Here is a 72,089-nt window from a genome sequence, read left to right on the forward strand (position 1 = left end):
TGCAATATTTTTGCAATTGGAGATGGCCACCCAAAAACTCTTTTAAAATGATTGGTGTTTCCCTGGTTTCTAATTCAGAGCTTATATCTAGGATTTTAATTATCCCATCCAGAATTTTTTTTAATGTTGTCCTCGTTTTATTATGAACAATAGCTTCGCATAGGAAAAATACGATTTTCATATATATAAAATACAAATTCCCCAGACTAGAAAGAGAAGGCTGGCTCAGGCTGGACTGGTAACTTGGCTGCTAACTCAGTGTGGTCAGGCAAACCCGCCCTCTTCTATAGATGGGCTTTGCGCATTTGCCAGGTGGTTCTAACAGAGATCACAGTTATTGCACTTACTGTTGATTCAGAACTTTGTTTTTCCATAAACTGTGGTTCCAAGTTGCTAAGGAAGTTCGGAAGGACTGAATGTGGAATGGTGCAAGAATAATGAAAGGCCTATGAATTCAGGCAACTGGAAGGTTGAGACATGTCATAGTCAGATTCCACTCATATCCTCTGAGGTCAGTCATTACTAGCCTCTGTGTTTTTTGTTTTCCCTTGAAAAACACCAGAAGTTTAATGTCCCAGATCGTATTCCCAGAACTCAAAGAAACATCATGAGCCATGAATTGTGAATTTTATTCAAGCGATGTAGTCTATCTATGTAGAGCATATGCATGTGGGGCACTTGTATGAAATTATTCAGCTTTGTTGAAGCCAATTGTGAAGAGCATAATTAAAGGCTTAAGGCTTGAAATTCTGGCTACACTGGGGATAGACTGTTCGAATTAGGCCACAAAACTTTACGCTTGACATATTAAACAAACGGCTTAAGAAACAATTAGCCCACATAGGCCTACACCTACATTAACAGTAGAATATTCTTTGTGAATTAATCATCAGCCAACTTACTGAGTTTTTCATTCTGAAGTAATAATCCTGTTTCACCTAGTCAGACAGCTATGAGCTATAAGCAAAACGAAAGGCTCATTATCTTTGGAAGGAAAAGATATTATTAAAATCCCAAACAAAAATCTCACCCAAATCTTCATTTAGACCTGACAGTGAAATTGTATTAATGAGGTTGACTTTAATATATAATTTTTATATGAAATGAAAATTTGATGGTTGCAGTATTTATTTTTTTCCCATAACATCAAGAAGTAAGAATGCAGAGTTTACACTTAGTCATTCCTTGACAGGCTTAAGAACTTAATGAAAAGGATAATAACAGTAATAGCTGGGAGAAAGAAACAAAATGCCTTAATAACTACATTTAATTCACCTATCTTCAATTCCAAGTCACTTCCTTTGCCTGGTCCTCAGATTTCTAATTCTCTTTATCTCTGTCTCTCTCTGTCTCTCTATCTGTCTCACACACACACACACACACACACACACACACAAATTTGGCATCTGATCATCTCTGTTTTTTCCCTACTAACTTGGCCTTTGTAAGCAGGCAAGTGGCCCTCATACTCTGTCCAAAAAGATATTGGGAGAAATACACCATTAAAAAGAACAGGCATCAAAAAGAAAAAGAATCTTCTGTTCCTTAACCCTTGACCATCTATGTCCATTTGTGATGCCAACCAATGTTGTAACATCACCAGCCCTTTCCCTATTGCCTAAGGGTTAGTTAATTAGCTGACTTTCCTGCCCCTTCCTTTGGCTAGGAAGAAGAAAATACTTGTGTCACGTGCCTGAACAGATGCATGAATAAGTGGATGGAAGCCATTTTGAGTGGCAGAATTCCAATTTGCCAAAACCATAAAAGTAACCCTTAAAACACCACTTTGAAGCAACCTAGGGCAGGGGCTATAGCTCCATGTTACCTAGGATCAGAGCACCTACCTCCAAGTCCTCTTTCTCGACTATAATCTGAAAGTCAGATGCTGAGGCCCTTGATGGATACGTAGCAATGATGAAAAGAGAGTGCTTTACCACAAGCTGGGAGCTATCTCTGATTCAAAGTTTTAAGGGTGAACACTTCATCCCTACTCCTGATGTTCCACGTGGAAGGATCTCCTTTAGAGTCTCACCCTTGTCATCACTCAACCCCCTTACTCACTTATTTCTAGAGGAAAAGGAGTAAGTCTGGGAATAGGATCTGGGCATACATAACTCTTCTTTTCTTCGGTTCTGCAGAAAGCATATGCTTTCTGCAAATGTCAGCCACTTGGTAAGTTTAGTAATAAATGCTCTGCATTTGCAGGGGGAGGCTGTCACTGGGTAAGTGACATAATGCTATGGTGCAATATTAGGAAGCTTGTTGTAGCCATGCACCTAAACCGCTCAGCTGCACTATCAGAAAACAGCAGCCATTGGCTCTACATTTGCCTGACCACCTTATCTCAACAAGTTCAGGACTTGGTTCAGAGGAGCATAATTTTTTTCTTAAGCTCCCTCATTCCCTGGCAGAAGTAATGTAGAAATAATATGATAACATATATCCTTTTAGCTGTAAGATAAATAAGATGCAGTCACTGCTCTTGAAGTTCGCACACGCAATGGGAAGAAACAGAAATGTTATTTAGTGTGAAGACATTCTAATAGAGGTGGAGCACAAGATTACTTGCGGCATCAAGGAAGGAGAAGTTGATTCAGCCCAGGGACCACAGGTTTACAAAGATGGTGCTACATGGGCTGATTTTTTTTTGTGTGTGAGGAAGATTGCCCATGAGCTAACATCTGTGCCAATCTTCCTCTACTTTATGTGGAATGCCGCCACAGTGTGGCTTGATGAGAGGTGGTAGGTCCATGCCTGGGATCCGAACCTGTGAACCCTGGGCTGCCAAAGTGGAGCACGTGAACCTAACCACTATGCCACCAGGTGGGCCCCAATGGGCTGATTCTTAAAGAATGAATAGTTGTTTGCCAAGCAATGACGCACAGAAATGGAGGAAGTACTCTAGGTAGATACAGGAATACTGGGTCCAAAGTCCAGTGTAGAACTGGGGAGGAGAGGGCAGTGCATATGGAGAAAAGTTTGGTAAACACTGGAAGCAACTGGAATGCTTGTTAAAAATACAGATGACCAGCCTCTACCACAAATTTACTGATCCAGAGGGAGGAGTAACCTAGGAATCTGTACTTTTAATCAGCACCCCAGGTAATTTTTTGATCAGGAAAGTTTGGGAAACACTGCCTAAACGTGGGGAGCCACTGAAGAGCTTCAAGAAGTGGAGGAATCTGATCAGAACATAATTTTTAACTCTGTTGGCAGAGTGGAGCTTGAAGGCAGGGAGATCACTGTAATAGTTTAGGCAAGACACTATGAGGGTCCCAAATACACTGCCGATAATGGGTAGGAAGTTCAAGGACTACATTTAAGAGATATTTAAGGTGTAGGATGAGCAGGATTTAACTGATTGCATGTTGACAGTGAGGGAGGAGATGAACTGGATGGCTCCCAGGTTTCTGATGTAGGTCACTGGGTGGATGGGCTATTACCAGGAAAGAGAATACAGTCAAGGCAGGTTTTGAGACACCTCCTTAGCTAATGAGCAAATGTCCCTTCTGTAAGCACTGCCCCCTCTCTAAAGGAAGAGTCCCCAAGTAGTCTTTGCACAGTGTAGGTCAATATCTGGTCATATCATATTGATCTAGAAGGGACACTTAAAAACACCGTGCCAGATATTCTCTTCTGGTAATTTGTGATTGGAACTATGGAAAGCCAGAGTTTTTAACTGTGGCTGGAATTTTAACTGTCTGCACTGTGGGCAGCCATATCCCATCAATGGTTGGGGAAACAGAGCGAACACAGCAATAGTAATACCAGTAGTAGCAGGAAGAGGAGGAGAGATGCTAAAAAACAGGCACACCTCAAAAGTAGCAGAGACTAAGAAAAGGATCAGAGAGAGTACTGGCAGCTTCCCAACTTTGGGTTCCTATCCCTGTGTAAGGCCTGGCTGCATTGCTACTCTTATATTCCACAAACTCAACTGTGTCCTGATGATAAATTACTGTTACTATTTTTGGTCTATTCAGTTCAGCTAGCACTACTTTCTGTTATTTGCAATACAGGGATAAAGCAGAAAATTGGGTTTTGGACATACCGAGATTTGCGGTATCCACAGGATATCCAAGTGGAGCATCTAGTAGGATGTTTGATATATTAGTCTGGCGCTCAAATAAAGAGAATAGCTGGGATGAAATAAATATTTGCCTGTGTTTGGCATATACGTTGAAGTTGAATGAGAATGGCTCTGGTCACTTAGATAGATCATGAGGAAAGGAGATCAAGAAATATAAGCTACCTAGACACTAAAGTGATTTGGAAGAAAGTTAAAGACTTGTTATTTCTTTTTTTCCCCTTATTTTGCTGGGGAAGATTCGCCCCTGGGCTAACATCTGTTGCCAATTTTCCTCTTTATTTGCTTGAGGAAGATTAGCCGTGAGCTAACATCTGTGCCAATCTTCCTCCACTTTGAATGTGGGTCACCACCACCGCATGGTTGACGAGTGGTGTAGGTCTGTGCCCGGGATCAGAACCTGTGAACCTGACCCACCAAAGGAGAGAGCATTGAACTTTACCATGATGCCACGTGGCCAGCCCCAAGACTTGTTATTTCTGAGGGAGTAGAAATGATCCTTTAGTTGTTGTGGCTAAAAACAGAATTTTCCCTAACTTTTAGAATTATTAAGTATGATTAAGGTCTATAAACATAATAATTAATCTAATAATACTATAAGTAATGAATAACAACAGACATTAGAAAGAAACTTCCACATGCCAATTTAACATCATAACATTTATTCCAGATGAGCAAGAATATTCATCCTGTGTCTTCCATTTCCTTTCAGGAAAAACCAACTACTAGTGGGTAACTTTCATGACTGTATCACCTACTTCATAGAACGCAGAACGTCAGGATGTAACACAACTGATTTTACTGAGGAAACTGGGAATGATTTCTTAGTTTAGCTACAAATGAGGACCAGAACGCCTCATTGAGGCAAAAACTTTACCACCCCTCATAAATCAGCAGTGGCCCTGGGATTTTTGTCTGGGATGATTTCCAAACATGTGTTATGCGTTATTTGTCATGGAACTTTGTGTAATAAAAGTTTATTTTTTTATTGAATGATCACTAGGACATTTGTCAATTATGATGGTTCTTTGGATCCTACTTGCTCCTTCCTTTTCCTCTTAAAGTCACACATTCCAGTAAAATACTTTTTCAAGTTTAGGCCCTAAACATGCCATTTTCAGCATGCTATTCCTTTGCCCCAAAATCCATACTTAGTGACATAGAAAAGAGATAGGAAGGAAACATACTCTGTTTTTTTCCAAATTTTCTGAGTATGGAATTTACAAGAAAAAACGTAATTAGAAACAGAATTTTTTTAAAAAACTATCGTGGGTCTGAACATTGTTAGCAATTAATACATATTAAATTTTCAAGGCATACTCTTAAAGACAGTTGGTTAATTTTTTGCATGATATCTACTATTTTGTCAAGCATATTTAGATAGTAATTATACTTCTGCTTTCCCCTGCGATCATAACTGAGAGATGCAAAGGATAATATAAACAGTCCAGTCAATATTGTTTCCCCTAAGAAAACACATTTTTAAAGAAGTATCAGCATTTATTAAATTACAAGAAAGGGGACTGATGTAAATATACAATCTAAGCTAGTTTTTCCCAAACTGTGTTCTGCAGAACACTAACTTCTCACAAATTCTTAATAGATATTTTAAATATAAGAGTCTTGATTGGGTCCTGGGTAGGGGGAGAAAAAGGTTACAAAAGACATTGAGACAATTGAGAAAAATTGGATATGGACTGTAATTGGATATTTCTGTATCAATGCTAAACCCCAAGGGTGTGATAAAGGTATCACGGTTATAGAGGACAGGGTCTTTATTCTTAGGAGAGTCATGTTGAAGTACTTGGGGGTCAAGTGTCAGGATATCTGCAACTTTCAAATGGTTCAGAAAAAAATAGTTACATTTATTTATGTGTATCAGGAGGGAAGAGCAAGAGATAAAACATATGCAGCAAAATGTCAACAATAGGTGAAGGGTGTATCAGCATCAACTCGTACTATCCTCTTCCTCTAAAAAGGCTTGTGTTGAAGACTTCTCTGAGAAAGTTGGGGGAAAGTATGCAGTTTGTCCAACTTATTTAACCCTGGGATATTTTCACCCTACCTGCTCCAAAAGCTTCTCTTAATATCATACAGCGTGCTACTGTTCCAAGGACACGGTCTTGGAAATGCTGAACTGAACACGAATAAACACTTTCTCATTTCAACTTGTTCAGTCCCTGTGAACTGAACTTTGGCTTCCACTCTTAAAGATGAGCCCTTACAAGCTTGATCTTTTTTCTCAGGACATTTTATTTCAACATGTTCTAAAATGCAGTTAAACATACGGTTTGCCTTTTTAACAAAAAAAGGATAATGGCATATTAGTCTCCCAAGAGGCTTTCTACTGCCAACTGTGAAAAACTGAGACAAGGGGCCAGCCCGGTGGCGCAGCGGTTAAGTTCGCACGTTCTGCTTCGGTGGCCTGGGGTTCGCCAGTTTGGATCCCGGGTGTGGACATGGCACTGCTTGGCAAGCCATGCTGTGGTAGGCATCCCACATATAAAGGAGAGGAAGATGGGCATGGATGTTAGCTCAGGGCCAGCCTTCCTCAGCAAAAAGAGGAGGATTGGTGGCAGATGTTAGCTCAGGGCTGATCTTCCTCAAAAAAAAAAAAAAAAAACCTGAGACAATGCAGGCCATACCGCTCAGGTGACCAATGTGTTTGCTACCTTTGTGAACTGCTCATTTTCACCGACAATGCAGTTCTCTTCTTTGTGAGCTTCATCTTCAAAAGGTTGTTGCAAAATCTCAACTTTATTTTCCTTAAGCTATTACTGATCTCTCTTTAAAAGACTGTGCTCTTAAAAACGTAGATGTTCCAATTATATAGCAGTAATCTTTTGCTTCTGGTCTTATGAATATTTTCCAACAGAAGCATCAACAATATGCTTCACAAATTAAATCTCAACTGAACAGGTTTGTTCAGAGGTCCTTATCATAATCTCTTGCCAGATCTTCACAACTCTAGGAGACATTTAATTTAGCTGGTATTTAAATATGCAGCTTCAATCACCAACTTTCCTTTGAATGGATCTGAGCATTATTTAAATTTCATATGTAAACGGAGATATTGCAGCATACATTTACACACTATATATAATTTATAAAATACGTACTCAGATATATAACTTATTAATAAGCATAATATGTACACCACATGGGAAGCAGGCTTTTGGAAATGGTTTAGTACTCACTTGTCACAAACTCCCTCACAATCCAACCTATTTTATGTCAAGAATTCTTATTAAAAATTGCAGAATAGTGGAGGGAGCTACAAAGAACAATAAAATATCTTATGTTTTTAAATTGGAAATTTGCTTAGCAAGTTCAATACACTCATGCTAAGAAGGGACTCAAGGATTTTGGTTGTCCACATACACAATTTTGTGCAGTAGAAGGAAATGAAAAACCCCAATTCCTTAAGATCACATATACTTTTTCACAAAAATAATTTGCTGTATCTTTGAAGGCCAAAGAAAGTCTCCCTTCCCAAATTCCTTTGTTGCCAGTGTTATTACTTATGTGTCAATAGGTTACATTTTTTAACTGTTTCCTTTTGCTTTATAATTAAAGTAGAAACTACTAAATTGTCAGTCTTTGAAATATTGGAGTTGTCAACCTTAAAAATAAAAGGAACAAAGAACTGCAATTTGGGATGTGCATGCTTTGGCTGACCACCGGCAGATCCAACAAATGAGACTTTATTTTATACAGGAAAAGGAGGAAGTAGGGAGGGGTTATTTTGAATGAAAGTCCACTGGAGAAAAGCAGAGCTCAGGGTAGTGATTGCTTCTCATTGGCTGAGTTGCTGGGGTAGTTCATACCTGTTTGGGATGCAATGTACACTTCTTCCTGTAATTGACAATTCTTTCCTGTTGAAGACTTCTGTTGGGGTCTGTAAGGGATCATCTTCCTGTTGAGGACTTCTTTCTGTTGGGGTCTGTAAGTGACTATCTTTCTTGTAATTTACCTCCTGTGGTACTGCACTGGAGTCCCCCTTCTAGCCTCCTGACTCTATTTTAAATAAGGTTTCCCTTTAGTAATTTCCACCTGTATTCCACAACCAATTGGCTGCCAGACTCTATAAATTCATTTTCAACGCAACAAATATTTTATTGAGCAATTACTGTAGTCCAGGCATTGTGCTAGGTGCTAAGGACAAAACTGAATATGGTGATCCACTGTCCTTAAGAAGTGCACTTGGAGCAAAACAAAATGGTAGATCTGACCACATAGTAAATGCATGTATATGAAGTACAGTGTTGGCACAGAAGTACTAATGATATTTTTGGGGAGGTGGAAGGTTGGGGGCAGAGTTTGGGAAGATAACTAGAGAAGCTGTTATAAAAGATAAATTCAGCTGCTCTAAATGATAAACAGGATTCCTCACACAGATAAGGTTTGGGGAGAGAGAACTGAATGATATTTTGATAAGAGACTCAGATACAGGAAAAAGCATGAAATTTGTAGAAATATGGGTAATTTGGTACAAATGGAGCATAAAGTATAAACAGGGAAAGAGAAGTACAACTCATAGGTGGAGCCAGACTGTGAAGTCTTATACGCCAATCTAAGGGGATTAGATATTATTTTGAAAGAAAATGGGCAGAAAAGACAGAAATAAAGTGAAGAATTCTAAAGCAGGGGAGTAGCATGATCAGGCTTATTTTTAAGAGTGAGAACTGTCAGCACTATGAAGGAGAGTCTGGAGGACAGGAGACTAGAGATGGGGTCCCGTCAGAAGCCAGAAGGAGAAGAGGTGAGGGACTAAATGAAGCAGCATCAGAGGAACAGAAAAGGGAATGTGGATCTGAGAGGAATCACTGGGTTGACTGGAAGGCAATCTAGCACAGTGGTGTTAAGACCAACCCTGGAAAGTAAGATAATCTATGTGTCCGCCTCCCCCATCATAAAATGGAGTGAATACTAGTACCTTCCTCTCAGGCTTGTGAGAATCAAGTGTGGGGGGAAGAAACCGATAATGCACAGACAGCATTTAGCACAGTGCCTGGCACAAAAGAAGTGCTCAACTATTTATTATTATTGCAACTATCAGGGAGGAGGGCTTGAGAATGACTCACAGGTAGCTCTCGAATCCCGCCTACCTCTGCTTTTTAATCCCTCAACCAGTGCCCTTTGTTTAGACCAGTGCTCCTCAGAGTGTGTGGTCTTTAGACCAGCAGCAGCAGCATCACCTGAGGACTTGTTAAAAATGCAAATTCCCAGACTCCACAAGAACTCTAAACTCTAAACTCATAAACTCGAAGGGTGGGGTCCAGCAATCTGTATTTTAACAAGCCCTCCCAGGTGATTCTGTTATATTCTGAAGTGTGAGAATTGCTGATTTAAACATTTATTTTTTTAGTCTGAGCTCTTGAAACAGTCTCTGAGGGTGTCCCTTCCAACATGATCTTTACCTTGAATTCATCATCCAGATCAGTCACAGGCTTCCTACAAAACATCCACTCCCAGACAGACCAGTATATGACTACCACCTCTAAAGTCTTATGAAACGTTGGGCAAGTTTATGTAACCTACTTGGGGCTCAGTTTCCATAAGCAAAAGGGAACATTAAACGTGTCATAAACTATCTAAAATAGTACCATCATCTAGGAGATGCTCCATAATTGATGGTCGTTTATCATTACTATTGAACCTACAATCTCATTTGGCTCTTACAACATAAAAATACTACTGTTGTCCAAAATTAAGTCACTTGACTAAAGTTATCCAACTTGATAAAAGAGCCAAGATTACAACATAAATCTCCCAACCATGAATTCTGGTTCTTTTCATTAGACAAGGCTGTTTCTACAGTATCAAGAACACGTATTCAAAAAAAAAAGTTACATTTCAGTACTGTCGGTTTGATATACTTCCAAAAATGAAAAATCATATTCTTTAGAAATGGATGGTTCAAACTATACAGAAATTTTTCAATAGTAGCTTTTAGTAAAAACTAAATCATAAAATAAGTATACTTACCTGTTATCTAGCCTTGAATACTCATACATTTTAAATACAGAAACAGTTAAAATTAAAAAGCAATGCCTTTATTTTTAAGCTTTATTTAACCACTCTTATCAAACACACATCAGAAAGCATATCAACAGTGCATCTTATGGAAAGTCAGTTTACAACAAAACTGAACAAGGCAGTTGTGTTTACAGAAAAAGTTTTCAGCAAAAAACTATACGCAATACAGTCAATTGCAACGCAGTGTCCATACTTTTTAGGTATATAGGAAAATGGAAAATAAAAGTTCTCTGCTATTCAGCAAGAAAAAACAACTTTAAAAGACTTGAATAGAAATCAGAAATTTAGGGATTTGAGGAAAGAACTTCTTGGTACTGATACACATCTACATTTATAGTCCCACTTAGTTATTCAAAGAAAAAACAGAAAACCTCACAAACAATAAGACCACCAAGAACAGAGAACCATAGTGCCAAGAAATGCCAAGACCAAGAAGCTATTGAAACAACTGGTAGAAATGTTATAGACATCTATTCACTACGTCCTGTAATTCTCTTGTAGTTCTGAGGTGAAGGTAAACCAACAGGAGAGAATACTCCTTATAACTGGCTTTGGTTTAAGTGATCTTTCACATTTTTTCTAACTATACCTTCTTATCAAAAACATAGCAATTACATGTTACTGAGGGAAAATATTAGTAGGTTTTAATATTCACAACCAACCACTCCAGTGCTGATACAGGAAGCCATAAACTGTTAAAATCTATTGATCATTACCGATTTCTAAGAGCGACCAAAAGATAACAAAGACGGAGCCCTTTTTGGGAAAAAATCCCTTGTACCCAGATTTGACACTGTTAAGAGGATATAAAGGAATGTTAAATTATTTAAGATTTTTTTCAAAAAAAGAATTAAGCTTGAAGGAGTAAATCCTACTGGAAAAGATATGAGAGCTTTATACTCTGCAAAGTAAATATTCCACAGAGGTCCAGCTTAACTTTTTTTTCTTATTATAATAAATAAACACTACTTACTTCCATAAGGTGCTATGACTTTGCAGCTAGTGCATACTAACGCCACCCACTATACCCAATGTGCAAAGGGAAATACGGAGATGGCTAATCCCCAGTTTCTTTCCGATCCTTGATTTGCATGAGTGTTGACGTACACCAAATACACAAAATAGGGAGTTCAAATGTTTATTTTTAAAACTAGACTAAACTGAATATGGATATTTAATCTGGTTTCATACACTCTTAAAATAATTTTCTGAGGAGACAATAATGAGGAATGTGTAGGAAAGGCAATGTTTCTATGCTATAGATACCAAACCTGGATTTTGAAAAATAAATTCCATTTTTAGATCATAAAATATATGGCAGATTACTACTACCAGTAAGGAAGCCATTTTCTTCCTCTCGTCTATTTTTATTACTTATCTTTCCCTTCTTTACTCTTAAGTTTGGCAAACTTCTGACAACCCATGCTAATGAAATAATACAGCTACGGGTAATTCAAATAACTGAAGAGATTTTCAGTCCGTAGATGTATGATTTTAGATGCATGATTTAGAACATCTCACTACATTTGCTTTTACACACTCATTGTCCTGACATCATGAATACTGTTAAGGAGAGACAACCTAGAAGGAGCAGGCAATTCCAACCTGGGATAAAAAAGCGACTACAATAATTCTCTTGCTGACAATCAAGAGTTTATGATAAATAGCTCTGATGTTTACATAAGGGTTTCCCAAAAATAAACAAACAAATTAAGAATTCCAGTTTGGGTTTTGTTTTCTTTTTCAGAATGTGACCTATTTCATCATACAAAGTAGTATAACAAAATGAATCTTTTCTGCACAAGGATTAATGGTCATATAAGGCAAATAAAACAGAATACTTCTCTTTGCCTTTAAATTAAAATACTATGAACCTAGGTCATAAAACATACATGGCCTTCAAAAAGCCATCAGTTTTCTTTAAGATACTGTGACAGCTACTCTATGTAATGGGAAATAACACTCAGACAATCATTTCATAAATTTTCCATGAATTCCAGCATTTATGGTGCCACAAACATAACTGCCATGATTATGACATCTCTCTGAAAAGCAAAAGTAAAGCAAATTTAAAACATTAATCCTCATAAGCAGTATAAAGAACAATAAAAGTGCTGAGCTGCAGGAAAATGAATAAAAACTTCCTGTCGGGAGAACAAAGGCTGTGGAAACTATCTATCCTTATATCCTGAAAATCACCTTAATGACCACCTATAAATATAAAATTTCCTAAATGCTCTCTGGTTTATAGATACTTCTCTTACAGCCCATTTTTCCTATAAAATTGCAGCAAAAATAGTTAAAATTGTTTACCTTCTTCTTAAATATCCATAGTACTTGTCAATTGCATGCCACTGTGTGAATATACTGGTCATAATACAATTTTAAAAATAGCAAAAAATATTTGGGCGGGGGGGTGGCTAAGATTACAAATATGACATAGCCTGGGGTATCAGGCAGAGCAGAAGCTAACCTAAAAGAAACAAAACAAAATCTTTAAAATTCTGGGCACTTTAAAAACTAAAATATCCATGTTCTTCTATAACTAAGAAAGTGTAACTTATCCAAATATACCGAAGAGGCTCAGATGAGTTCTGTATTACAGAGATTGAACATTTTTATATTCATTGAGAAAGCAAGAAAGTAATACTAACTTGAAAAGACCACCATCTCAAAGTAAAGGTGATTTACTGAGCACCTTAAGAAGAAATGGAAACTCTTTTGAGCTAATTATGACCAAAGGCTGGTCTGAATGTAACCATACTTGATAAGAAATAAATTACATGAGAGAGAGAGTAATAAGATTTGAAGGAATCTAATATTAAAAATGGAACCAGATACAATGAAGAATATAGATTTATTGGAAGAAATCAAATATGAATAGATTTGCACAAACAAAAAAAGGTAAACCCAAGAAATTTTGGACTTTTATACTATGTGACTCAATCCAAAAGTTATTCCAAGGAAAAGGCAGAGGTGCAAAAAAGTATTATCATCTGGGAAGCTCTCACCCAAATGAGTTTTAGTATTTTCCAGGAAACACAAGGCACTTGCTTAAATCTTTGACTATCTACACATCCACCAGACTAAATGTCATGATGCGATTCCATCAGTACCCTACTTTGAATAAAGCCACCTGGTATGGACCCTTGCATAAAAGTCTAGGTAAAACACATGGTTACTGAGTGTCTCCCCACTCCCTCACCCAGTAACTATGTTATTATAAATACCATCAGAAACTATGATGCTGATTTTTATTAAATTACAAAAAATAAAAAGTCATGCTGCCAAGTATAACTGATAGAATTATGTAAAATTATGTAAGATAGGCCTAATTTAATAAAGTCAGAACATAAGACCTAAGAAGAAAATGATGCCAAAATGTCAGTTACTTCCATTTGATGAATAAATTCAAATGAGCCATGAAACAGCATCTGAGTGCTGTAACTCTGACTTTAATTTATTACAGAAAGGTCACTGATGCCCTTACCAGGGTGAAAGTCCAGTGTAATAAGATAGAAACAAACTTTACGCCCATAGTTTCTCTTCAACTTCCTCTACATGACAGCACTGTTTCTGGCAGCATTCCTTATAATAAACTTGCTCAAAGGTTAAAATCTAAGTACAAGTAACATGAATCTAGAAGGCATAGGTATTTTTTTTAAAGGTTAATTTAACATACCTCAGCACTCTTTAGCAGCTGGAGTCCTAAAAAGAAGGCAATACTTGTCTCAATGAAAACACAGAGAAGGAAGAGCAAAATTATATTTATGATTTTGTTCTAAAAACAGCCATAGTTTTGGCTAAAGGCATAGCAGAGAGGGAATTTCCCTTAAGAGTTGCTGTATTGATGGCCACAAGACAAGGAAGACAACCAGTGGTAATAAATGCAATCACTTACTCCAAGAGAAAAATTTAAAATTATTCCTTTAAAGTGCAGCCAACAGTTTTTGAGCCAATGCTATCTTTCACTGAGGTGTCCAACTCCACTTGTTATTCTCCTTTGAACAAAGCGTTCAAGTTTTGGAAGTGGCTCTCTCGCCACCTCCTCCAAATATGTTTCCAAAGAACCAAAGATTTCCTATCGGATAATCAATTTATATGCCTTTTCTGGGACAAAAATGTACCAAGACAATACCATGTAACAATAAAGGAGAAATTAGGAAGGCAACAGATAAAGGAAGCACAGATATTAGTTTAGGCAAAGAAAAACTACCTGAGATAAAATTTTCCCAAAAGGGTAAGGGTTAAGTGACATGAATTCTCACCTCTTTACCCTACCTCTCAAGAAGAAAATTCTAGGTTTTTAATAATTTCAAGGAATCAAAATCTCTGCGTATAAATTTCATTCTAAAAGAATCTTGAAAATTGCATCTTTTGATAATATTTGGTTCAGGTTTAAGAAAGATACTAAGATTAAACTTCTTACAATATCAGAGGAGGGAGGGAGAATCTGCAAATGTCATCTTTGGTAGTAATGGGTTAAGAGCTATAGAATAACAATTTAAATAACTGGAGGCATCTTTTTTCAATTCTGTGGCTTTAATATAAAATATTTAACTCAATGCCTGGTTACTTAGGCTCATCAATTATTCCCTCAGCTCCTTAAAATCTAGTTAGCATCTTCTGTAATAAAATTCTACAGTGTCAAACACTACATATATGAATGCATACATCAGCAATAAGAAGATGATCAAAAAATGCTGCAAAATTCAGCATCAAGATGTTAGCAGCATACTGCATCGCTAAGCTTAGAAGCCTACCTGCAGTTTATCTTTAAGGATTTTTCTTTTTGGTGCTGGGGGGAGGGGAATGAGAAAGGTACACATGCTAACCTAAAATACTTGCCCTTAAAAAGAATTCATTTGTATTCTGTGTTCACCAGTAAGTGTGGAAGGACCTGGTGTTTTTAATCACCATGGAAGCTGCTACCCATAAAAATATTCGTGTTTTAGGAAAGCTTAGATCTCCACAATACTGGTTATACTCCTTTGAATTTTTATTTGGAAACAAATCAGCTAACCAACCTTTGAAAGGACCAAAATGAAAAATAACACAGGGCACATATTAGAAGCTTACTGTATAATTTTCCCTTGGGAACCTGCCACAAGGCCTTTTGGCAATTCATAAATCAGCCCCCTTATATCAAATGTGGCTTCATAATAAATATTGAGATAGTCTTGAATAATTTGATAACTGTAAATAACTAAAATGTCAAATAGTAATTTTTTTAATAGGGTAAAATAACTCATCCTCTAAAATAGAAATTCTTAGCTGGGCTCTCAATAACCTGCATGGCACACACAAGGAAAGACTATATGAGGAGACCTCCAGCAGGAAAAGATATAAAAGGCTTTTTCCTTAGGAAAAAAATAAATAAATAAAAATTTCATTTAGGTAAGGAAACAAGAAAAATTCATAACCTGTATATAACTTTTTGTGTGTGTGTAAAATCAGTGCTTTATAAAGGTTTCCTAAGATTTTAACCTTTAAGGACAATCTACCATACAGGGGAGGAATTCATAATCATAATTCCTAAAACCATATAATCAATCTGTCAGTGAACTCATACATACTAGTATCCTCTACTCAGGGACACATTAGATTGCTATGAATCCTTTTAAGACTTCTTTGCGTTTTTCTTCCTTTCTACTTCCACCTTATTACAGCTACACCTTTCTTAACTTCCTTGCAGTCAAAAGCCAGACCACCTGGGATATTGTTCCTCTAGCGTCTCTTTAGCTAAGGGTAGAGGCAGAGAATACGGGAAGGGGAGAAGGGGAGGGAGGGGGATGAGAGAGAGAGAAAAGAAGGGAAAAAAAATCTTTGATTACCGAGCCTTTTTGCCTATTGTTTTTTCTTTTCCCTTCACTGAACATCTAATTCTTTCTTTTTGACTCACTTCAATTTTCCATCATAGTAGGTAGAACTATATCTTGAGAAATCTTACAATGATCACATGAGATTCAGTACAAAAAAGATGAGCTAATAAAGAGTCTAAAGTAGACTGAAGGATGGGGCAATTTACATGTAGCAATCTTCTTTGATCCAATCCCTTTAAGAGAGTTTCAATGTAACTTAGTCTAGACTTGTCTGTTCTGAGCCTCTCAGGAATGAACTATTTTCTCATTGGCATTCTATCAGACAGACCAACTCTCAAAAAACTTATATGCTAAATCTTAGATATGAAACAGGTAGGGAAGAGATGGGTATAGACTGTATTAGCTCACAAGATTCACACTATAAAGTACGCTGACTCAAATTTTCTCTCATCTTTCACACCTGCACACTCACTCGAACATACATACTAGACATAAAAATTGTGCAAGATCAAGCATCAGCTTTCTATTTTAAAAGCCTTAATTAAAAAAAACGTCGAGAGGCTCACTGCAGTTTCTTTAAAGGGATGTTCAGTACTACAGTACTCCTTTAAAAGAATTCATAACTCAGTGTTAAGATCACAGTAGGTAACTGCTGCTTGACAATTATGTAACATTACTGAGAGCATCCAGTGCCAGCTATGGATATCAACAATAAGGAAGAACCACCTGACGACGTAAAGGAATAACCTGTAGGTGATGTCACCAACTCTAACAAATTTGTTAATAATATTCACTACGATATGATATTATTCATCCTTGCTTCATGATCACATGAAATAGTTAGTATCTTTTAGATTACATACTGAAGAGCAGCACTTGCCCTACTGCACAAAAAAGGTTGCCCACATGGATGCTCTAAAACCCCTCAATGTATAGCTGAGAGGTCTTGTCCTACTCAGTGCCAAATGTTTGCAATGCAGTCACTGCTTGAGCAATGGCTGCACATTAGTAGGATTAAATAAATGTACAAAGTATTCCCTTAAAATGGTAAGGGGGTACTTCTGCATTCAGATGTAGAATACAATAACCCAGGAAATGGAAGAGGAGAAACAGGAAATAGTCCTCAGGTTACTGATTAAAGCAAAGTTTGATACAGATATCCCCTCTTGTAGGCACTCAGCGGGTAGAATGTAGCCACAACAAACTTCCCATCAAACATCCTTCCAGTTAGTAATTTCTGAGCAGCTTTGGAATCACCAGCATTTGCATATTCAACAAAGACCTGTAAAAGGATAGAGAAAACAAAGTAACTTCATTTCCATCAAGATTGTGTTAGAACAGCACCTCTTCAACTTTAATGTATAAATACCACTTGGGGACCTTGTTACATTGCAGATTCCGCTTAAGTAGGTCTAAGGTGGAGCCTGAGTATCTGCATTTCTAAACAAACTCCCAGATGATGCCAAAGCTGCTGGTCCATGAACCACATTTTTGAGCAGCAAGGTTTGGAATACTTCTTTAGAACTAAGTTCAATTCTGAAAAATCTATTGAAGACAAGCTGGGGAAAAATGTACAACCTGACAGGAGTGTTGAATAGCACTAGACATTTGCTAAAGACATGGCCGAACAGCCCAGAAAGCAATTGCATTTCAACAGTGCGTGCCTCAGAGATAATCTACACTTTCAGAAGTGAAAGGAGGAAAAAAGCTACTGGAAATTATACTTATTAGAATATTTGTGGAAGCCATAACTATAGTAAGGAAGAAGTTTAAAACTAGGTAATTTCCTTTTCCAGAGCATCTGAATTCCTACCTGAGATAGGCAGAGGAAATAGCATAATAATTTATTAGTTCTTTTTGATGATCTAAAGCAAAAGTTACAGGGAGGTGAAATGACATCCTCAGTTACCTGTAAATTTGTGAACCAGGAAAAGAACTGCACCCCCCCCCCCGCCCCCCCAAGTTGTACGCCTCACTCGTTACGTCAATAGTCTTCAGCCTGGGCTCCAGCATCACAGGACACTCAGAGACTTTCAAAAGGAGAAGCAAGAATAGATAGTTTTAAGGAAATCAATTTTCAGATACTCAACTTGTATCTGTACCTTTCCCTAAAACTGGATCTCCCTGGAAGTTCAGGCAGGTTATCCTTTTTCATTTACCCTTTCATATGAGCCATTCTCCCACTGGACAAAGCAAAGGTATTTCCACAGGGTATAAAAACCTCCAGAGCATGAGAGGAAGAGGCAATTTCAAATACAGTACTTTTTTTAAGTGGAATCTTCCTTCACTGGTAAACAAACCACCAAGCCCTGCCTATGACTGGTCATTTCTTATCTTAAGCAAATATTTCTATTAAGGATGACATATGACGTCAGACCCAGGGTATTTTGGTCTGTGATGGGATTTTCTGAATTCACATATACTATAAAACAGAAAAGTGGAACGGATTTTGCCTCTCTCATTCTATGACTATTTTTAAGCCACGCATTACTCTTGAACTTACCTTTTTTACATATATAAAGGTAAGTGGTGCTTTTCAGCTATTCTTAAAACCCATCCCTAAACTGTGTCATTAACTGGAAATAAAAGCACTTCTAAATGGCCGCAGCAGGGTAGTCAGGCTGTTTATTTTAAATCTAACTGCATGGGAAAAACACTATTGATAAGATTTTATGTGATTTCTTTCAGAGAAGGTGTACTTCATATAACAAGGTAGTTAAGACCTATATTACCAAATTATATTGCCAAATATAGAATCTAATCAGTTAATGCTCATTTTATTTATCTTAGAAATACTTAATATTTCCGGGTTTTTTAACAAAATAAAAGAATGTTAGCTCTAAGACCAGCTAGTTTCTAGCAATATATGCTTTTTCATTAAATACAAAAGGAAAGTTAGAAGATGATGTTCAATGAAAATAATGAAGCTCTTCCTGATTTTTTTAACCTGATTCTTAATTACCCCCAAATCCATACACCAAAGTTCAATAAATGAATATACACGCACTTAGAGAAGGAATACCAAGCTTTCTATCATACTCTTTGCTTCACAGATAACCTATAATTTTATACATTGTATTACTCCAAACTAAATAAAGAGAAAAAGCATCTTAATTTGATAACTTATTATGAAATTAAATTATATTAAAGCTATATTATTTTAATCTTGACTACTTTTGTAAGATGTATTCCATAATTTATTTTCCAGTGTTTTTTACAATATTCCTTAAAAAGTCATAATATGTTAATTTGAACTGAAAAATTCAAACAAAGACTGGCTTTGCCCACTAGGTAATGGACTTTTTCAATACGCTGAAGTTAAATCTGTGATTCCAAGAGTTTATCGAAAGTTGCTTTCCCTCTCCTTTAAACGTCAGTGGAGGCTTAAGAGAGCAAACTTCTCACGGATGGAGACTGATTTTCTTCGTATTATTTTAAAGCTGGATACTTCTCCCTCGAAAATATTCCTCCTATTTTCCTATTCTGTGTCTCCCACTTCATTTTGACCACTGGGTTTAATATTGAGTCAGATCACATTAGTCCTTAATTCAAAATCTTCCAATACGTTCCCTTCTCATTCAGAGTAAAAGCCAATGTTGTTTCAATGGCCCACGAGGCTCACCCTACCTGACCTGCCCCTATACTCCCTTACCTCTTTGATACTACTATTCCCCAACTCTACTCTGCTATAGCCACAATGACCTCCTCAAACCTGCCAGGCATACTCAAGGCCTTGGGACTTGCTGTGCTCTTGCCTGGAATTCTCTTCCTTAACCTCCTTCAAATTTCAACTCAAATGTAACCTCAATACTTACTTCCCTACTTTCTGATTTAAAACTGCAATTCACCCCACCACAATAGTCTTCTTCAATCTGTTTCTCCATAGTGCTTATCCCTATATATTCCTTTGTCTGTTATGATGACTGTTATATCCCAGTGCCTAGAACATGAACACTCAATAAATAGGGGTTGAATAAATAAACAGCAATGATGCATTTAGTATGTACCTGACAGTAAATGAGGTAAAGGCCACTACTACTAGATTGGCAATAACTTTTTACTAAGACAACAAAGAAGTTTCTTTTTTTCTCAGTTGCCAAGAATTTTCATAATATTGAACCATAAGATAAAATAATAATCCACCACCAGAGGTGATTTCCCCTCCAGGGGATATGTGGCAGTGTCTAGGGACATTTTTGGTTGTCACAACTGAGGAGGGTGGAGGGAAGGCATCTAGTGAGTAGAAGGCAGGGATGCTGCTGAACATCTTATAATGTACACGACAGCTCCACCAACAAAGAATTACCCAGCTCAAATATCAATTATGTTGAGGTTGAAAAATCCTGAGACAGTAAAACAACATTGTTTCCTAAAAAACAAAAATACTACAGATAAAAGATTTCTTTTATATTCTTTGCCATATAATTTAATTTAGAATTGCAGAATTTCTAAAGAAACCTCCATGATCACAGTTTTACCCCTTTTGTTTTACTGATGAAAAAATTAAGGTTGATCACAAAGCTAGTCATGTTGAGACTGGAGCTCAGATTTCAGGATTCTCAGTTCTATTACAATCAGAACTTAACCTAAATGGTTTTCTAATTCTACTTAATTAGAACAAAATTGGGCCAAAACATTTCTGTAGCTGACCCTGACCTAAATTAGCTATAATTCAGTTGGTGTCACTGTTCAGAATGGCTTAAAAGTAGATTATAATACTTTTCTAAAAATAAATTTTAACTGATAAAGAAATGCATGCATATTATAGAACTTTTGGAAAAAGTGAAAAATATAAGAAAATAAAACATCCATAATGCAAAATTTATAATCCCTAGCAACATTTTGTGTACATCTTTCTACAGAACTAAAACATTCTGTACAGGATTTTAACAACCTCTGAATCATTCTGGAATTACAAAAACATTCACTTACTTGTCCTCTGCCAGGATTTTCCTTGGGAACAAGCAGAGACACCACTGGTCCATATTTTTGACACTCCTCTTTTACATCTTCTACAACATCTGGTTATTAAAACATACAACAGTAACCACTTTGATGTGATCAAAGCATTATTTTAAAATTTTAAATCATCAAAGAATTCAGATCTAAGTAATGAGGTCATTTTCCATACCACCTAAAATTAGGCTTAACTTAAGAATAATATAAATTCAATTCATTTAGTAATTTTCTTCTTATACCTTCAATTTAACATTTTGAACAGTTAATATATTAAAATGATTCAAAATCCAAAAAACAGAGTCTTCTTCCCAATTTCCCAACTGCCATTCCATTCCCCTCCCTGAAGGCAACAAACATTATCAGTTTCTTCTTTATCCTTCCATAAATATTATAAGCATACACCAGCAATATGATGATTGCATATGCTTTTTTTTAAGTAAAAAATCCCAATCTTGGGGCTGGCCTTGTGGCCAAGTGGTTAAGTTCGTGCCCTTCACTTCAGAGGCCCAGGGTTTTGCCAGTGCGGATCCTGGGCACGGACCTAGCACTGTTCATCAGGCCATGCTGAGGTGGCGTCCCACACAGCACAACTAGAAGGATCTGCAACTAGTATATACAGCTATGTACTGTGGGGCTTTGGGGAGAAGAAGAAGAAGAAGAAGTAAAAAAAAGACTGGTAACAGATGTTAGCTCAGGTGTCAATCTCCAAAAAAAAAATAAATAAAAACAAATACAAAATTCCAATCTTGCTTTGCTTTATTAACATTATAGCTTTAAGATCTTTCAATATGACTACATGAAATTTTCTCATTTGTTTTTATGGCTATCCAGTATTTCACTCCACGAATGATCAATACATTCTCTCATATGTCCCCTACTGCTGAATAATTAAACTATTTCCAAACTTTCTGCCATTACAGATAACTTATAATAGATAAACTTGTACATATCTCACTCTACTTGCATATTTCTAAACTGACTCTCTAGACATGGAATTACTAGGTCAAAATTGATTTGAATTTGCAATTGCTGGAATTACCAATTTGCCTTTCATAAAGGTTTACTATTTAAACTCTCTCCAGGGATATATAAGAACATGTCTTCCTGTACCCTTCCCACAAGAAGGTTATTAAATATCTTCTCCACTGTCAATATGAAGGGTAACAAAGACATCATAGCATGATTTTAATTAGCATTTCAATAAATGAGAATGAAACATATCTGTGAGATACACTTGTACATACTTTCCTATAAACTATCTATTTATATCCTTTACCCAGTAGCTACTGGGTTGATTTATAGAGGCTCTGTCTGTGATAAGAGCTGTAAATATTTTTTCCTAGACTGCTATTTGTCTTTTAATCTTTCTTATGGTGATTTTTGTCAAGGCAAAATTTGTTGAATTATTATTTTACCGCTGAGTTTTGTGCATACTTGTAAAAGGCCTTTCCCACTCCAGGAATATATTTTTTTTAATCTCCCATGACTTTTTAAGGTAAAAAGTTTTTCTTCCTTTCTTCTCTCCTTTCCACCTACCCTTCTTTCTTCTTTCTTCCTAGCCTCATCTTTAATGGTTTAATTTTCCACAAGGAAAATATTTAATATTAAGCAACTGACATTTTTAAGTTTGGTTCTGCTTTAGTCCATTCAACACTGTTTGCAGAATGCTCTTACTAAAACAGAAATCTAACTATATCATTCTCCTATTTTAAATTTTTAATGGCCCCTTATCGCATTTAACAAAGAATAAATACTTACTGAGTACTTAAATACTGACTGCTCCCCAAGAAATGTCCTAAGATACAACCATACCAAACAATTTGCTGTTCTCTGAACATGCAACGCTTTCTCTCATCTCTATGTCTTTCTGCTACTTCCCACCCAACCCCTCAGCTTTTAGCCAAGCCACTCTGATTACTAAGGAGCTCAGATGCCCTCATGGATCACTCAGACTGGGTTAAGTACCCCTCCTCTCTGCCTGCCTGCATATTACTCTACTTTTAGATTTATCAAAACTGTAATTGTTTGTTATATAACTGTCTCCCCCACTACACTAAAGACAGGAAGTAATCCCACAGTGGTAAGTACATAGCCAGAACTCAGTAAATATGTCTTGAGTGAATGAGCTGTTAAAAGCAAAAAAGAGAGCCAAAAGCAAGTGGAAGCACAGGGCAGGACTGGAGTAGAGAGACAGAAAGAAGTTGCTGGGAAAATTCATCTTTTTTATTAATTTGGTAAAGGCTTATGAGATGTAAAAGACTTGAAAGGTCTTAGCCTTCCTGAACTGTTATAACAAAATGACATAGATGGAGTGGACTGAACAACAGACATTTATTTCTCACAGTTCTGAAGCCAGAACTTCAACATCAAGGTGCAGGCAGACTTGGTGTCTGCTGTAGACAGTTGCCTTCTTGCTGTATCCTCACATGGTGAAAGAAGAGAGCTCTGTCTCTTCTTCTTCTTATAAGGGCATTAACATCATTACGAGGGCCCCACCCTCGTGACCTAATCTAAACCTCCTAACTCTCCAACTCCAAATACTGTCACACTGGGGATTAGGGCTTTGCCATATGAATACTGAGGGGACACATTCAATCTACAGCAAGAATCAAAAAGTTAAGAGTATTTTAGAGATCATATAGTTCAATAACTTCATTATATAAATTAGGAAAATATGACAGTCTTATGAATCGATATGTCAATTCCAGATGTAGTTAAGAAAGATACATTAAAACATAATTTACGGGGGCTGGCCCCATGGCCTAGTGGTTAAGTTCAGCATGCTCTGCTTCAGCAGCCTGGGTTCAGTTCCCGGCCATGGACCTACACCACTTGGAGGTGGCCATTCTTTGGTGGCGACCCACATACAAAACAGAGGAAGACTGGCCCAGATGTTAGCTCAGGGTGAATCTCCCTCAAGCAAAAACAAAAACAAAAACATTAATTTAGGAAGCACTGACCTTCATATTCCTCTTCATTCTCAAGATAATCATCATCCAGCACGTTCAGCAGTCTTAGCACTGGAGTTGGAAGCATCACCAGATCTTCAATATGAGGGGCTGTTAAAGTTCATTACAACATGGTTAAATGTAAACTTCCCTAAATAAACTGAGGAACATCAGGCAAAGGAGCTTGGGAATACAAATTAGTTCTGCTGTCTTATTTGATTACCAAGAAAAATGACCAAGAAAAAAACAGAGATATATACAACTTACCAAAAGGAATGCTAAAGAATGGGCTGCACAATGCCATTTCAGCAGGAATTCTTCTGCTTGGATCATCATGAAGCATGCTAAAACACAAAAATGGGTATCTTTACAATTATTATCAAACCTTTTGAAAATGCAACCATTAGAGAAAATAAAAATGTCTAAATCTTCATCACAGCATTAATTATATTAGCATGACTTACTGAATCATTTACTTACAAAAAATATAAAAGCTATTTATGAGTAAATGGTTCAATAAATCACGATACATACTATGACGTAATATATTTTAATTTAAAATGTTTCTGATCAATAAATACAACATGGGAAAGTGATCCATACTCTATAACATTAAGTGAAAAAAAAGCTAGACAGAGATTTAGGGTAATCCAATTAAAAAAAAAAAAAGATGGTGAGATGATTTTTGAGTCTTGTCAAATCCCCCTAATAATAGAGCAACTTGATAGCAAAATCAAAAACTCACAGACAACATTTACAACAAAAGTAGGTAACCCCAATAAATGCCAAATACAAGAGTCTAAGGACAAACCATCAACAGTAGGAAGCCTTGCACCATATCAGCATCTATGTGGAAGGAAGCAGAGAAAAGCAACAGTTGATCTGATGAACCAGAGAAAAGAATAACCCAAAATAGCCAACAGGTACTCACTAGGAAGCATAGTAAGCCAATATGAGAGAAGCAGCTGAAACTGCAAGGGGTTATACATTCTAATTCCTAGTGAATGCAAGGGATCCTCTGTAAAATCTGAAGGGATTGGAGTAATCTAGACACCATGACTTCTCAAAACTAACCAGCTGAAATTCCCTTCCAGGGCAAAGTCCTGCAGAAAAAAGAAATCTTGGGACTAGAATCCAAATTAGTACGATGGAGGATGGGGGAAATAAAAATTGAGAGAGACAGGAAGACAGAGACAGAGACACCAAGAAAAAAGTGAGGAGGAGAAGAACCAGCAGATCTCAGGGGAAAAAACATCTTTTTTTGTTTAGACGTTACACAAAAACAACAGAAGAAAGAGCCCTGTATAATGAGAAAAGTTATCCCAACTACACCTTCTATAAGTTTAGGAAAATGAATTCCATATAAAAATGAGCTTTATATTTTAATAAAGTTATACAAAAAAAAGAGAAATGCAAAATAATGTCCCTCAGACAATGAATGCATGCCAGAAAGACATGACCACAACACAGATGAACATTATAACCTACCATTTCAAAATAAGCTAAAGACACTTTTAAGAAATATAAGATATAAAGAGCAACATAAATCAAAATTAGAAAATCTCAAAAATTAGGTAATAGAACTCAGGAAAGAATTGGAAATAAAAGAAAAGAATCATTTCATAAAATAAGATTAAGCTAGAAGAGATACAAGAATGAATAAACACGAGACAATGTCTTAAAGATAAACAGAAGGCAGAAAGGAGGAAATTTTTTAAAAATCAAAAAGAAATAATGAAAGAGATAAAAAAGATTCAAGAGGAAATGATAAAACTAAATAAAGTCAAAGAAAATCCAATATGTGTAGAATAGGAGTGAACCAAAGCAGGAAACAGAATGAATACTAAAAACTGTAATTTAAAAACACTTTTTAAAACAAACAAGAAGATCTGAAACTACATATTTTCCTGAGAATATCAACCCAGAACAATCAACATCAAAACATATTCTGGTAAAATCACTAGATTTTTAAGAAAAAGATGAAACCACGTGGGCATCTAGACAACAAGGGCAAGTGACTTTTAATATAAAGACAATCGAGTATCATCAGACTTTTCAACAGCAACACCATATGCTAGAAGAAAACAGAGAAATAGGTTTAAGACATGTGAGAAAAGAATGCATACCAAGGAATTTTATATCCAGATAAAGAGATTTTCAAGTATAATAAGCACAGTTTAACCATTATTAACAGGAAAGAACTCAAGAGAATATTAATCCTATGCTCTCCTAGAGAACAAGCTTCAGCAAACAAATGATTAGAGAGACATCAACACAAGGACCAGTGGTAAAATTAAACATATAGTTACATGGAGAACTAAGATTAAATAATAGTGTTAAAACAGAGAGTATATAGTATGTAATGGTTATATAATCTGATGATGCAGATACAGCTATTTTTCAAATGGGGAAGAATGGAAAAAGCATATGCAAAAGTAACTGTTTTCAGTAATCTTACTAGATTACTATTATTCTGACACTGTAGTGTAATGTGGAATAAAGCAAATGAGTAATTATGAAATATTCTCATTCTGGCATTCCTTTTGTCCTTTAGAACCAGAATTCTTGACACAGAAGAAAGGAGATACAGATGTAAAACAGAAGAAGAAAAGTAAAAATTCTGTGGTTTTACATTTTAATTGGAAATGTTAGTATGAACTCTGTCCACTTATAAGGCCTCAGAAACAATCACCACCTCAGTAGCAATGAATATTCCTAATACCCAGATTGTGGTTTTAAAATACCATTTCCTACTAAGAGAAACCTGGCTTCTTGGAGAAATGGCTACTTCCTGGTGTGGGGCAGGCAATGTATAAGATGAACTGGGAAGATCTTGTCACACCAGATACCAAGCAAGCTACCAAAGATAATAAGGACACCAAAACCAACTTGCAGAAGTTCACATTCATCAAAGATGAGACAAATTCAGCTTCAATTAGGAAAAAAACTGCTCGACATATTTCAATCCATTAGTTAATAATGATACTTTAAACTTTCAAAAATGGGATCATTCCCTTTGGAGGATGACAGGAACCAACTCATGACAAAAACTAGTAAATAAAGGGAAAATTAAGCATTTACTTTGTCTTTGATTAACCAAATGAAGAACCAATGACAGAATAAGAACATCATCATTCTACAACCCCTAACAAAGGAATGGATCTAGGCATTGAGTATTAACAGTTGCTAACACACAAAATAGAGATGGCTACACTATGTGCCTCCCTATAAAAGAATACAGTATAATCTACAGTCTACAGAAAAACAAACAAATGAACAAAACCTCTATATACAACTAACAAATTTACAAGAAATAAACAAAAGTATGTTAAACTACACCACGATAACACAATCAGCAAAACTCAGACTGTGGACAACTATACTGAGCCAAGAACCCAGGTTGTTCAACAAATAAACAAGGGAAAAGCAGGGTAGGAGATGGAAAGGGACCTTTTAGAGTAAAGAGACTTAAAAAGATTTTGTTTTAAGAAGAGTAACACTAAACCATAGTGTTTGAGGATGCACACTTAGGTACTAAAACTATAATGAAAACAAGGAAGTAATCACCATAAAAGTCAGGGTAGCGGTTACTTATAGGGAAGGAAAGAAGGGGTTGGGACTCGGATGGAGCACACGGAGGACTTCAAGGGTAGCTGGGGAAGTTCTATTTCTTGACCTGAATAGTGAATACAACGGTACTCCTAAGGATTCACTAAGCTATGCATTTGTTCTCAGTATCTGTTTTATTCTACAATTAAAAAAAAGGTTCAAACAGTTTTACATGCATTCACAACAAAATAAGCAGAAAGATACTGAAAAGAAATAGCACCAAGTAACACTAGGAAAGTGAGTTTATATTTTTATTTTCCTCATCACAATTTTCTGTAGCTTCTAAATTTAGTATTAGTTGTATAATCAAGAAGAAAAAAAGCCCAAATAACAAAGTCAATACTAGAACTTAGATGATTTGACTTCCAAGAGAGAATCCATTATTTTGAAAACATACACACACGAATCAGTGCAAGTAAAATTAGTGAGATCTCAGTAAGTTCTGTGGATTGTAACGTCAATTTCCTGGTTTTGGTATTGTACCACAGTTACATAAGATGTTATCAGGGGAAACTGGGTGAAGGGTACACAGATCTCTCTGTAACATTTTTGCAACTTCCTGCAAATCTATAATTACTTCAAAATAAAAAGTTAAAAAAAAAACTAATTGGAAGGTTTACAGAGTCAATAGAAATAATACTCTGACTTGATCAAGAGATCTACCCTTTTGCAGCATACTAATTATTTTATTCATTTCTGGCCTGTAATGCTAGAAATGTGAAAAGTCAACTATTTGATAATATACATTATTTCTTATTTTAAAATATTTATTGTTTTTGGATCTACCAAAAAATCAGAAACACTATATCTGTCCCCAGAACTTTCAACAGTAATTATTTAAACTATAATACATAACTACCTAATTTGAACCATTTTCTTTCGTGGTCCAAAAGCAAACTCAGTCCTTGGTTAATACTCTTTTTAAAAACCTATTTCCCATCAAGTCTATAGAAATGTCAGAGCTACAAGAAGCCAAAGATACAGCGGCCCATCATTTATCTTCCAGTAAATAAAATAGCTGTCAAGAAGAGCCTAATACCTGGTACTCACCATGAACAAATGAACATTTCTTTGAAAATAAATTTAGTAAAATGACTTGATCATTTATGTTTCTTATAGGAAGCTAGCCTGTATAGAATATCTAAAGTAAGATTTTTTATTTCTAAGGGAGCAAAACCTGTACATGATCAAGCAAACCAGAAATAATAATAGAAATCCATTTAAAAAAATTGCTTTAGCAATCCTGAGAAAAAGAACAAAGTTGGAGGCATCACAATCTCTGATTTCAAAATATGCTACAAAGCCATAGCAATCAAAATAGCATGGTACTGGTACAAAAACACACACTAATCAACGGGACAGAACTGAAAGCCCAGAAATAAAACTACACATCTATGGACAGCTAATATTAGACAAAGGAGCCAAGAACATACAATGGAGAAAGGAAAGTCTCTTCAATAAATGGTGTTGGGAAAACTGGACAGCCACATGCAAAAGAATAAAAGTAGACCATTATCTCACACCATACACAAAAATTAACTGAAAATGGATTACAGACTTGAAGGTAAGATGTGATACCATAAAACTCCTAGAAGAAAATATAGGTAGTATACTCTGACATCAGTCTGAGAAGCATTTTTTGGAATACCATGTCTACTCAGGCAAGAGAAATAAAAGAGAAAATAACAAATGGGACTTCATCAGACTAAAGAGCTTCTGCAAGGCAAAGGAAACCAGGAGCAAAACAAAAAGAAAACTCACCAACTGGGAGAAAATATTTGGAAATCACATATACAACAAAGGGTTCATCTCCAAAATATATAAAGAACTCATACAACTCAACAACAAAAACCCAACAACCCAATCAAAAAATGGGCAGAGGATATGAACACACATTTTTCCAAACAAGATATGCAGATGGCCAACAGGCAAATGAAAAGATGTTCAACATCACTAATTACCATGGAAATGCAAATCAAAACTATAATCAGATATCACCTTACACCTGTTAGGGTGACTATAATTACCAAGACAAAAAATAACAAATGTTGGAGAGGATGTGGAGAAAAAGGAACCCTCATACATTGCTGATGGGAATGCAAACTGGTGCAGCCACTAAGGAAAACATTATGAAGATTTTTCAAAAAGTTAAAAATAGAAATACCATATGACCTAGCTATCCCACTACTGGGGATTTATCCAAAGAACTTGAAATCAACCATTCAAAGAGACTTATGCACCTCTATATTCACTGCAGCATTATTCACAATAGCCAAGACATGGAAGCAACCCAAGTGCCCATCAACTGATGAATGGATAAAGAAGATGTGGTGTATATATATATATATATATATATATATACACACACATACATATACACAGTGGCATACTACTCAGTCATAAAAAAGACAAAATCACCCCATTTGCAATAACATGGATCGACCTTGAGGGTATTATGTTAGCAAAATAAGCCAGAGAAAGATAAACACTGCATGATTTCACTCATATGTGGAAGATAAACATGTGGACAAAGAGAACAGATTAGTGGGTACCAGAGGGGAAGGGGGTTGGGGGTGGGCATAAGGGGTAAAGAGGCAGATATACACGTTGACTGACAAATAATTATGTACAACTGAAATTTCACAATGTTATAAACTATTATGACCTTAATAAAATAAAAAAATTGCTTTATATAGTGAATGTACACAGAGCAAGTTTAAAGTACATTAATGTACCTTTTGATAAGGTCTCTTAGGTGATAGGCTGGAATTGCGGCATTCACCACTGCTTTACTGGCAAATATGTGATCAATAATAGCAGAACTGTTTGCCTAAAAAAAGGGAGAAAAGTCTTCCTTTGGTTATTCAATTCAGTAAGCATTTACTGAGTACTAGGCACACAGCACTGTACTGTTTGCTAAGTAAAATGCAACAGAAAACACTCTCTTCTTAGAGCTTATACTCTTAATGGAGGAGATTATGTGCCTAATTATAAGCTCCTAGAGAGGAGGAACAGTTTTTCTCTATTCTCAGCAGCTAGCACAGTACCTGGGACCCAATGAACAATTACAAGATGAATGAATGAAGAAACAAATACCAAAGCAACCACATAAAAATGCAGTTTATCGCAAAGCGAGAAAACGGTGTGATAGTTGAATCAGAGTGTCTTAGCGATGAGTCTTCAATCGGTTTTCAGATGGAAATAAAATAAACTACCAAAGGCAAAGAAAGGCAGTATTTAAAAATTGCATTTGACACATTATTCATACTCTAATCCTATGGAATACAACATTTTTCTCTCTGAGTACTATACTATCTGAGAATTTGGAAGTGTGTACATACATGAGTAAAAACACCTGTTATCTCCACTATCACTAAAATTTACTGAATACTTACTTGAGGCCACACGCTATGCAAAGAACTAGGTATCATTTCTTTTTTAACCTCAGTACTCTTATGAGATATATGCTCTTATTACCCTCATTCTACAAAGTAAACCCATGGTTTAGCAAACCTAAATAAATACATTAGTAAGAGGTGGAGGCAAGATATGAACCCTAGTAGTTTGACTTCAGAGCCTATGTTCATACTCACTTGGCAATTTTGCCTTCAAAGAAAGAGATAAAATATAGAATAATGATGTTTTTACCTAGAGGGCTGAGTATTGAGGTTTCCATTAGACACATTACACTTCCAAATTTCACACAAAATGCCTGAATGTGACCTAGTTCTGATCGGCTCTGGCCCAAGCAGAAACAGTCCAAAGGGCTCAAAGATAGTCAAAGCTAATGCAAGTAACTGATCTCTATTTGGATGAACGCTAGAGAAGGAATACTCAGCCTCCTGACTGTTTGGGAGTACCCGTGACAAGGATGATACTGGTTTTACTTGCATGGTAGCATTTTTTTGCCAAAGGTAAGCATTAGGTACACCCACCAGGCTAATAAAGTATTCCTTCCAGAAATACTTCCAGAAATAGATGACTAGGGGTTTAAAAGAAATAAAACTCTACATGGTAAATAGCCATACACTAACTATATATTAGATGCTTAAAAAAAAATTTGTTTAATATAAAATCCAATAATAATTCCTATACATTCTATTATTTCTCAAACCTTTGGCCTAAAGGATACTGATATCCTCACAACACTGAAGGCCCACGATATGTTTGAAAACATAACGTAGTTACTTCTAACTTGCGAACAAACAAAAAGTTGATTCCTATGTCAGAGAGTTGGATTTAGAACTCATGTTCCCACAGAAACAACATTATAAGTAGCAGTCACTTTATCAGCAGAGTTCACATATGTAACACAAATAAATATGGGGAAGTGTAGAACTGTAGACAGAAGGAGGAACAGAATTTGGGTCCCAGGTCTGGAACATCCAGTGGTACGATCTGGAGCAAGTGGCTTTACGGATCAGTGCCTCTAGTTTTTCATTTGTAAAAGAATAACCAATATCCACTTCAAAGATCCTCACAGAATTGTTAAGAGAATTCAGAGATTGTGCATTAAAATACTTTTTCAACTATAAAGGAGGAACTGTAAAGCATTATGTAAAATTATCATTTAACTTACAATGTATTGTTGTATCAGTAATATTTTAGAATGTAATATAACTAAATTACTAGACAAAAGAAATCACTTTTTCTTCTTTGGGAAAATGCATTCATTCAAACATTTTATCAAGTACTCACTACATACCAGGCCCCAGGCTAGGAACAATGAGCATGCAATGCTCACTAGCACATTTGTAGCTACGGGAGTGAGCAGCGGCATTTAAGGTCCCAAAAATGCAGAAAGAGGAGCGTAGAGGAGATGAAGCAATCAGAGTCCTCAACGAGAATCATTATAAATTGAGTACCCTTAACCTGGAATTAAGGACCCCGCAGCAAAGCACTGGTGCAGTTTACCTTCCATTCCTGAGATCTGACTGTATGTTTCAGTTTCATTCCTGAGAACATTTCCAGTAAAATGATTCCTAGGCTCCACAGATCAACGGCTGAGGTACATTCTGTATCACTCTGCAGGCCAGCCTGGGCCAAGCAATTCTGCAGTTCTGCTTCCGGAGCCCGATACCCGTCTGTCTGAATATACTTTACATCCTAAAGAAGAAGAGTAAATATTACAACCAATAAAAAATTGCCCACTCTCCTTCCATCTCTACAGTGTATTTGCTTCTCTAAGAGTGCAGTAAACCACTGTCAAACAGAATGCCAACAAATTTTTAGTCCTTGGCTACCATAATTCTTTGGTTCATTAACTGGGCAGTTTTCATAGACAAGCTGTAGACTTTCCATACAGCTGCTTGGTTTTTTACATAGCTTCTTGCCTGCTAGACACTACTTAAAAATAAGGACACTCTCCGGCGAAGAGCTGACAAACCACGGAGAACGGAAGGTTTGCCCGAACTGTCACATGAGATAGTGCCCCAACACTCAAGACACCAGGAACAGTAATTCAGCAGTTAACTAACTGCTCAAGAATAAAAGAGCATTTTACGTCGGCGAAGTATTCTTAATACTTCCAAAGCTCTCTTGTACGTCACTAGCTCCCCCTATGCCTACCCTGTACCTGACCCAAACATAAACCTTTTTTTACATGGCGGCAATGACAGTCATTTTATTTGCTTCGTCCCCAGGCATTTCAGTATTCTAGACAGAAATGTCTCTACAAAAGCACCCCTGTTATTAAAGTACTTCTTACCTGATTGCCTTCTTTGAAGCTGAGTCCAAAGTCAATGAGTTTAAAACATTCATTCTCTGCACTCCACAATATGTTACGTGGTTTGAGGTCTGCATGGACATAACCCTCATGATGAAGAAAAGCAAGGGCCTCCAGAACATCTCTGGCACAATGCTGTATCATCCACATGGAACAACCCTGGTGACTGGAATATAAAAGCAATTCCGAAACACTGACATCCAGGAGTTCAAGCAACAGACAGCGTGATGGCACATTTGGAGAGAAGTGGATTGTGAAGACTCCATATAAAGTCACTAGAAAAAGAAACGAATTATAATACTTTAAAAATCAGTCTCAGAGTAAGTTATTACTAAAGTAGGGTAACTGCAGTACAAATTTGGAATGGTCTAGAGAAGGATAACTTTGATGAGCAAGCAAGTTTCCACAGTGATTTATTTTTCCCATGAATAAGATTTCTGGGCAACTGGGTTATTTTAATAAAATAAAATGAGGCAAGCTTCAACAGCTGATTACTACTCAAAGTTATTAAATACGGCACAATAATTCAAATGTGTTTTGCCAAGCACTCAGTGGTGGGTGAATCTGCACTTTGGGTGCCAAGCAAAAATAATCAAAAGTAAAAATCTAAATATTAAGTATTCTTTAAGATGAATGTCACAACATGCAAAAAGAAAATTGAACATTGGTTCTTGACCCCAAATAGCACTCTATAATCTAAATATTAAAAGAAGAGATTTATACTTTCAAGATGACTTTTTAACCCAATCTTGCAGAGATTCAACAAGTCCTCAGGCCTGCAAAAAATTTCTCTCTTAAATACCACGGTTATATACACCATTTAGCAAGCTTAAAAAAAAAAAACAAAAAACGCAACACTAGTGTTAAGAAATTCTCCCAAATGGTGATATAAAAAAGGTCACTTCAAATTAAACATGGATTATGCTTGCCTGGAACCAAGACATTTCTTTATTAGCCAAAGCTATAACTAATTATAAAGTCTCTGTTGGTGTAATGACAATGGACACTGTTTTCCGAGATCAATCATCAGTAATCATTACATAACTTACAGTCTGAATACCTGAATCATGAAACATAGTCCTCCCAGGGAAAATTATAAAGTGTTCCTAATTTTCACACTTCCATAAGGACTTCTATGTAATACTGAGTCATTTCTCCCAAATCCATACTAAATATGTACCAGGTAATAATCTATATGAGTTTTTAGCACTGATGTCACAAGCCCTAGAAATATTTCCCATTTTTCACTCCTATGCGAGGATTCAAAAATTTCCATACAAGACAATCTAGCAACGATATGCCTCCTTTCACTAGAGAAGATAATTCTCGATGCTAACGGGTGTCCAATGCAGACCTGAAGCAAAAGGAACTTACTGAGCATCTACTATGTGACACCGGGCAAAGCAGACCACCCCCTCCACCGTATTGCAAACAGTAAAAGGGTGAAAGAGGGATGGGAAGGGGGCCCAGACAGGGTGACAACGAGAAGGCCAGAGCCACTTCTCCCGCTAAAGGACGGAAGAAGGAACGCCAGGCTGAGAGGGAGTGTACGCTGGGGCTGGGACCTGGGCGAGGAGAGACGAGCCGGCTGCTATTACCGATGTTCCTGTGACCCTGCAACTGCTCCAGCGCCGCCCTCTCTTTGCGGAAACCATACTCGGCGGCAGACGCTGCAGCCCCGGTGGTTCCCGGCGGTAAGAACTGCTTGAGGGCGCCGGGGGGCGAGCCGGGTGTGCCGCAGCAGCGCACCCGGTACACCGAGGCCGAGGAGCCGCTCCCCAGGCGGCTCTGTACCTGCCACAGCCGCCCGAAGGCTTCCAGAAACCGCGGCGGCTCCGCGCCCCACGCGCAGCCGGATCCCGCCATCGGTGTGGACTGCGGGCGCTGACACGGGAGCTGACGCGACGCCCGGGACAGGCCGGCAGGACCTGAGGTCACATCCCCGCCCGCCGGACCAGCGGCTCCGCAGGGAGGGGCCTGCAGCCGCCTCACCGACTGCCGGGACCTCAGGCCGCCATGACACCGGAAACGGTATGCACCCGGGTCCCAGAAGCCGGAAATAGGGCCAGAGCCAATCCTCCAGGCTGAAGGAGGCGGGCCCAGAAGGGGCGGGGGCTACAGTTGATTAGTGAATTTCATGTAGAGAAAGAACTGAGGGTGCGAAATGGTAAACTTAATAGTGAGTACTTACTATTCCAGGCCGACTGCTAACCGCTTTCAAATACGTCACGTGAAACTAAAACGGGTTCTTTTTCTTGTTGAGGCACCTCACCTCACCACTGGGAACCTAGGAAAATAAAACCGTGCCTACATTTCTCCTCGATGGTATCCCAAGGGAAATACCCCGGTTACTAAAGCTGAGGGTTTACTACCAGCTCCACGGCCATGGTCGCTAGGATGCAGAATTCTGGATGCCCAGGCTCTTGTGCTCCTCTTGGTCCACCTTGCCTATGGCTGCCTTGTCAAAAAGCATTCCACCCTGGGCAAACGTGGATCCTTTACAAATTTTTATTTTTCATGTATTCATTCAATTCTTTTACTCATTCAACAAACGTTTACTGAGCAACATATGTAGCAAATGGGAGTCTCAATCCACAAACTAGCATGTGTAATAAATGTAGGCTTCCTTATTTTTCTGTAATTCAACTTTTTCTGTTTCAAGCTCCTTTCAGATGGGGTGGTAGAAACTTCGTCCCAATTTGCCCCCATCTCCTTTTCCTCATGTTTTATCTAAGTTTCTAGGTGCGTGGAGTGACTTATGTACTGCAAGGTGGAGAGGTGAAGGGGCCATCTGCTTTTTAGTTTCGTTGGTCATCATCTTGTCTGGTTGCCACTGAGATGGGCCTTATTTCAATGTCTACATAGCTCTTTCAGGGTCTAGAGTAGGGAGAGCTCTGTGCACTCTCCTGCTATTTCTAACAAGCATTTTCTCTATGTCTAAAGGCCATACCAATCACTTGAGAGCTTGAGTTTTTGGAATACTAAAATCAGATGATGCTCACAGGTTCCTCTAAGGGCAATAAGCACAGCCGTTTATCTGCTTGTGTAAAAGGAGGGCAAAGTGGGGAAAGTGGGGAGTGGGGAGGGAAGTTAAGTCCTGAATAGAGGGAAGAGACGAAATAGAAATGAACTCTGATTTCAAGGAACTTGGAGTTGGTAGAATGAGTTAGATATGTGTATCATTATGATCCAAGGTATAAAGGTAAAAATGCTCCAAAGGAAGTGGAGGTAAATCACTAGGACTTCTTAGAGGAACTCTGATCAACTCACATGTTAGAAAAGTATGAGTTAAAAGAAGCATTTCATTCCAGTCTATGTTGTTGTAATAGAATGTATTGTAATCAGAGAGAGCATAAATGCTGAACTTTTACAAGTTGACTAGGTCCTCCTTGTGAAAAGTATCTATTTTTATAATCCATATCTTGGTTACATGTAAGCCCTTTACCTGAGTGCTAGAAGCAGGTGTTATTAGTCTGAATATATTCTCCAGTAAAGCTTTATTTCTTTCTGCATTTCCAACTTCTCTTATACTATGATGTCTTCTCATTGCTCCCTTGTTAACAAACAAGTTATAAAGGAACTAAATTATATAATTGAGCCACATTTGAAAGTGGTGCCAAGAATAACCCAAAACAGATATTCCTTGGAATCCCTTTAAAGAAGGGCTGGCCCATATTTTAGTGTTGAACTCTTGAAGATCCAAATCCTTCAAGCACGAAAGTAATGACTCTATGGTAACCAATATCCAAAATGGCCCCCAATGATCCTTGTCTCCTAGTATTCACATTCTCTTATACTTCCCTCTTGCAGTGAATGTGGCTGACCTGTGTAACTGATAGGATATTGTAGAAATGGTTGTGAATGACTTCCTAGATCATAAAAGTCATTGCAGCTTCTACGTTGCACTTGTTTTGGGGGAAGCTAGCTGCCTTGTAATGAAGACCCTCAAGACTTCTCCTATGGAAAAGTCTACAATGGTGAGGACCTATGTAAAGACTTCTCCTATGTAGACGTCTCCTCCTATGGAGACGTCTACATGCTGAGGAACTGAAGCCTCCTGCCAACAGCCATTTGAGTGAATCATCTTGGAAGTAGATTTTCCAGTTCCAGTTAAGCCTTCAGATGACTGCAGTTCTGGCTGCATAAATCTTGACTGCAAATTTATGAGAGACCCCTAAGCTAGAAGTACCCGTCTAAGCCACTTCTAAATTCAGTCCTACAAAAAGTATATGCATTAATGTATGTTTATTGTTGTTTTCAGTTGCTAAGTAGTTTTTGGAGTATTTGTTATGTAGCAATAGAAAAATACAAACTAGAAAGGAATAAGTAATTAATGTCTGTAAAACTTAACATTATTACAAAGTTACTTTGTAGACCAGTTTTATACATTTACGCTCTAATTAGCTGTCAAAGAGTGCATGACTTACCATATCCATATCAATATAAACCATTACTATTAAAATTTTTCTTTTTAATTTTATAATCAAAAATATTTTGATAGAGTTTTTATCTTGTTATTAGTCTACTTTTTTCATGCTTTTATTAGATATTTTTATTTTCTCTTCTGTAAATTTTCTTACATGATCACCTTGTAGAATTCCTTTTTCCTTTTCGTTTCCTTCACTCCTGTGGTCTTTCTCCTTAGATTCTCTCCTTTCCTCCTGGCTAGTACAGACCAGGGAATAAATGCTATATATTCACTTGGAATTCCAGTCTCTAACTAGCAAGAATCTACTGCCCCTCTCTAACCCATTCTTTCTTCTCTCCTGAATGATATCTCTTTGCAATATGCTGTGGATTGAATGTTTGTGTGCCCCCCCCCCCATTCGTATGTTGAAACCCTAATCCCAAATGTGATAGTGTTTGAAAATAGGGACTTTGGGAGATAATTATGTCATGAGGGTGGAACCCTTATGATGGGATTAGTGCCCTTATAAGAAAAGATGCAAGAAATCTTGCTTCCTCTTTCTGCTGTCTACCATGTGAAGATGTAATGAGAAGACAGCTGTCTGTAAACCAAGAAGAGAGCCTTCACTAAGAACCCGACTATGCTGGCACTCTGGTCTTGGACTTCTAGCCCCCAGAATCATGAGAAATAAATGTTTGTTTTTTAAGCATCTCAGTCTATGGTAATTTATTATAGCAGCTTAAACTGACTAAAACACAGTGGTTATCATAAACTTTGGCCATCTGAGGGTTCCTATAATAGGATCCGTTTCTTCCTGGCATTATAAATATCTATTTCAAGAGACTTTGTTCTGGTTACTTTCTTCTACATCCTCAGATAGGTTGACCAATCCATACGTAGTCTGTCACAACATTTCCCACCATTTCAATTCCCACATCCCCTTCAATGTCAGAAGCAGCTTTAGAAAGAGCCTGAGCCTGGTCCTTTGGGACTTCCCTGTAGGTCTAGAGACCAAGCCCTGGCTTCAGAGTCAGACCTGATTTCAATCTACCACTTACTGTCTATGTGACCCTAAGTAAATTACCCAAAACTGTCTTGGCCCTAGTTTCTTTGGCTAATTTTAAGATGGGATGAAATATCTACTTTTGTCATAATTAAATAAATGTAAATTATTTCATGATTATCTCATGAAGTACCTGACATATGGTGGGTTCTTAGTAAGATTTGCTCCTTTCACTTATTTCTGTAATTCTATGCTTGGACTTAGAGAGCCCATTAAAACAAAACAGATATTTCTCATCGTGACTTTTCCTCAGTGGACTGCAAAGATGCTACAGGTAACTAATTTGTTCCTTGACACCTCTTCTAAATATTTCCTCCAGCTATTCTGTCTCCTTGTGGTATCTGAGGGACCGGAATCACAATTCCTTCCCCTGTCCAAGTTTACTGGCCTTCGGATGGAGGAAGATAACATGGTGCAGGAGATTCATCTTGCAAGCCCTTTTTGGAAAGTCAGTACGGGCCAGCTATGACAGGGAATTCTGTCACCTCCGGATGTTTGAATTTGATCTCTTAATGGACTGGAGGCTACTGGTGACTCGAGATCTGGGAGGAGTTTAGAATTTAGTTTAGAGAGTGCGTTGGTTCCCTCTGTTGTTATAATGGAGGAATTACAGTAGCTGAGGGCATAGAGGCAAGTCATCAAGCACTGCGGAAATAGTCTCCAAAATCAGAGTAAAACAGGGAGAGAGAGGATTTTTTTGTCCAGATTGTAAAGGAGGTGGCTGAGAGGGACAATTGACTTACCCGCTTGGTCTAATCCCAGAATCATTTTCCTTGGCCCAATGGCACAAGAGAGCTGGCTGGATTCATTGATGCTGGAGCTGTACCATCAGAGTGCAAGGAACGGTAGAGTGACTTAGGGAGAAAGAGGCTAATCTGTGATCAAAAAGAAGACATTTCTTTGAGAAAAGATGAAAATTCAGTTTATAGAGCACTTTGTGAGCTGTTACATAGTGAAGTCCCTTTGATAAACAATAGCTCTTTATAAAAACTGTACAAAATTATTATTTCCTATCCACAAGCCTATATTACCCTTTGTAGTTATCTTCCTGAAAGAATTATGGCAAAACTTAACAGAGAAACCTTTTTCTTCAAACTACTTTGGGATCAAATCCCAAAAGAATAAATTGAGAGATGGAAAAGAAAAGAAAGCAAGTCAGATATGCCTGTGGTTAGTTATGCCTTTCCAACTCTCATTTGTCAGGACTAAACAAGGTAATATGCATGAAAAGAGTTTGAAAGCTATAAAACATGGTATTATTATTTTCTTATAGAGATGAAGGCAGCAAAAGTGGAGATGTCACAAATTGAAGACATCATGTAAGTCTCCAACTAGCTCTCGTGTGAAAAGTAGGTGCTTAATCACATTAGTGAGTCTAAATAGTAGAAATACTTATCCCTCAAGTCATTAATTAAAATCAATCTGGTCTTGACTTTTAGACCAAGAGAGATTGAATATTCTAGAGAGAGGACTGTGGAGCCCAAATCCAGAAAAGTGGAAAAGCCTGGTAGCTTGTAACCATTCATTCATTTATTCATGATTTCAATAAATATTTATAAAAAACCACTAGAATTTCCTGGGCAAAGAACTCATAGTCTGGTGGAGGAGATAGATAAGATTAAAGAGGAAAAACAAATCACGGGTGAAGGGTTATGTCTAGAGCATAAGAAAAAGCTCATCATTCGAGATTGGAGAGAGTCATGAGATAATGATTGTGGGGAAACCCATCCGATGAATGGAAAAATGCTGATGACCCCAAGCTTTTCCATTGAGGTGGCATGATATCATCATTGGAAGAGGGGAGGAAGAAGAAGTGAGAGTTGGAAGAGAGAATAATTTCCGTGAGAAGTGTGTTGGAGAGGAGGGTGGGTTTAAATCGAACAGCATATATCTATCTTGAAGATTGATTTGATATCTTCTTTTAGATAATATTTAGCAGGCAGCTCTGCACTGGATATGGTATTGGGGAAAATGCTAGGGGGAGGGGATATATCTCAATGTCCCTCTTGTAAACTGCCCCCAGGAACTATTTGTCCTGGAAATTTTGACTGGGGAGTGTCAACTTACTATTTTATTAGTATCGCAAACTTAATATATGTAAAACTACCCTCCTGCTCTTTCTCCCCAAGTTGTCTTATCCACAGCTATCTCCAGTTCGGTTAATGGAAACTCTGTCCTTCCAGATGCTCAGGCCAAAAACCCTGGAGTCATCCTTGCCTCTTTTCTTTCTCCCATCTTCAAAATATACTCAGATTCCAACTGCTTTTTTTTTTTTTTTTTTTTTACCATCTCGCAGCTACTAGCCTGGTCCAAGGCTCTATCACCTCTTGCCTAGATTGTTGAAATAACCTCCAAACTGGTCTCCTTACTTCCTTTCTTTTACTCCTACAGTCTCCTCTCAACACTGTATCCAGAGTGATCCAGTTAAGCAGAAGTCACGTCAGGTCACTGCCCTTGCCCCAAAGCCTCCAATGGCTCTCATGTCACTCAGAGTTAAAGTAAAAAATCCATAAAATGGACCAGAAAGCTTTACATAATTTAGACTCTTCAACCTCTCCGACCTCATCTCCTCCCATTGTCCCCCTTGTCCACTCTGGTCCCAACACACTGGCCTCTTGATTGTTCTTCAAACACATCAAGCATCTGCTTTCCCCAGGAAGGGAACGTGCTGATCTCTGCCTAGATATCTGATATTCTCAGATATCTACATGGCTCACTTTTCATTTCTTTCAGGTTTCTACCCAAATGTCGCTGCACTGGTGAGGCCTTTCCTGACCACCCTAATATAAATTAGTAATTCCCTACTTTCCAGGCATTCCCTGTTACTCTATACTTTGCTTTCATCTTCCTCCATAGCACTTTTATTTGGCATAGTATATATTTTCTTTTCTTCTTATTACTAGATTCCCGTGTCTAAAATCTAAGTTTGGCAAAGACAAGTTTAATTCTTGTTCATCACTGCATTTCCAGTGCTGAAACAGTGTCTGGCTCATATTAGGCACTTTTTAAATATATTTGTTAAATGATCGTCTACTTTTTCTGCAGAGGCAGCAACTGAGGCCAGTCAATAGAGAGGAGATGACAACCAAGAGGGGAAAATGGAGAAAGAAGAAGGTGGGCTTTACCCGAAGGCATTATGTCCTAAAAAGGAAAGAAAATTCGAAAAAGAACTAGAGGAGAAAGTCCTTGAGGAGGGAAAAGAGCAGAGCAGTTGAGATGAGCAAAATCCACCTGCCCTCCAACAGTAGAAGGGCTTGGCCGACTGCTGGGGTCGCATGAGAACAAGTAAGAGCCCGAGGAAAGTCTGCTTATGGGTCAGAATCATAAGATTTGGGGCTTTATTTATTTCATCTCTTCCCACTCCCCTTTGATTGAGATGAGAATTTCCTCACAAATGAGACACACGACACAGACATTGTAGCTGGATGGTTGGGTGGCAGTGGAGAGCCAGTCGCCACCTGGAGCCTCGGCTCCAAGAGAAGCCCTCTGGAACCCTCGTTTGTCCTTTCCTTTATTCAAGGAAGTCTCAAGAGTGGGACTGTTTCTGCAGTGTGAAGTCTTCCCTGATGTAGCAAGAAGATGAAGTGCTTTTTAATATTTGCTTTCTCTTAGGTAATCCTTCTTTTTTCTTTGTGGCTCCATGTTACGGGTTTGCCACATTGCTGTTAAGCAGATCAAGCAGAAGCATCTGTAACATCTGAAGGGAGGACCCAGGCCCGCCCCCACTCCCGCCCCCTGCAGAACCCTGGGACTGTAGCCTCCTCCTGGGCGGGGAAGCTTTCTGCTGGCTTTTTCTAATCCTCAATCCTGGGCAGAGATTCTTTATATAGGATTGAAGGACACTGTGGGGTGAACTATGGGAAGGGAGATGGAGAGGCAAAGGTGGTTGAGGAAGAGGAGACTATGCCTGCCTCTACATAGGAGGACAAAACTTCCTTCTTGCATATTCATCCTTTACCCCAAATCAAAGGCACCTGTTTTCTTTGTTTGGGGAGCCATAGCTTTGTGAAAGTATTCCCTATGGCACCATTTTGTTTGCTGCATGCTGTAAATAAAATTTATCCTTTGTGTGAAATTACTTCTGGAGTAGTTTGATGAACTTGCCAAAGAGAGGACTCACTTTGGTCCAGTGACAGATCTACTTATTTTGGCCCAGTTATTAGTGTACTTTTTGTATTGTTCTCTCCCCCCACAAAGGATCACAACTGTGATGCAAGTCATTAGTGTAGATAGAGAAAACTTCAGTTTTTCCTTTGTTTTACTGTCTTTGACTTTTTTTACCTTATTCAAATAGGCCTAAAAGTCTTACAATAAATTCCTACTGTGTAAGATGCTAATGAGGTATACTATGTGGAATATTTCATGGGCAAGAGTAGTTTTCTCCTATTTCAAACTAAAAATTGCTTTTTAGCCAAACTTTCTTGAAAAAATAGGTGGTAAAGCTTAGTTTACCTTTTGAAGTGAACCTTTGTTTTGTTTTCATACATTTTTAAAATTCATAAGGCAGACAAATTTTTATTAAATAACTGACTTAAGTCAAAATGAGATTTAATTTTCTGAAAGGTAGGCTTGGTTGATTTAATTTAAATAAAAGCTGTACATTTATTTTAATTAATGTTACTCATAACATGGCGTTTTAGTAAGACTTATTGAATAGTTAAGCTAATCAAATCACAACCTGAAAAATTTTGAGTAAAGATCTAGTTTGAGATACAAATTTATAGAACACTTAAAAAAATATGTTCTTACTGAGCGACGTGATCAGTCTCAAACACAAACAGCAGTTACAAAATTATTGTATATATGATTGGGGTTTTCTTTTTGCATGAAAGTGTTATTTTTGAAAAAATGCAGAAAAAAATTTCTCTAATATGAAATCTGCTTTTTTTGCTGCAAAAAATTTTAATTCGGAGTCAAACTTGAGATAAGCATGTATGGATTTCATTTTTAAATGAAATAAGATAGTTTTTGTCCTTGCTCTTGATGCTTGCTATACAATAGTCCCTGCTTATCCACAGGGGATATGTTCCAAGACCCCCAGTGGATGCCTGAAACCACAAATAGTACCAGGCCCTATATATATATATATACATAGATATATATATAGATCTATCTATATATAATGTTTTTTCCTATATATACATACCTATGATAAAGTTTAACTTATGAACTAGGCACACTAAAAGTTTAACAACAACAACTAATAATAAAATAGAACAATTATAAGAATATACTGTAATAAAAGTTATGTGAATGTGGTCTCTCTCTCTCTCAAAATACCTTATTGTATTGCACTCACCCTTTTCCTTGTGGTGATGTGAGCTAGTACAATGCTTACGTGATGAGATGAAGTGAGGTGAATGATGTAGGCATTGTGACATAATGGTAGCCTGCTGTTGGCCTTCATCAGTGCATCAAAAGGAAGAACATTGAGCCATCGTGTTGTCGATGGTTGGATGTCAGGAGCAGACCGTGTCTATGGTTGGAGATCCGACAAAGGGATAATTCATGTCCTGGGTGGGATAGAGCAGGACAGTAGATTTCATCCTGCTACTCAGAATGGCACACAATTTAAAACTTATGAGTTGTTTGTTTCTGGAATTTTCCATTTAATGTTCTCTGATCATGGTTGATCGCAGATAACTGAAACCACAGAAAGCAAAACCGTGGATAAGGGGGAACTATTGTACGAGAAAAAACATTCTCACCCGTGTAAGTAATTGAAAACTGCTGCAAAATGTTTATTGTCTTTTAATGAAAGGATACCCTTATTACCAATCCACAAATTCTCTGGGGGAAAATCAGTAAATCTCATTCTTGTGTATGATCAGACTGTGGCTCACAAAGTTCTTTCTCTTTTCTCAAAGCCAAGAGCAGAAGATTCAGAAAAAAGATCCCTCGCCCAGTTATACATATTGATTGGAAGGAAGAAAAAGTGCTGTTCAACTTTGTTCTGCAGTTCTTCTAGCTTATTTGTAATCAGACTTGAAACTCACTGACTTCTCATCCTAAGCAGCAGTGAAAACTGTTTGAAATTTCCTTTTAAAATATGATTTTTCCAAAGACTCAGTTTCCTTTTAAATACAAGAATCTTGTCACTTAAGTTCATGCATTTTCTTCAGGGCGTTACAGAGACTTTTTCAACAGCCCCATAGACTCAAAAATGTCTGCTAAGAAGGTGAATTTCTGCCATCGTTCTTCATGTTCAAAGCATCGGCAAAAGCTGGCCTCCTATTTTCTTGAAAAGTATCCTGCAATTCACCTTTCAGCTGTACGCCCTATTGAGAACTCCTCCTCTGCCAACCACCAGATATCTGTGTGTACCAAGAGATTTGAGTGTTCTTTGTCCAGATTTTTAAATATTTTTGAGTGAACAGGTCTTTGTTTAATAAAGTTAAGCGTTTTTGTAACATCATCCATAAGTTTTTCCTTTCAAATCCAAGAGGTTTTCAACAGCATCTCTCCTTGAAGAAGGCAGTCTGCTGTGACAACATCAGGATTTTCTCTTAATTTTTTTTTACAACAAAGATGAAACCTCTCACAGAGCCAGCTCTTGATGGGGCACCATTAGTTATACTTGCCAATAGAGTGACTCCAAGATAAACTCTCTTTTCTACACACAAAGATACAATATTTCCTGGCCTTTTCTTGTTTCCATCTGTCCTTTGCAGAAGAAAGGGCTTTCTTAAATTTTATCATTGTTAAAAATCTTACTATTGAATATTATCATCATTAAAAATTTATTTCTGAAATCTGTTGACTCATCAACCTGGAGAAAGAAATTCTTGTTCTTCAGTGTTTTTCACAAAATCTCCAGTATCATGTGACTTGTCATCAATCTGTTGCTTTATCGTATTGTTTGAGAATGGAACCTTCTCAATTTCTCATGCTACATGTGGTAGGCTGAATAACGGCCCTCAAAGATATCCCTGGAAACCGTGCATGTTAACTCTGCCCTGTTTTCACATCACCTTCTCCTCTGTGTCAACTCTTCTTCTGCCTGCCTCTTAGAAGGATTGGTGACTGCATTTAAGGCCCATCTATATAATACAAGATAGTCTCCCCATCTCAAAATCCTTAACTTAGCCACATCTACAAAAACTCTTTTTTCAAATAAAGTAAGATTCACAGGTTCTGGAGAATAGAACGTGGACATATCTTTGGGAGCCTTTATCAGCATACCACAAAGCACTGGAAACACTTGGTTTACAGCCCTTGTAAAACCCATTGATAATCAGCCTTCACTGTAAAGATGGATTTCTTTTTTGCCCGTTATTGCATTAGTGCAGTGAAATGACTGAGGTGACCATAATTTTTAGTGGTAACTTTAGCAGAACTTTCCACAGGCTTAGGCCTAAAATATTCCTGTTTCTTCTCATACCTCGTCTTCAAAAATTTCCACATGTGATCATCAGCAGTGATGGTAAACATGATTGCTAATATAATCTAAAATGGAAGGGCATGAAAAATAACTAAATGAGAAAGTTGCAAGGCTATGAAAACTTCACAATACAATTTACTTCCAACCTAAATAATCCATGTTTTGCAATGTTTATAACAACAGCAAAGCTTCAGGGAGAAACTGCGTTATGACACACAAAGTTCCTTCTTTAGAATGAAACATCCCTCTGATTTTCTATTACACCAGTAGAGTTTGTTCACTCCTGTTAAGGCAGCTAGTGGCTTGGTGACTTATAAGGCTTGGTTGTGGATGCAATTTGGAGAGGAGAGACTGACGTCATCAGTCTACCATTCTCCCTTCTGTGCAATACGGCACTCACCAGTTGTCACATTGAAACTGAGAATGAGACAACTAAATGAATATGGTCCCACTGTGCGCCATCTTACGGGACCAAGACACCTCCTAATGAAACTGCTAACAGTGCTGTTGGGTCACCGTCCCTCACTGTGAGCGCTGGCACTGGGCAGCACACAACATACGAAGATGATGGGTCTTGTTTTCAATCTTGATTTGTTGCTCAATGTGCAATGTTAGGGTTCCGTGGAACCTTGGTTATAAACCCTAATTTAGATCTTCATGACTATAAGAGTGAAGTAAGCCAAGAACACCTGCTTTTTAGTTTTTCCTTCTTTACAATCCTTACATGTGCCAGACACTGCTCTACCTACTTTATATACGTTAACTAACTTAATCTTCACAACCACCTGACAAGGTGGCTATACTATTATTATCTCCATTTTACAAATGAGGAAACTGAGGCACTAAGAAGCTAGGTCACTTACTCAAGGTTACACAGCTAGCTTACACACAGCTCTTGTGACACTGTTGACTCTTCACCCCTGGAATGGTAAGAGTTTCCCGCTGTTGCTAGACTCTGGAGACCTCATATTCCTTTGTTTCTCAGTCCTGCCCACACCTCTATAAGTGGTCTTTTCATTAAAGCCTGATCATTTGACTCTTTGGGGGTGAATTTTGCTTCCTGTGAGGACCCTAACCAATACAGTGTCTTATGTCACATACCAATAGTTCTGTGTCCTCATTCCAAATTTACAACTTTGCATCAAATCTTCTGTTGTTCAATGTGACTCTCCTCTCCTCTACATGTTACTTGAACTAGCGATAAACTAATTTATTCCAAATTGTGAATGACCAACCCGCTTAACCCTTCCAGAGATGTAACTATGATTTTCTAAGTAAATTAAGTGGGGGTGTATTTTTCAGTAAAATTATAAACTGAAGTATAATATATACAGAAATATGTCCAAGTTATGGGTATATAGCCGAATGAATTTTCATGAAGTGAGCACACCTAGGTAAGTGGCACCCAGATCCAGAAAATATTTTCAAATTCAGTTTATTCAGCAGTCACTTATCTTCTTTCATTCCCAGCATCCAGGACAGAGTCTAGGTCATTCATTTTTTCTGGTCCATGAGTTAGACAGCCAAGGTAGAAGCCACTGGTATAATAATGAAACGTCCTCACACGTCTGTCTGTGAAAGCACTTTGTAATCTGTATGTTCAGTACCACAAAAGCTTAAACATTTTTCTAAAGGCTTAGCTCCGAGTTCTCCTCCACCCTGAAAGTTTCTGTCTTTGATGATGTCATCCTGCCAGTGTCTCCCCTCTTTTCTCTTTTTCAGGACTCTTGCCGGTACTATTCCATTGCTATTCATCCTATGTTGCTTTTTCTGTCTGTGCTCACGTGTGTTGCTGGGGAAGGAAATGTTTCTTATAGCTGATAACCGACACTCAAGAAATACTTGTGGTCTTGTCCACTACATATTCACCACCCCTTTTACTTTGGATATGCAGCTGGGGAATGAGTGGTATTATGGGTTGCATGTTTGTGTCCCCCCAAAATTCATGTGTCAGAACCCCAACCCCCAATGTGATGGTATTAGGAGGTGGGGCCTTTAGAAGGTAATTAGGATTAGATGAGGTTATAAAGGTGGAGCCCCCATGAATGAGATTAGTGCCGTTATAGGAGTCACAAGAGCTTGCTTCTTGTGTTCTACTCTCCACCATGTGAGGACACAATGAGAAGCTGGCGGCCTGCAACCCAGAAGAGGGTTCTCACCAAACCAGACTCTGCTGGCACCCTGATCCTGGACTTCCAGCCTTCAGAACTCTGAGAAATAAGTTTCTGTTGTTTATAAGCCACCTCGTTTATGGTACCTTGTTACAGCAGCTCAAATTGCCTAAGACAGATGTCAGGAAGGGTTGGGATACCAAACAGATGTTTGCAATAAGTTCATAGAACAAGATTATTGACCGGAATAAGAATCCACCTGTGATTCCTTTTGCCTGATGTTTTCCGTGTGCAGTGATTTATAGTCTCGGGAGTTACCAGGCAGAGACCAGGGATGGGGCTGTGTAAGAGCTCTTTTTTTCCCCTAAGGTATAATTGACACATAACATTATATTATTTTTGGGTGTACAGCATAACAATTCAATATTGGCATATATTGTGAAATGATCACCACAATAAGTCTAGTTAACATCCGTCACTATACATGGTTACAAAATTTTTTATTTCTTCCTTGTGAGGGAGACGATTTTTCACGTGAATATATATCTGTTTTGCAGTGGTTAAAATGTACTTCATAGTAGACATTGCTTTAAATGTGTTAACAATGGATGGATATTGGGTGGCGACTAGTAGTATGAGGCACAATAAGTAATAAAAGTGGTTTATTGTTATTATTATTCTATTACAATTAACAAATTCAACACTGGGATCTGGTCAAGACTAACTTTCCAGCATTAAATTTGATGATATTTCTACTCTTATCTGAAGAGCCCTAGAGTTTGATAAAGACTATGAGCTTGCTAGGTCAAAGCCACTATGAAATTCTTATAGCTCCATTTATTCATGTGTATTTTCATACCTACTATGTGAAAGTCATTGTATTAGCTATTAGGCAAAAGGAAGAGACTAGCATGGGGGGAGAAGGAATAACCTTGATATTAAAACCAGAAGATAGTTTGAGAAATGAAATTTAGATCCTGTCTCACTCATGAACATAATTGCAAATATCTTAAGCTATTGGCAAGATTATACTGAGTGCAAGAAGCCTTACACAAAAGAGTGCTTACCTTATGACTCCATTTACATGAAATTGTTGAACAGTCAAAACTAATCTATGGTGAAAAAAATCAGAACATTGGTTGCCTCTGTTGGGTCTAGGGGCCAGAATTCACTGGATGGGACACAAGCAAACTTTAGAGATGACAATAAAGTTCTATATCTTGATAAGGATTTGGATTTCACAGGTGTGTTATTTGGAGTTGAGGTCATTCAAGAATGCTGAAGCCATTCACCTCGAGCATGTTGTGGAATCACTCTTGTGTTAAAATACAGAAAATATACTGGAAGAGGGTGAGACCCCACTCATGCATTCAGTGAACTTCTATTGAATATTTGCTCTGTGCAATATCCTGTTTTAGGCGCTAGGGATTTCTTTTTTTTCAAACGTAGCAAGATAGAGTTCTTGCCTTTAAGAAGTGATTCTTCAACTAGAGGCTCTCATCAGATGCTTTGGTGAATAAAAAAAAATCATGGATACAGACTGAGTATAAAGACACCATATAGTTGTTAAAAAGAGTTAAAGAAATAGAAGCTAATTGTAAAATGTTACAGAGAGGAAGAAATGAAAGCAGCAGGTATAGAATATGTGTGAGCAGTTTGGCAGAATGTTCTTCCTCACTTCAGGGAATTTTGTAATTAACAGCTGTGATTACAACACATGTTTATTTCTAGTATTGCTCAAAGGCTACATTTCTTAAGTTTGGGTGTGTTTGGGTAATAAGATGTAAGAATGGCTTGTTTTTTGAGCTTTTTCTGGGAACATAATTCCCCACAGTAACTATCCAAAATGTACTCTACCCTTGCATTCTGCCACTCCGTATCTCCGTATTTGTTCTCAGGAGGACCACTTGATAAATGTGTCAGGCTTATTCATTCATTCATTCATGCCACAGGTATTTACGGTATGCCCATAGAACAGACACTGTTCCAGGCACTTAGGACAATTAGTGAACAAAATAAAGATCCCTGACTTTTTGTTCAGCTTATATTTTACAGAGTAGGCAGACAATAACAATAAACTTAACAAGTTAGTAAATTACATAGTATGTGTGAAAGTTGTAAGTGCAATCGTAAAAATGAAAAAAAAATGCAGAGTAAGGAGAGCCAAGAGTTCACGGAAGTGGGGTGCAGGAAGCTGCAATTTTAAAGGTCAGGGTAGGCCTCATGGAGAAGATGACATTTGAACAAAGACTTGGAGGAGGTGAGAGAATTAGTCACATGAATCTGAGGGAGGAACAATCCAGCAACGAGAGCAGCCAGTGCAGAGACTTTGATTCAGAGGCAGGAGTGACTAATGAGACCAGTGTGGCTGGTGCAGAGTGAGCAAGAACAGAGTAGGAGATGAGGCCGGAAAGGGAGGTTCAGGGAAACAGATTGTGCAGGACTTCATAGCCCTTTAGGGACTTTTGCTTTTACTGTGAGTGAAAGGGGAAACCACTTGCAAGATTTTGAACAAAGGAAAGACGTGATCTGACTAAACTTTTACTTTGATGGATGTATTGAGAGTAGACTGAAAACGGGCAAAACCAGAAGCAGACAGCAGGAGGTTATTCCAATAATCCAGCGATGGAACAAAATCTTTCCTCCAGCCCGATCCCAGTGCCCACTGGAAACACTCAGAGGGCTGCAAAGCAGAGGCATTACACTGAAGGACGTGGTGAAAGAAAGAACAAGCACAAATCTAGGAGGGGGCCTTTACCATTAGCGCGTAGAAGTAGATTAGTTTACCAGGTGAGTTACCATGCTAGAGAGGTAACTCTTCCTAGGTGTAAGACCCAGTACAGGTCTTGTACCTGAGCTTGATAATGCAAGATCTGAGCACCAGCAAGGCAGCATTGTGGAGGCTCACCCGGGCTAGGAAGATGAAGCAAGGGAAGCCTACAAGTGGAGGGGAAACAGTGGTGCTAAGGGGAGGCTTCACTGATTCAAGAGGTATTTAATAAGTATCAGTATGTGCTAGGAACTGTATGAGGCAGTAGAGAGAGAAACATAGAAGACATAGTCCCTGCCCTCAAGGAGCTCACAACCTGGTTGAGGAGACCAAGAAGAAAAAAAATCATTGTAAAACAGTGAGCAACATCTCAGGTGTGAACTAGGTACAGTTATGACACAAAAGAGTCATTGGTCAAACTTGTCCAAGAGATCAAGGAAGGTTTCATATGGGAGAGGATACTTAGGTTTGATCTTGAAAGATGTGTATCGCTAGTCAAAGGGGGCTGGCATTCCAGGAAGTGGGAAGTGTACATAAATATAGACATAGATGTAAATGTAAATATAGATATATAAAAAGTGTAGTCATCTGAAGGAGCATGTTCTCGTGGGATGTTCGGGTAGTTCTATATGGCTGGATCTTATGCGTGCAAAGAAGAGTAGAAGGAAATGAGTCCTCAAAGGGCAAAGGAGTTTGGATCTCATCCATGTGCTGACCTCATGATCTTCTACTCAGTGTCCACTTTGCCCCATCTCCATTGTGCAGCATCCAAGTAGTATGAAAGATTGACCCCTTGGCTCTGGGAATGGGTCATGAATAGTCTAAGCTATTTTAATGACCCCAGACCCTTGCTAGTGGTTGGTTCAGGATCTCTAAACCAATCCATGGATGACATTCCCTTAACCAGAGAGATAGGTTCAGAAATTGTACTCAGGATGAAATACGAGCTTACGAAATTTGAGAGGTTTGCTGGGGGCTTCTGGGTAAAGTTTTCTCACTCCTTACCACAAGAAGAGGCAGTTTTTCTCGCTCAGCGGACATCCTATGTAAACGTGAACACTGAAACTGCTGCAGACACCTTGCGACCTCCTGAAGAATGAAACTGATAGTGGGAAAGGCAGACCTGAGAGAATTGCAGGGAAATGGTGCTAAGAGCCAGTAGATTGACGACATGAAGGTTTACCTTCTTCCCAAGCTTCACATTACATGAGGCAAGAAGTTTCTCTACTGAATTTCCTTATTGAATCAATTTGAGAAACGTTTTCTATTATATGCAACATAAACCTATCTAACTCATACATCCCAGTAGGGAAATAAATATCATTTGTCATTTCAGAAAGATAATGCTGGTGAATTGAAAGGGGTAAAACTAGAGGTATGGCTTAAAATATAATTGAATTAGTCAGGAAAGACAACAAGAGTGTAAATTTAAGCTATGCTCTGGGCATGGGTGGGAAGCTATAGACACAAGACTTTTTAAGTGGTAGAAAGGACATGATTAATCATTGGATGTATTAATAAATGAGAAGGAATTTTGAATAATGTCTAGTTTTCTATTTTGGGAGATGTTGGACAGTGGTAACATTGAGAGAGAGGATAAGATCAAGGCAAAATAATATTAATGGCTTGCTCTTAATCTGAATAATGGGGGTAACTGTGCCTACCTTCTGCTGTCCTTGGGGATATTCATTGAGATAACATACAAAGTACCTAGAACACAGGAGATGCTCAATAAATAACAATAATGTCATCTCATTACCTGTAATCCTCTTCTGACCTCCTTTGTCTCTTCCTGTGAAAAAAGAAAAGTCTTTCCATATTGCACGATGAAGATCTCAAATGCCACCTCCCTTGCAGCACATTTTCTGCTCCTCCAATTAGATGTAGTATTTTGTATCTGTGTGCCCCCCGCGACCCCAGCCTTGCCCCCATCACATTCACTAGACATCTCAGTCAACCATGCTCTCTTATCTTCCTACCTGCTGCAGCCACAAAAGCAGCACTTGAAACATATGATACACAGGGGCCAGCTTCTTGGGAAGCTCCTGATTCCTCTGCTTTCCAGGAGAAAGTTAGTTCTTGGGAATTTGTAGAAATCTTGGGGACGCTTCTCCAGGTCATGGAATTAGGAAATTCCATCTAAACTTCAAGAGCTGGAGAGGGCTTCAGTGCAACCTGGAGTTACTCCTGGGTTAGCCAAGGAGGCAGCTGAATCATCCCTGAGGCCCCAGGAAAAAAGTGTTTTATGCTTGGGAGATGCCATATTTTACTTGGGAGAGGGTTCGCTGTCCCCCGTTGTTAATGTGAATTGAAGTACTTTAATTCATCAGGGGAGCTGTGGGACATGAATTCAGAGGACAGGCTGGTGAAGCAGAGGAATAGTACAGTGGTGAGCTGTGAGGTTAAGGAGTTGCCTGAGGCGGGTGCACCAAGAGAACCCAGGAAAGGAAAGGAAAAAGAGGGCTTGCTGATGACAAACTTCACTAAGCACCTACTGTGCAGATGGACCATGCTAACTGGGCACTGGGGGATACAAAGATCATTTAGGCTTGAGGCACTCAAAGTTTAGGAAGGGAAAGAGACAAAAAAGAGATTAATTTGAAAATAGCAAAAAAAATACAATAGTTGTGGTATGAAATATGTACAGGAGTGGCATGAAACAGAAGTGAATGCTTTTCTTTTTGAGTGTAGAAGAGAAGTGAGTTTTTTATTTGTTTTAATCAAGCACACGATAGAGTGACTACATACTGCTGGAATTAATGCGAAGTATTGTGCTTAGATGCTCTATAATTTCTTCATAAGTTGTACTTTAAAACAATAACAGCAATGATAGTATTAACTGTTGTGTGTTTCCTTGAGGTACACCCTACTTAGGCTATTTTGAGGAAGTTGTTATGTGTTTTCTCTTTCTTTTTCCTTTTTAACTGCTTCAATGAGGTGTGAACAACATACAAAAAGCTGTATAGACATCATAGCAATGCCATAAACTTATCCATCACCTCCAAATTTTCCTCCCACCTCCCTTTGTGATAAGAGCATATAAGCTCTACCCTCTTAGCAACTTTTTAAGTATACAATATAGTATTGTTAATCATACACCCTATGTTATACAGTAGAACTCTAGAACTTACTTATTTTGCATAACTGAAACTTCATACCCTTTGGCCAATACCTCCTCATTTCCCTCTCCCCCCAGGCCCTGGCGACCACCATTCTACTCACTGTTTCTATAGACACACACACACACACATACATACACACGATGGAACGTGATTCAGCCTTAAAAAGAAGCAAATTCTACAACTTGGATGAAATTGAGGACTTTATGCTAAATGAAATAAGACAGTCACAAAAGAACAAATACTGTATAATTTCACTTATTTGAGATACCTAGAGTAGTCAAATTCATAGAGACAGAAAGTAGAATGGCGGTTACCAGGCGCTAGAAGGAGAGAAGAATGGAGAGTTATTTTTTAATTGGTACACAATTTCAGTTTTGCAAAATAAAAAGAGTTCTGGCTCCAGCCCGATGGTGTAGTGGTTAAGTTCCCACGCTCTGCTTCCGTGGCCCAGGGTTCGCAAGTTTGGATCCCACGCGCAGACCTAGCACCGCTCCTCAAGCCATGCTGTGGCAGTGTCCCACACAGCACAGATGTTAGCTCAGTGACAACCTTCCTTACAAAAAAATAAATACATTTTAAAAACAAAATAAAATAAAAAGAGTTCTGTGGACGGGTGGTGGTGATGGTGACACAACAATATAAATGCGTTTAACGCCCCCGACTGTCCACTTAAGAATGACTCTATGTTATACGTATTTTGCCACAATAGAAAAAGTATCAAGGACAATAAAACAACGAGAGTTTCCCCTGAAAGACCTTCCCTAGCCCCCTACAGTAGGTTAGGGCCTTCATCATGCAACTTTATACTGCACTGCAGTGCCTCCAACGTATTCCTTATCACCCTCCATTGCAATTACTGTTTAATTGGTCACCATCCAATGTTGCAGTTAAGCCTTTGGAGACAAACATCTGTCTTAATGCGTTTGTAGCCACCAAAATTGATTTCCTCTGGGAACACAGCTAGACCACTTAGCAAACTCCCTTTCGCTTAGGTACGGCTATATACCTAAGCTCTCACTGATGAAATGTGGTCCAAACTAACAAGTGCCACTTCTACATTTGGCCCTAGAAATCTCCCCTGTGTGGTCTTAATGAGCATTTTCCCCAGACTGCAATGTTGATGCCCCAGGTGACATGCGGGGCCACGTGTTGAGCCAAGGACCAATGTCAGCAGAGGTCCCTGAAAGACTGTATGGAAATGAGTTGACCTGTTGACATGAACTTCCATCCAGGACTTTTACGTGAGCAAGACAGAAATTCTATTGTGTGTGTCACTGAAACTTTGGGAGTCTACTTGCTACTGTATTTGAACCTGCTTTACTAATCCACCTACGTAAGTCACTTAACTTACCTGACCTCATCATTCACAGTGGTGTGAGCTGGGGCAAGTGACTTAGATCCTCTTACGTTCAGCTTCTTCATTGGTCACATGGGTATAAGAGAGTTTGTTTCGTGGAGTTGTGGTCATAAGTAAGGAGGGCAACATATTATACACTTAGCCCACAGTAGGAGCTTATTGATGATTATGATTTTACTTCAATGGGCTAGAATGGCCCCCACAATCCCTGTTCTCCCACCTCTAATTACCAACATCCTTCAAAGTACACTTAAAATGCTCCATACTTTGGAAATTTCAGTCCACTAATCTGGATGTGCCTCTCTATTCAAGCAGCTATATGGAACTCTGCCTTGTATTACAGCTATGGTATTTCAAGAATTCTAAGACACCATTGATTTTTAAAAGCAGTATTATTTTAATAACAGTATTTCAGGAGAAAAATACGCTACCCTTTTAGCTCTACACATTAATGTTATGACTCATCTTGATTTCAGAAACCTTAAATTATGGGGGAAATTTCTTCTTAGAATAGATAACATATGATATTGATACAATTATTTTATTTATTTTTGCCCCAAATTCCTCATTCTCTTGCATTGTGCACACACATGGGCTCACACATGCAAGATATGAAATCTTATCCCATTGGTCTTTGACAAGCCATAGTACTACACTGTGAAAAGAGTACAGGGAAGTAATATAATTTAACTGAGCCACAGAGAAGTGATGGCCTCATCCAGACTTTCCTGGGGCACTGGTGGCCTTCATGGACCTGAGTTAGACATAAGGTGTTTGCTGAGTACATGTGTCTGGATATGCCAAGCTCCTAGAATCCCCAGGAAAACAAGGAGAAGAAGCACCTTTACCAGGAGAATCCATGTCACTGGGCAGTAAGTGCCTGTAGCTGCTTTGGAAACTGAAAGACAAAGTAGAGAGGACAGAGCGTGTGTATATAAGTGAACAGGGTTGTTGGCAAGTGCTGAGAGCTGGAGTCTACTCTCTCTAGCTCCTTCCAAGGCTTCTCAAAACATTTCCCAGGAGTCCTGGAGAGGGTAGAAGGGGCCAGTTACCTGCACAAAGCTGCCCAGCATGGATGAGGTTGGAGATGCTATTGCTAACAGTGTTCATAGCTGTGCAGGTGTAGGTCCAATCCAGATCACCGAGGCTCCAGGAGTCATTGAGGATGGATCCTTTCTTAGACACAACAGCCCCTTGTCCCATTGATGTCCACTCATATGTGACGTTCTCTCCTCCTTCCTCCACAGAGCACCTCAAGGTGGCATGACACATCCCATTCTCAGAGATGACAGAATCCACTCTAATGTAAGGCCTGGGCAGTCGCTCTGCTTGAAGCAATGGTTTTAATAGTTAAGAGTTATAAACAGCAATAACGAACCTTATTAGGCCATCCCAGGAGGAAAGGACTCGGAAGATAAAGGGGAGACAACATATCAAGGAATCCAGAAGTCCTTTGGAGGAAAGATCCCTAATTCTTAGATTTCCAGCCTCTTAGGGGCTGAATGGAGGAAGGAGCAAGTTGTGTGATGGTTTTCAACCAGCCACAACCACAGCCATCAGCCGGAATCTGCTGGTAACTGAAGAGAACAAAAAATAATAAGAAAAGGAAAGGAAAGATCTACCTAAGAGAGGTTCTAGACTGGTCACAAGAGCGAAACTAAGAGACAACCTTTACCAAGGGTCATCCAGCCCCCACCCCCAGGCTTAGTGGATGGCCCTATTCACTCTTAGCAGTGGGGAACTTGTCCTCTATGCCCTCACTCACTGAAGATCCTCAGAGTGTAACTGGAAAACACTGAAGATGTCTCTGTGGCTATCATGGCTCTGTAAGATCCTATGTCTGCCATAGTCAGGTTACTGAGCTGCAAGGAGTAGGACTGGGCGACGTTCAGTGCATCTTTCCGTTTGGGAGCAATCACTAGGATTCGTGCGTCATTTGGGTCTATGAAGATGATAGATGTTCCATTGTGAAGCCAGGTGATGGAATAGATGTTCCCTCCTGCAGGAAGCTTCAGGGGAAGAGTTACCGACTCCCCCAGAAACCCATTCACTATCAACGGGGCTGAGCTGGTCTGTGAAACTGTGTTCTCTATAAACATAGAAGGAAGTGGTTATAAAACCTGGCCCTGACACCCTCCCCTACCCCTAAATCTCCCAGTCAGTCATAACTCTCCCAAGTTGGGGCCCACAAGAATGGTGGACATAAACAGCAGTTGGCAGTGGTGCTGTGGCTGGAGCTGGAAGTAGGCAATGCTTAAACTCTCCTTCCTGCTGGGGTCACCACTCCCCACCCCAACGGCTGTGTTCCTACTGAGGGTTATTGGCCCTGCAAGACTAGAAGTGAGACCACGGAGGGAGTCAGAGCCCAGCCTTGCCCTGCCCATGACTCTTTTTCCTTAGCCCTAATCATGACTTCCTGTTTTATGAAATGCTTCCCCTTTTCGGAGCTGGGGTTTCAATTTCATTGCAATTCTGGTGTCTCAATGGTGTGTGGAACAAGGATCCCTAGATGGTAGTCCTGATCCTGTCTCTATTTAGATGTAAAGTTTTGGGGAAACATTGATTTCTCAAGACCTGTTCTTTTGCTTTATAAAACAATGGAGATAAATGTACAGCCTTTCAGAACCAGCCCTGATGGCCTAGTGGTTAAAGTTCAGTGTGCTCTGCTTTGGCTGCCCGGGTTCAGTTCCCAGTCACAGAACCATGCCACCCATCTATCAATAGCCATGCTGTTGTGGTGGCTCACATACAACTAGAAGGACCTACAACTAGAATATACAACTATGTACTGGGGCTTTTGGGAGGAAAAAAAGAGAGAATAAGACTGGCAACAGATGTTAGCTCAGGGCGAATCTTTCCCAGCAAAAGAAAAAAAAAACAAAACGTAAAGACTTTCAGATTCCTTCCAGCCCTGACATTCACAATGTCATAATACTATGTGCCCTAGACTCTTTTCTTCTCCTCCTAGTTTCTCTTATCTACTCTCTAATCAATCTTTTTCTTTCATGTCCTGGAGTCACTCACCCTCTTCTGTCTGCCTGGTCCCCCAATCTCTCCAATGCAGTGTCCTAAGTTCTGGGAAAGGCCTTGCTGGGCAGTGCCCATGTGGACCCTCTGCCCTTCAGAAGGTCTAGCTACAGGGGAGGAGCCTCTGACCCACTCACCTGGAGACTAGAGAAGCAGGAGGAGGAGGAGAAGCTGAGCAGGAGGTCCCATGCTGGCAGGACTGATCGAGTTTGCCCTGAAGATCCCAAGGAAAAAAGAGGAAGGCAGAAGACAGCAGAAGTCCTGTTCTGCAGCACGAACAGCAAGATGAACTTCTGTTAGTTCCCATGCTCATCATTTTGCTGACCACTTCCCTTGTTGTTTTCTTTTGACTGGCCCTGATGCCCGCTTCTGATTCTGTCCTTGAGGTCATAAAGAGTAGAGAAATATGAAGATCCCACTTTAAAGAACCTAATATGCTTTAACCAATGGTTTCGATATGATTGGTTGGCTATTTTTTTAAAGTTTAATATTCCTCTTACCCCATACCCTGAATAGTTTGCAAAGTTAAATGAAAAGAATAAAACCACCAAGTGCTTCCACCTGCATATAAGTGTTAAGAATTAAGTGGAAGGTTCTACTTGGTCTGTCCTAATAATGCGCTCTTTAAAAAGTGCAGCAAAGTCCTCAGCAACACAAATCCCCCAGCACTATTGGCACTGATGAACTTGCGTCTTCTGGCTTTGACCCCACACTGTCCAGTGTCTATATGATTTCTAACCCATTTTCCTATGTGATTCACGTCTGGCCCAGTACTTCTCTAGACTTGACAGTAGACTTTGTTACATAGGCTATATTCGTGATATATCACTGGCATCATGTAACAAAAACCCAATGCAAACTAACTTGTGATACAGAGGAGAGGGGTTATAAGAATAAAGAGCCCAAGTGTAAGAATGTAGCCAGGGCTCAGAAAGTACTGGATACAGGAAATGAACACTAGGAGAAACCAAGTAGGACTCTGTTTCTTGAATCTGCACTCTATGTGTATAGTTTATTCTTTTTTGGGATCACCTCCCTCCCTCTTCCCTACCGGTAGAATATGGTCACCAGCACACAGCTGCTACAGGGCTAGCCACATGGAGAGACTGACTCATCATCATTCTCTATTTCTCTCTCTCTTTCTTCGATTTCTCTTTTTCTCCCAATTTCCAATTCCTTGTTGGAGGTGGTGAAGGGGAGCAGGGAGGAGATTCTAGTTAAGAAAGTAAGGTCGTGTGCTGCAAATTTGCCTGCCTTATTCCTACTTCCCAAAACATAAGAAATTAGGGGTGTTACCATAAAGTGGACAACCATCCTCCATGGCTGACGATAGAAGAGAATCAGTCTAACTTAAGACTGTTTTTAGAAATTTTCAACCAAACACTGAAGTTGAGATAATGGTACATGAACTCCCAAGGTACCTCCACCCAGATTCAATAATTATCACTATTTTGCTAGTCTTGTTTAGTCCATATTTTCCTAGTTCAACTATTTAAAGAAAATTCTAGATATAATGCCATTATCCTGACATATTTCAGTATGTTTTAAAATATATATAGACCTTTTCTTACATAATCTCAATGCCATTATCACAGCTAAAAAAGAGAAAAATAATTCATCGATATTATGTAATGACTGATCCATATTCAAAGTTTCCCAATGGCATGAAAATTTTTATATTCAGTTTTGTTTTAATCAGGATGAAAACAAGATCCTTATGCCTCATTTCATTATTGAATGTCATAAATATATTCTAATCTAGAGAAGTCGGTCCCCTCACCTCCTCCCTTTTTGAGACAGGTTTCTCTTTCTCTATTTCACCTTTGCTCTCTTTCTCTTTTCTTTTTAAGTATCATTATGAACTCATGAATTTTTGTATATTCAATGTGTTTCAATCAACGGCAATTATTATTTTGAGTTTAAATTCTCTCATCTTTGGCCAATGTGAGACACTGCATGTTGGCTTCTGTGTTCCTTTGACATGGCTGCAATAGTCTTTGATAATTTCTTTGAATGCTTGCACAAGAAGGTGTCCAGGCTCATCTTGTTCATAATCTGCCACAGACATAAAATCAGCCATTCCTCAAAAGATCCCTGATTCCTTTAATGAGGGAACAACATTTAGACACCACAATTTTGCCTCTACGCATACTCATTGATGTTGGGTTGTCATTGGTTACAGACCTTTTCAGTGGACAGAATTAGAAAATACATACTTTTAAAAGAAAAAATAGAACAAAAATGTCCATGCATTCTTTCCATTTTTATTTAAATTCTTTGATTTTATATATATTTCTCCCTCTTTCAAGAGAAAGTCTTCATTTCTAATAGCACTAGTGTAAAAATGTGTTTGTTTTATCCTGAAAAAATATACATAGTTTTAAAATAATATCAGAATTATTAATAACAACAATAAACATTGAGTGAGTTTTAAGATTTCTTTGCAGGTCCATTCATCCTTAGAATATCTTCCACTCAGAATGTACAATGAAAATATTGAGGCTGCTTTTCCTGCCGTCAAATCAGTGTGGGCTATGAGAGGCTCTCCGTGATCTACCTTATTACCACGGTCCTCTGTCCAAGCGAGACTGTGAGACCTTGCAGCTCAGGAAAAGGATGGATGGCAACTTTCTGTTAAGAGACAGCGAGTCTGTGCCAGGAGTTCTGTGCCTCTGTGTCTTGTGAGTAACCCCCTCTTCTACACATTGGAAACCTTATCCTGAATGTTGTGATGACAACCAAATGGAAAAGGAATTGTATTTCACTCTGACCTTGCTGTCCAAATGAACAGAGAGAGAAATAGCTAGACGCTGCGAGGAGAGGATGGAAGGAACGTGTCTGTCTATGTTCCTGCACCTAGTCTTCTTGCCCTGGTACAAATGCCACACGAGGAGACTCTCTGGAGCAGCCGAAGTAGGGGTGGTGAATGGAAGGGCTGCAGGAAGCATGGCAGCTGAGGGGGAATGCACAGAAGGTAGACAGGCCCTTTTGAACTTTTAATCTGAAAGACCAAGTTTTTACATGCATTCTGCCACTTCTGCTTGCAATATTCGAAGTACTAATAATATTTCACATTTTACTTAGATTTATAAAAGGCTTTAACATAAGTCATTTGCTCTTGTCTTTCTCAGGGTCCACTAAAATTAGCTTAAATAATCGTTATTATTTAGATGAATAAGCAAAACTCAAATTCCTTAAACGACTTCCTCTCGTTAAAATGCCTCTGCTATCAGGACAGAATATCAGAACTAGCCTGCTGAGGTGACCACTTTGAGCCTAGTGGAGAGAGTGAGGCTGAGTAAATATCACTTTAGCTTCCCAATAAAATGTAAAAAACTGAAAATTTTCACCTTTACCTCTTACCAAAGTTAAAATCAAGTGTGTCAATCATGAAAAGAAGATACATATTTCTCTCTGGAGATACAGAGATGAGACAGGTAGCCCTAAGGTGCTCTGGGTCTAATGGAGGAGAGTGAGGTTTAAGCAAATACTTATTACAATATTATATCTTATTACAGACTCAGCGTTTCCAACTCTTGGCAGTCTTCCTGTGCCGACATTGTCATCTACACTTGAAAACTTGAGCCTTCTGGAACCTTTTCTTACCTGGGCCTCCACACATACACCCGGCCAGGCCAGGAATTACCACCTCCACCAAGCCTCTGCTTCTATTATTACCTGGTGTCTCAACCTGGTTCTGCATGAGGCAATTTTATTACTAGGATATCCTTTCTGTCCTTTGTCTGTCTTCTGTGACCCAGTTCCTGTTCCCTATTCTTATATAACTTTCAACTGAGCCTTCTGGGTCCTTTATTACAAAGTAAACAAAGTCCCATATAGCTTTCATCTAATTGCAGAACGCTCCCTTTATTAATTGTCCATAACGGAAATCAGGCTGGCTATCAACACCATTTTAATCGGCTTCTGGGGTATCCCATAGTATATTGAGTAATCTAAGATCCTTAGCAAGCCTTATGAGGACCTGCCATTATCTTCAGTCTCATTCCTACCCGTGTCTGTCTTGTAGCTTACACCTCAACAACCTTAAAATGCTTCTATCCTTCCCTATGGTGTGGTCTCTCACCTACATTCTTGGCTCCTGCTATGCTATCTGTCTGGAATGCTCTTTCTCTCATCCCTTATTTCTCCTTCCCCTGCATGAGGTAACTCTTAATCATTCCTTAGGAATCAGCCAAAAATAATAAAAATAACAGCTACCATTTGTTGAGCAATTACTAAATGCTGAACCCCTGAATGCTCTCCTTTAATCCCTTCAGCACCCATGCGTGGTAGGTTCTGTTATTATTCCCACTTTCTGGATGAGGGAAGTGAGGCTTTGAGAGCACTGGGATCACTTTCTCAGGAGGCTCCCACCCACCAAACAGGGTTAAGTGTTTCCGTAATATTCTATGCATATTTTTATCATTGCATTTAGCATATAGTGTTATAATCATATGTGTATATGTTTTCTTTTTTTAACTGGGCAGTGGATTCCTTGAGAGCAGAGATTGTTTCTTACTTACCTAAATTCTCAAAACTAGCAAGATCGCTGAATCAATGAATATTTGCTGTGTGAATGACTCACTTTATAAACGGATGGATGAATGAATGAATGAATACCATAATATAGACCTGTTCAAGTATTATAGAAGCATAGAGGAGGTAGCACAAGCTGCCTAAGAGCAGGAAAAAAAAGGACTCAGAGAGGAGGTGACCTCTTGAATATTCCTGAATGAAGAGTAGGAGGTATCAGACAGACAAAGAAGGGAGGGCACAGCAGCAGCTTTGGGGCATGGCATGCACAAAGATCCCAGATTTAGGGTGTCCCAATGTGTCTGGGCAAGCCTGGGAAATAGAGTATGTGTATTTAGAAGCAGCAGGAGATAGCAATCTAAAGGGAGAGAAAAGGCCATATCATAAAGGACTTTGCATAAGGCATCCTGAATGGCTGTAAACTGGAAAGAACCTGATTAAACTGTTTAAATCATCTATTTAGACAGTGGGTGGAGAATGGCTTGAGAGGAACATGGAGAGACCTCTGAGGAGTTAATCCGAACCACGTAGGAAAGAGGCAAGGACGTGAGTGAAGGTGATGGCAGTGAAGAAGATGAAGAAGATGGGATGGATTAAATGATCGGCTGTAGAAGTGACTGAACTTAGTTGAAGGTTATTTGTGGGAGGTGAGGGAGAGGAAGAAGTTTCAAATGACTCCAAAGTTTTTGACTTGGGAAATCAGATGATAGTGGTGCTATAAACCAGTAGTGAGAACCAAAAAAAAAGAACAGCAGGTTTTGGTGAGAGAAGGAACAGACAGACAGAGAGAAAAGATAATGAATTCTGTTTGGAGTACATTGATTCTATAGTACCTATGTGACATCCAGGCAAATTACACGCATCATCTCATTTACCCTTTGCAAAGCCATTTGCAGTAGATGACATATCCCTATTTTGTGGGGAAAGAAACTATAGCTTCTTACTAAATAACTTGTCCAAGATCAAACTGTTAACATGCTGTTACACTCCTTATCTTACCAATGTTCCCTGTTCCACTTAAATATGTTCAGTGTGGTCACCTTGGAACTGTGTGATAAAGTGCCCAAGCAGGAGACTTGAGGGCTTGGCAGTGGATCCTGATATGTGGAATCTTGTCATTTTTCCTAGAGAAGAGCCACCCCTTGTTCTTTGCTGAATGGCAGTATGCCATCTTCCGTGCTTTCACAGACAAGGGCATAGGGCAATGTTAGAAATAAAAGAAGGAAGTCACAAAGAGACTTTCCTAACAGTATACGGAACTGACCATAAATAGATGTGGTAACCATGGACAGGAAATGTTTTCTGATTTTACAGCATGATAGAGCTTCCAAAAAACACCAATGTGCAAAATGCTGTGTAGTGTGACTTTTTAGTGTCAGAATTTGGAGCTGGGTCTGCCTTTATAATCAGTACAGTCAAAATCAAGTAGATATTAGGAGATGAACGGATTCCTCTGCTGGCATGAAGGTAAAGGAGAGACTTTCTATAGCCATAGGAAGGCTGCAGGTAAGAACCCGAGCCCTCACTTACTGCATGTCTTCACTGAGGAGGATAATAGCAATTGAAGAAATCGATGAGAAGAGACCTTAAGAGGTCTTTGGAAAGTCTCTGGATTCTAGAAAAGAAGACATATTTTATGCAAGTTCATTGCAGAAAAATCAAACAAAATACAAAGGCATGCAGAAGAAAGCAGAAATCCTCTAAAATCTTACCATTCATAAATGATTCTTGCTAATATTTTGGCAAAATTCTTTCTGGACGTCTCTCTGTGCATATACATATACACGTAAGCATGCATACACACACACACACACATAACCACACACAACATGTGCATATATGGAATCATCTGACTCGCTGATCTGTAACCTTTTATAACTCAAAAAATATATCATGGGCATCTTTCTACATCCATGAAATCAGATATTCATAATCCTTTTATGATGGCTTAGTGTGCTATTGAGGGTATATATCAATTTACAGAAAACAATACAGTAAGTTTTTCTCAACAACGTGACAGCAAAAGATTTCACACTTACATTTTTGAAAATTTACCCAGCTCTCTCTATAGGTTAAATTCCTAGAAATAGTATTGTTTGGTCAAAGACCTGTACATTTAAATTTTTGATATGCATTTACAAAATTGTCCTGCTCCCCAAATATTGCACCAATTTACCAGATGGAAAATTCTTAAAGTATTCTTGATTCACTTGGATTCCCCTGCTTGTGTCATGTCATGGAAAATGAAGGCCACATAAATAACATCACACATACACATTCAATACTATTTCCTTTGAGTGATCTTTAAAGTTTGTATAAAACAAAAATAAAAACTCAAGCGTGAACATCAGAACAGAATGTGAGCGAAATTCCCCTGACATGCTGTCATCTGTGGCTGTTGAGGGGTGGAGCGTAGGCTCAGAGACACCTGCATAGGCGTAGGCACAGCATCTACGCTCACTTTACAGAAGCAGAAAGTCCCTCCATCTCAAATTTGGTTCGAATGTCAGATCAATGATGCCACACGCACATACGAAGAGGATCTGAAAGGTTTGTTACTTACGTAATGAGACTTTCTGGGTAGAGCAAGACAGTCTTCTCAAGTTGATCTGAAAACGAGCAGAGGGAGCCGTCAAAGGACACTAGCGTGGGGTTTTTGTGGTGCTAGGAGGGAGGCTGCCGTGAGTCTTCCCGAGCTCGGCTAGGGCCTTCTGTGTTTTGAACTTCTTGCTGGTACAAAGGAGGGATTACCTGGGCTTTCTTATTAGCATACTCAGCTCGCCCAGATGTGGGGTAGAAGGGAAAGTGGTGGAGTGAGGTTTAAAAGCTGTCAGCAGTCAACCATCAAAAATCTCAGGTCAGATTCTTATTGCACACTTCCAAGACCAAAACTTTGTCAGAAAGAGTTTAGCAGTTTAGTGATGAGTGGAGATGCAGAAGGCCTACAGTCTACCTTTAAACCCCAACAGAAAACCTCAAACCAAAGATTGACAGATGGGCTGTGTAAGATCTATGGAGTTCTCACCTGTTCAAGGAGGATACAGATTCCCACTGGAGAACTGATAATGCAGGCGCTGCAATAGCCGAAGGCTCGCAAATCTTAGAGAGGATCGAGGAGTTTCATCCTTGTTGTCATATCCAGAGCTGTCATCCCCTGAGGTCCAGCCAACCTCTATTTACTGAAGACCTATAGCAAATATAGGGAATCTTTTTTCTACATGGGGTCAAATACCCACCAAGAAAACATCAAGATCTACATATGTAAAATCAGCCTAACTTGGTTTATAGTATAATAAAATACTTTAAATGTTTCATTCATAGTTTTAATATTAAGCACAAGATATATAAATTTATAACTAATTTTTTTTTCCTGAAGAAGATTTCCCCTGAGCTAATATCTGCTGCCAGTCTTCCTCCATTTTTCTGTATGTATGTCGCCACCATAGCACGGCCACTGTGGTATAGGTCCATACCTGGGAACTGAACCCAGGCCACTGAAGATAACCACAAGGCCTGCCTCATTGATTTTAAAAATAACAATATTAAACAATAATATGTAATATTTATTGAACACTTACTTTGTGCCAGGCATCCCATGCTCGTTGCAGCATTATTCACAATAGCCAAGATATGGAAACAACCTAAGTGTCCATCAATGGATAGATAGATAAAGAAAATGTGGTATGTATATATAATGGAACATTATTCAGCCATAAAAAAGAATGAAATCTTGCCTTTTGCAACAACATGGATGGACCTTGAGGGCATTATGCTAAGTGAAATAAGTCAGAGAGAGAAAGACAAATATCATGTGATCTCACTTACATGCGAAATCTAAAAAAAAAAAAAAAAATCAAGCTCATAAATAGAGAACAGATTGGTGGTTGCCAAAGGCAGGGAGTTGGGGGCTGGGTGAAATGGGTGAAGGTGGTCAAAAGGTACAAACTTCCAGTTATAAAATAAATAAGTCCTGAGGATGTAATGTACAGCTTGGCATCTACAGTTAATAGTACTGTATTGCATATTTGAAAATTGCTGAAAGTAAATCTTAAAACTTCTCATCATAAGAAAAGAAATCTGTAACTATGTATGGTGATAGGTGTTAACTAGACTTATTGTAGTGATCATTTTGCAATATACACAAATATCAAATCATTATGTGGTACACCTGAAACTAATATAATGTTATATGACAACTATATCTCAATAAAAAAAATTTTTTTCATTTTAAAAAATGTAGAACTCTCCAAGGAAGCCATTTGGGTTTGAAGTTTTCTTAGTGGGAATTATTTTTCTAATTAATGTTCATTTCTGTAACATATGGAAAAGTATGCATATGGCAAATAAAGATATCAATAAACTACCAGAAAGTGAATCCATGAGTATTACCACCACTCAAGCCAAGAAACTAAAGATTCCCATCAGTCCTGAAGCCCCATCTCTTGCCCTCTCCCAATATCAACACGCATTCTCTCCCCAAAAGTAACCAGATATCCTGACCTCTAACACCATAAGTTAGTTTTGGCTGTATCTGAGCTTGATATAAATGGGATCACATAGCATATGTCTTTTTCCATCTGGCTTCTTTTAGTTAACATTAAATTTGTAAGAGTCATCCACGTTGTGGAGGCTAGCTGTATTTCCTTCATCTTCACTGCTATGTAGTAGCGTAGTGTATGCAAAAACCACAGTTTATTAACACATTCTTTTATCAATGAGCATTTGTTTCTCAGCCTGAGTCTATCGTAAATAATGCTTCTATAAGTAGATCATTTGTTTGTTCATTTGCACTGACATGCTCCCATTTCTTTAAGGTATATACCTAGGAGTAGAATATTACTGGTTCATAGAGTTTGTCTATATTTAAACTTTGATAATGAAAAACCGTGTTTCAAAGAGGCTGCACCTATCGACCAGTCCATCTGCGGTATGTGTGGGTTCCCAACGCTCCCCACATCATTGCTCATCTGATAACACGCAGTGTTATTCGTCTTTTTATTTTAATTATGCCTTGTGGGTGTATATTGGTATCTTATTTTAGTTTTTATTTCCCTGATTACCAATAAAATCAGACGCTTTCACAAATGTTTATTATTTTGTTAGATATTTTTCGAGTCTTTTGCTCATTCCTCTCTTGAATTGTCTGTCATTTCCTTTTGATTTGTATGAATTCTTTGTTCTGGATAAGAGCTTTTTGTTATGTGTTTTGCAAATACTCTCTTCTGTTCTGTGCTTTGTCTTTCTACTCTGTTAGTGGTGTTTTTGTGAGTGGAATTTCTAAATTTTAATTTAGTACGATTTATCACCATTTCTTTTAGCTTCTGTTTAAAAATGTTTTCCCTACCACAAAGTCCTACAGAATACAGATCTTCATCTGTAAATACAATATCTTTTAGATTTTTCTTTTACGTTTCACAGAGAGTCTACAGTACACTTGGAATTTTTTGTGTGTGGTGTGAGGTAGGGTGCAAGTTTCGTTTTTTCCCCATGTGGACAGCCAATTGATCCAGCACCATTTGTTGAAAAACTGCCATTTCTCCATACCTCTGCAATTCCTTCTTTGTCATATATAAGTGTCTATATACAACAAGGTGTCTCTCTGGAACTTTTATTCTGTTCCATTGGTCTATCTGACCTTTCTTTTGCTTCCGTCACACTGTCTTAATTGGAGTAGCTTTACAATAGTTTTTGATATCTGGTAGAATTTCTTCTGCCCCTTGTCCTCTTCTTCAAGAGTGTCTTGGCTAATAGTGATTCTTTTCATTTTTGTATAAATTTTAGAATCAGTTTGTCACTTTTTACACTAACAAAAAAAAAAAGCTGTGGGGGCTGGCCCTACGGTTGAGTGGTTAAAGTTCTGCATGCTCCTCTTCCGTGGCCCACATTTGTGGGTTTGGATCCTGGGTGTGGACCTACTCCATTTACGAGCCATGCTGTGGAGGCATCCCACATGCAAAGTAGAGGAAGATTGGCGCCGATGTTAGCTCAGGGTTAATCTTCCTCACAAAAAAAAAAGGTTTATGTGATTTTGTTTGGGGTTGTCTTTATATATCAATCTGGAACAATTTACATCTTTACAATATTGATTTTTCCAAATTGTGTACATATCCACTCATTCTTCCTTCATTTCTCCAAATAATGCTTCATAGTTTGATTCTAGAGATTTTGCACATCTTTTCCTAGATTTATTCCTAGGTGCTTGCAATGCTCTCATATTGTAAATGGCACAATAATTTTTTTCAAGTTTTATTTTCTGTTATTGTTATATGCAAATACGATTGATTTTTACATCGACTTTGTATCCTATGCCTTTCCAAACTCACTTACTGATTTTAATAAGTTATTAGTAGATTCTTTGGACTCGATTGTCCAATTATATTGTTTGTGAATAGTGACGGTGTTATTTCTACCTTTGCAATATTTTTTCTGTCTTGTTATTCTGACCAGGACCTCTAGCAGAGTGTTGAATATTTTCCTTTTTCCGGTATTTCTTCTTTGATACATAGATTATTTAAAAGTGGGATTTTTTGTTTCAAAACATTATAAGATCTTTAAAAAGCTTCTGGTAATTATTCATAGCTTAATTTCATTATCATAAGAGAACATTATGGAGAGAGGTATATCAAAATATCTCACTTTGATTGTAGATTTGTCTATTTCTCCTTGTGGATCTATCAATTTTCTATTATATATTTTAAGATAATCTTTCTAGGTGCATGCAAATTTAAACTGTATATATTACTCAGATATTAAACCTGTTATCATTACACGATAACCCTCTTCATTAAGGCTTTTGTCATAAACTCTATTTTGTCTGATATTAATATACCTACTCCAATTTTCTTTTGGTTCATATTTACATACTAGCTTCTTTTTCTATGCTTTTACATTCAAACTTTCTGTATTCATATGTCTTATATGTTTCTTTAGTAAACATTGCAAAGTTAGATTTTATTTTAATCCTATCCATCAATTTTTATGTTTTAACTGGAGCTATTAGCCCATTTACACTTAACATAATTACTAATATATTTGAGCTTATGATTTATATCATTCACCAGCTTTGTAGCTGTTTGACTCTTGATGAATCTTTCCAATTTAGGGGAATTTGCACTGATAAAAGTTTTAGAGAATATTTAGTCATTCATGTCACACTCGTTTTAATTTGCACTATTCAAAATCTTTTTTAAATTTTTTTTAAGATTGGCATCTGAGCTAACAACTGTTGCCAATCTTTTTTTTCCCCTGCTTTTTCCTCCCCAAATCCCCCCAGTATATAGTTGTGTAGTTTTTTAGTTGTGGGTCCTTCTAGTTGTGGCATGTGGGACGCCACCTCAACGTGGCCTGACGAGTGGTGCCATGTCTGTGCCCAGGATCCGAACCGGTGAAACCCTGGGCTGCCAAAGTGCAGTGCGTAAACCCAACCACTGGACCATGGGGGTGGCCCCCAAAATCTTATTAAAAGTAACCTCAGTACATTTGATATACAATTCAACAATGTAGTCTTTTTTGCGTTTTCTTGCTCATTTCATCTTGTGCTTCTGTTTGCTTGATTAATTTGCATATTACTGTGTATAGAAAAAGGGGCTATGACAAGACTCTGCTTGTGGGGAAGGGGAGTTGGTCAAAGAGAATTCCTGGGAGATTGGTTGGCTGAAAAGGCACTCTGGGGAATTGGAAGACCAATATATTTCTAAGTTATTTGTTGTGGAGCATGCAATGCAAACCTCTCCTCCACCTCTGCAAAATCTTCAGTAAATTCTATTTTGCTCCCCAATCTTTTCTTTTACTTTTTTAAAGATTGGCACCTGAGCTAACAACTGTTGCCAATCTTCCTTTTTTTTCTGCTTTTTCTCCCCAAATCCCCCCAATACATAGTTGTATATTTTAGTTGTAAGTCCTTCTAGTTGTGGCATGTGGGACGCTGCCTCAGTGTGGCCTGACAGGTGGTGCCATGACCATGCCCAGGGAAACCCTGGGCTGCCGATGCGGAGCAGGCAAACTTAACCACTCAGCCACAGCACCAGCCTCCCCCCACCATCAGTCTTTTCTTATAGGTGAATTTTGATTTGGGTAGTGAAGGGCCTTAGAAGATGTGTTGTAGTATTGCTTTCTGGGTTCACATGGGGCAAGGCTGGAGAGCACATGGTGCACAGGGACTTGGAGGCAGAGGAGATCACAAAAAAGTAAGTCCCTAAGAATTTACAGAAACGTTGCAGAAGTTTCCCCAGTTCATGGACTTGGGGCATTGAGGGAATTCTACCTAAATTTCAAGTGCTGGGGAGGAGTCCTCTGCAAGCTGTGTTATATGCCACTGGATTTACTCCTATGTTGACCAATCAGCTGCTTTGTCCCTGAAGTCCCCAAGTAAAACAACATTCTATACCAGGGAGAAACTCCTGAGATCTCTGCCATTAGGACAGTTGGGTGGATATTAATTAATTTAATTAGTTAATTAAAGCAGCAGCCTCATGTCCAGAAAACCTCTTAAGACTAACCATGCTAACCACTCACTGCCCCAGGTTAGTCAAATGGGTTTGCTGAGCACCTGTATTAACCATATATTTTTATTTTTTTAATTTTTTTTTGTGTGAGGAAGATTGGCCCTGAGCTAACATCTGTTGCCAACCTTCCTCTATTTCAAGTGGGATGTGCCACAGCGTGGCTTGATGGAGCAGTGCTAGGTCCATGCCCGAGATCTGAACCTGCAACCCCCGGGCCGCCAAAGTGGAGTGCCCGAACTTAACCACTAGGGCACGGGATCAGCCCCCATATCTTTTTATTTTCTGCATACTGATGCTTTGACATCTGGGACCTTGCTGACCCTGGAGGGACTGCCCCTGCCAGGGCTAGACAATTAGAGAGACTAAACCTTCGCCCTACTTTTCAAATGCAAACTAATCAATCCAGAGCCCATACTCCTAACACCTGTGTTGTCTCACACCCTCTGGGCCACTATCCACCAGCCCTAATCATCCAGGGCCAGGCACCAGAAAACTAGGGACTGCCCCACGCCCCAGAGCCCACTGAAACTATTCAGACCAGCCAGTTCTAACCTGCTTACCCTGCCTCACCTGTTCCTTTCTGGAGGAACCACAATTCAGGCTCCCACCTGCAGTTGTCCGCTCTCT

General features: G+C 38.5%; 2 protein-coding genes and 1 long non-coding RNA gene across 3 annotated transcripts; 1 reads left to right on the forward strand and 2 right to left on the reverse strand.

Annotated features, from left to right (window-relative positions):
* Positions 1 to 10,118: 10,118 nt before the first annotated feature.
* On the reverse strand, positions 10,119 to 35,235 carry UHMK1 (U2AF homology motif kinase 1). The gene is given in 8 exon segments (NM_001433531.1): positions 10,119 to 17,227; positions 20,878 to 20,966; positions 23,865 to 23,963; positions 24,120 to 24,196; positions 30,197 to 30,291; positions 32,376 to 32,567; positions 33,169 to 33,461; positions 34,785 to 35,235. Coding segments are annotated over 8 exon segments (1,260 nt in total). The 5' UTR covers positions 35,053 to 35,235; the 3' UTR covers positions 10,119 to 17,080.
* Positions 34,831 to 45,409, forward strand: LOC111773493 (uncharacterized). The gene is made up of 2 exons (XR_002807973.2): positions 34,831 to 35,217; positions 44,525 to 45,409. It is a non-coding gene; the product is annotated as an uncharacterized lncRNA (long non-coding RNA).
* Positions 45,410 to 55,771: 10,362 nt separating this feature from the next.
* On the reverse strand, positions 55,772 to 58,747 carry LOC138924050 (SLAM family member 9-like). Its single transcript, XM_070266813.1, has 4 exons — positions 58,563 to 58,747; positions 57,164 to 57,487; positions 56,451 to 56,723; positions 55,772 to 56,296 (listed from the first exon to the last, which is right to left on the reverse strand). The coding sequence occupies exons 2-4, from the start codon at positions 57,243 to 57,245 to the stop codon at positions 56,145 to 56,147; spliced, it is 507 nt and encodes a 168-aa protein (XP_070122914.1). The 5' UTR covers positions 57,246 to 57,487; positions 58,563 to 58,747; the 3' UTR covers positions 55,772 to 56,144.
* Positions 58,748 to 72,089: the final 13,342 nt, after the last annotated feature.

Source organism: Equus caballus, chromosome 5 (genome assembly GCF_041296265.1).
Source record: "Equus caballus isolate H_3958 breed thoroughbred chromosome 5, TB-T2T, whole genome shotgun sequence".
NCBI lineage: Eukaryota > Metazoa > Chordata > Mammalia > Perissodactyla > Equidae > Equus > Equus caballus.

Excerpts from the sequence above, each read along its gene's own strand:
- LOC138924050 (XM_070266813.1), bottom strand. The coding sequence starts at position 57,245 with ATGGCAGACATAGGATCTTACAGAGCCATGATAGCCACAGAGACATCT. Across the intron at positions 56,724-57,163 it reads TTACACTCTGAGGATCTTCA|AGCGACTGCCCAGGCCTTAC; the intron begins GTGAGTGAGGGC and ends TGCTTCAAGCAG. Across the intron at positions 56,297-56,450 it reads TGCTGGGCAGCTTTGTGCAG|TTTCCAAAGCAGCTACAGGC; the intron begins GTAACTGGCCCC and ends TTTGTCTTTCAG.